Raw genomic sequence first — 72089 nt, forward strand, 5'->3', positions numbered from 1 at the left:
TCTCTTTAGCACGTTTTCAATGTTTTTCTAGGTAATAGTGTTACAGAAACAGGGGAGTCCAAAAACAAACCCCAGAGTTTGCGGCTGGGAGATAGGGAGCAGGAAGCAGCTTTCAGGATGCCCTTGCATGCCTGGAGCTAGTGGCTGGATACATTGTTGCAAAGATCCGCTTACTTCCAAGACTCAGGAAGATGGGAGGGATCTTGGACTGTGGGCTGGTACGGAAGAAGGAGACAGAGCCTACGTAGGGTTCTGTGAATGGTCAGAACTGTTTGCAATACCCTCTGCATGAGAGGACGCAGGGGGAGAGAGGAGGCAGGGAAGAAGAGAAGCATCTGTGGACATATTTTGGGCTGGCTCTCGCTGTAGGAGGCTCTCTCTCTCAGGCTCTCTCTGGCCCTCACACCCTCACTCTCTGGCTCTTGTGGGCTCCCTCCATCTGGCTTGGAGAAGGGATCTCCAGGCTGCTTTAAGAAGAGGCTCTTGCCAGGCTGCTTTGAGAAGGAGAGGAGATCCATGCGGTTTGCAGGAAGAAGGCAGTTTACAAGGAGGCTGAGAATCAAGGCGGTCCTGCATTGAGAGCTGGAGGGCACCACAGCACAGAAAGGACCTCCCCAATCAGAACTGAGTGATTGGCAGCTACTGGTAAAGCTGAACTGTGCCTAGGAAGTGGGGAAACGGTTTCTGGCTTTCCTAAGACTGGCCAGGTCTGGGAGGGGGAGGCAAGACTATGTGTAAATAAACAATTCTTTTTCTTTTCACCAAACTCTGGTATTCAGAGTTATAATTCTGGCAGCGGGCAATCGGGCCCCTAACTAAACAGCCCGTGGGTTCTGTTTCAACCGGAGTAGCCCAAGGGTTCTGTTACAATAGCATGTTTTAGTGCTTCATTCCTTTTCAGATTGAATAATACTGCATTGTATGGATGGACCACACTTTGTCTATCCATGCATCAGCTGATGTACTGGCTGCCTCACACATTTAGTTCCCCACCTTAGTGACCTCATATAATCTTCCTCTTCTGGTTCCTTAGTCCTCTACTCTGTTCCTGGATTAACTCTGTGTGGAAACTAACAGGAAGGGAGTGAGCAGGTAGAGTCAAGGAAGCAGGGTGTGTGGCAGAAGTCACAGAACAGCCACTGAGACACAGAGTCCTCACATTCTTTTCTTCCTTGGCCTTGCCAGCCCTAAGCCTAGAAAACCCCCATCTCCTACTTCTCACAGCTGGCACAGTTTCTGGAGGGAATGGTCTAACCATGCAGACAATTTCCACCCAAATTATTGTTTCCAGCTTCTCTCTCACAGCAGCCTTTTCAAGCCTTTGCTGAAGTTCCTCAGTGTCCATCTGTGTTCTCCCTCTTTATTAGTTAGTTTCTACTCCTTTCCAGCACATAGACTGTCTCTATCACTCCCCTGATGATTCCCACACCCCAGCCCCATGGTTGTAAAGTATGAGCTTCTTGAGTACAGAACCAGATGTTAGCTATCTTGGCACCCCAAAGCACCTAACACCTGTCCTTTCCTATGGGAAGTATGGAGCTAAAATTTGCTCATCTCAGTTTCCCCTTTAGATATGAGAGACAGATGTATTATCCCTCCAGTGCTGGGATTGCTGTTGTCATCACCCACCTGTCTCTTATAGGCATTGCCCTCAGCTAAAGGGAACCACCCTAATGTCAACATGACAGGAAGGATCCACCTTCTCTCCCAAATAGGACAACTGTGAAAGGCTGTTCTGGTTCCAGAGATCCTCCCATGGGGTTGACTGAGGCCTTTGTTAACACCGAACTAAAACCTAACTTCTCCCTCTGCCCATTGGGCTACATGCCCGCTCCTGTAGGTGTCAGCCTAATATGATTTCTTAGTAAATGTCCTGTCTGGGAATCTTCATGGTGAAGTCAGCTTCCTGGGAAACCTGACCTGCAACAGCCATTTAAAACTATGTATTTTTGTGATCCCTCCAGCTTTGTTCTTCTTTCTCAAAATTGCTGAGGCTACAAGGCCACTATAATCAAAACAGTCTGGTACTGGCATACAAACAGACACATAGATCAATGGAACAGAACAGAGAGCCCAGAAATAAACCCATGTCTCTATGGTCAATTAATATTTGACAAAGGAGACATGAGCATACAATGGAGTAAAGACAGTCTCTTCAATAAATGGTGTTGGGCAAACTGAACTGACACATGCATAAAAATGAAACTAGACCACCAACTTACACCATACACCAGAATAAACTCAAATGATGGAAGACTTAAGTATAAGTTGTGATACCATAAAAATTCTAGGGAAAAACATAGATAGTAAAATTTCAAATATCTCATATAGCAATATTTTTGCTGATACTTCTTGTAGGGCAACAGAAATAAAGGAAAAAATAAACACATGGGACAAATCTTATTTGTCAAATTAACCATTATCAAAATGAAAAGGATACCAACTGTATGGGAGAACATATTTGCCAATGATATATTGGACAAGGGTTTAATCTCCAGAATATATAAAAAAATTTATATGACTCAACACCAGAAAGACAAAGAATCCAATTTTAAAAATGGACAAAGGAGGAGGAAGATGGAAGCAGAGTAGCTAGCAGCCCTCTACTTGCTCTCATCACAGACCAAACTTGGAGTAAAAACATGGAGCAGAGAGCAAGTGAGAGCAGTGTGAGTGGACGTGAACATGGACAAAAAGCACAGGCACTCTACAGGAGTGGGCAAACACCAATGGCCCATGCTTTCTAAGTGGAACCACCAGGGCTGACCAGGCTGGCCCTTCTGAGTGCACCGTGTAGGGGCAGCTGTGGATAAGTTCAGGAGCTATGAGCTACCAGGTAGAGCAAGAAGGCCTGGGAGGTGCAGGCCCTAAAAAATGTGCAACAGGTGCTGACCCGCCATAGGCTGAAGATCTCTGGAGAGAGCAGCGTCAGCACTCTGCCACCTTCCAGTATTACTGTATCAGTGCAGGGCCCTTCCCAGCACCACCTGGGAAGGGTCTAGTGAGAAACTTTGTATGAAACTCTCAGAAGCACAAGAAGGCAGAGGCCAGCCCTGACCGTGAAAGACTGTGATTATGGGGAAGGGGAAATGCACAGATAATGGGGCCCCCAGAGACCAGTGCTGTAGTGTGGGGACCACATAGAGACTCTTTTGAAAGGAGAACTGAGGCAAGACTGAAGATTCAGCTGACACCCTAGGCTCGGATGCCTGCACTCGGGCACAGTGGCTCTCCTAAACAAAAAACTAAGAGTAAAAGGCTGTTATAAAAGGAGAGTTCAGCAGAGCTGCCAGTGAAAAAGCAGCAGCCTCAGGACTGGCAGGCAGGAGCCAAATACTGGAGAAGTCTCCTCACAGACAAGTGAGCTCAACCTCCACCTGTGGAATCCCAGGCTCAGGAGTATCCTGCTGGGAAGATTTCTGCAAGGGAAAGAAGAAAAAGCTCTGAAAAGGCCCTTTGCCAGACACCAGGGGCTACATAGTTCCTTTGTCCCTGATCTACTAAACCCAGCAGAGAATAGAGAATAGAGACAGGCACAACAAGGCACAAACATCCCCTGCATAGCTTTTTAACATTCATATATTGCCCTTCCCATTTGGGCCTAATACATCACCAGGTTTTATATTATAGTTTATTTCAAACTTCATATATTGTTCTTCTCCTCTCTTACTACATTTTACCTTTTTCCTCTGTTATCTTGGATTTTAATTTCATTTTCTCTCTAGCTACAATGTGTATCCATTTTGTACTTTTACTATTTCTTCCCACTCCAGCCTATCAAAACTGTTTGTGATTGTCATTAGCCATCTAATATTCTTTATCTCATTCTTAAAATAATTTTATTTTCTCTCCACCTTTATCAATCTTAGCTCAGTAAATGTGGATAAGGTGGTTGTTGATACAGTTTTTCAAGTTCAAATATAGATAGCCACTGTTTTTGTATTTCAAACCATTCCCCCATCTTACTCCACCTTTCCTGACTCCTGCCCATTCTACCTTTTGTTTTAAATATAAATTTTTCCCTGTCTTAACCTTGTTTTCATTCCTCACTTTCAGTATGCCTTCTCCCTCTATCCACTCTGCCCTTGTATTCCCAACTCATCTATATAAATCTTAGCTCATTTGTTGTTGAGAGTGATGTGGTGGATCTTTTTCTCCAATTAGGTCCCTATAAATTGTTATATTTATAATTTCATGATTGTTATATTTTTCTTTTTTTCTCCCACTGAATATATATATATATATATATATATATATATATATATATATATATATATATATATATATGTGTATATAATAGATTTTTTAGAAGTTTGGTTTAAACCTAATACTATATGCTTTTCTTCTCTTACTCAATTCTATCATCCTTCCTCCCTTTTTTTAAACTTACAATGTAAATTTTACTTTCTTTTTTTCTTTGCCTTGTCTCTATTCCCTACTCTTATTATTCCTCCTCCCTCTCCAATTGCAAAATCACTTTTCCCTGTTAGTCATCTCATATTTATTTTTCCATTCTTATAATAGTCTTAATCTCTTTACACCTTTATTAATATTGGCTTACTTGCAACTGATAGGGTGGTAGTGGGTAGGGGTTATTTTTGTGGGTGTGAGTCTGTTTCCTGGGCTGTTTGATTTTGTTCTGGCAGCATGTGTACAACAGTATACTAGACATGGTGGGCAGAGTGAATCTCAGTCAGCCAGCTGAAGTGAAGGACCCACCAAAGGAAAATCCAACAACCAAAACAAATTACAACCAGAGAGCCCACATAAATGGCATAAAGGTCCACCCATGAGCACCAAACTCAAGAACTCAAAGGAACTATACCAGTGAGTCCCACAGGACTCTAACAAAAGGTCACACAACAAAGACAGTGAGACAAAGCATACCAATCTAATACACAGAAACAAACAAGAGTCACCAAATATGGGGAGACAAAGAAACAACCACCACTTGAAAGGAAAGGATAAATCCCAGACAGACTGCTAAATGAAGTTGAGGTAAGCAAACTATCAGAAACTGAGTTCAAAATAATGGTTATAAGAAAGCTCAATAGCTCAGTGAGAAGTACAAAGAACTCCAGGGAAACTACAAGGAACTTATTGCAAACTGCACCAGCATGAAAAAGAACACAGAAAATATCAATAAGAGACAGAAGGAAATGAATAATACAATTGCCAAACTAAAGAACACAGTAGAAGGAACTAAAAGCAGGCTAAATGAAGCAGAGGATTAAATCAGTGAGCTGGAGTACAAAGTAGAAAAAGATGTCCAGACAGAGCCCCGAAATGAAAAAATGCTCAAAAGAACAGAGAGTTGTTAAGGGATATGTGGGTCAACATGAAACATAATAATATCCATAATAGGAATATCAGAAGGAGAAGAGGAGCAAGGGATAGAAAACCTGTTTGAAAAAGTAATCACAGAAAACTTTCTTAACTTGATAAGAGAAAAAGGCACACAAGTCCAGGAAACACAGAGGGTCCCAATGAAGGTGAATCCAAAGAGGCCCACTCCAAGGCACATTATAATTAAAGTGACAAAATTCAAAGACAAAGAGAAAATCATAAAGGCAGCAGGAGAGAAATTGCTAATAAGACTATCAGTGGATTTCTCAGCAGAAATACTACAAGCCAGAAGGGAATGGCAAAATATAGTTCAAGCAATGAAAAACAAAGGCCTGCAACCAAGACTACTCTACCCAGCAAGGCTCTCATTCTAAGTGGAAGGTGAAATAAGGAGTTTCCCAGACAAAAGAAAACTAAAAGAATACATCTCCATCAAACCAGCACTGCAAGACATGGTGAAGGAACTGCTTTAAGAAAATGAAGAAAGGGGGTGGGATACAGATACAAAGAGAAAAAATGGCATTGAATAGGTACCTACAAATAATAACCTTATGTAAATGAATTAAATGCTCCAAAAAAAAAAAAAAAAAAAGACATAGGGTAGCTGCATGAATACAAAAACATGACCTGCATATATGTTGACTACAAGAAACCCACCTCAGAATGAAAGATCTACACGGACTGAAAGTGGAGGGATTTAAGAAAATGTTCCAAGCAAAAGGACATGAAAAAAAAGCAGGATAGCAATAATACTTATATCAGACAAAATAGACTTCAAAACAAATGCTATAAAAAGTGACAGCGAAGGATACATCATAATACTTAAGGTAAAAATTTATCAAGGAGATATAAATATTATATGCACCAAACATAGCAGCACTCAAATATATAAGGAAAAATTTTGAGGACTTCAAGAAAGATATAGACAGCGACACACTTATTGTAGTGGATTTCAACACCCTATGTCAACAATGGATAGATATTCCAAACAAAGAATCAAGAGGGATGTCATGGAACTGAATTACCCTCTAGGTCAAATGGATTTAATTGATATATACAGAAGCTTTCACCCCAGAGAAGCAAAATACACATTATTTCAAATACACATGGAAGATGCTCAAAAATGGGCCACATGGTAAGACACAAAACAAGCCTCAACAAATTTAAGAAAATTGAAATTATATCAAGCATTCTCTCAGATAATAATGGCTTGAAACAAGAAACTAACCTCAAGGAAATAAACCAAAAACATCCAGACTCAAGGAGATGAATAACATGCTCTTAAACAATGAAAGGTTAATAATAAGATCAAAGAAGAATTCAAAGAGTTTCTGGAAACAAATTAAAATGAACACACAATAGCCCAAAATCTATGAGACACAGCAAAGGCAGTCCTGAGAGGAAAGTTCATAGCAATACAGACCTATCTAAAAAAAATCAGAAACCTCAAAGAAAGAACCTAACACTACATCAACAAGAATTCAAGGAACAACAACAAACAAAGCACAGAGTGAGTACAAGGAAGAAAATAATCAAGATCAGAGCAGAATTAAATGACATAGGAATTAAAAGAAGAATTCAAAGAATCAACAAATCCAGGAGCTGGTTCTTTGAGAGATAAACACAATTAGCAAAGCTTTAATCAGGTTCATCAAGCAAAAAAGAGAGGGACTTTAGGCCAAGATGGAGGCCTAGACAGAAACATTGCATCTCCCTCCACAACTAAGAAGGAATACAACTACCTCAAAACTAGAGACAACCAGAAGTTCCAGAAAATCAAGCTGCATGGAAGTCAACAAACAAACATATAAAGAACAAATACTCATCCAGACAGGTAAGAGGGGCAGAGAGGATGTAGTGTGGTGGCGGCAGCAGTGGCAATAGCAGCGGCAGCAGCAGGTCAGCATAAAGTGCAGTCAAATATTTTAAAAAGTTGAGAGGGACTCCTGGGGAGCACTCCCAGCACCATACCAGACCTCACAGCTCATGGTTTCAGCACAGGAGACAATAAAGCCTCATTAGTTCTGATTGTGCAAACCAGTGGGGGTTGAAGTGGAGGCAGAAACTCTGGTCTTTCAGCAAAGTCCACTTGTTTAAATGGCCCCCACAGTCTTAGAACATTCACAGACCCACCCACTCTGGGAACAACAGCCAGAGCAACAGCTACAGAGGTGCCAGGCCCATACAGAAGTGGGAGAAATGCCTGGAAAGGGGTGAGTGCTGAGCAAGTACCATGTTCCCTCTGAGACTCCTTCCCCACACACAGCACCACAACATGGTGAAACAGGTCACCCTGTACTGACAAGTACTGCCCCTTACAACTTAACATGTGCAACAGCCCTACCTAAGACACAGAGGCAAACAAACATAGAAGCCTGTCAAGATGAGGAGACAAAGAAGTGTGACCCAAAAGGGGGAACAGATCAAAGTTCCAGTGGGAAAACTAAGCAATGAGGAGATAGCCAACCTAACAGAAGCAGAGTTCAAAACATTGGTGATAAAGTTGCTCACAGACTTGGCAGATATGCTTAAGTATGGCAAACGCATAAGAGAAGAAGTGAAGGCTATGCTAAATGAAACAAAGAAAACTCCACACAAAACCAATGGTGAAGAGAAGAAAACCAGGGCTCAAATCAATGATTTGGGATATAAGGAAGAAAAAAACAGTCAACCAGTACAAAATAAAGAAACAATAATTGAAAGAAATGAGCAAAGGCTTTGGAACCTCTGGGACAACTTTAAACGTACCAACATCTGAATAATAGGGGTGCCAGCAGGAGATGAGGAAGAGCAATAAGTTGAAAGTTTGTGTGAAAACATAATGGAGTAAAACTTCCCAAATTTGTCAAAGGAAATAGACATACAACTTCAGGAAGCACAGAGAGTCCCAAACAAGCTAGACCCAAAGATGACCACACCAAGACACATCATCATTAAATTGCCAAACGTGAAAGATAAAGAGAGAATCTCAAAAGCAGCAAGAGAAAAGCAGAGAGTTACCTACAAAGGAATTCCCATAAGACTGTCAGCTGATTTCTCAAAAGAAACTTTGCAGGCTAGAAGGGACTGGTAAGAAGTATTCAATGTGATGAAAAGCAAAGGCTTACAGCCAAGACTACTCTATCCAGCGAAACTATCATCTAGAATGGAAGGGCAGATAAAGTGCTTCCCAGACAAGGTAAAGCTAAAGCACTTTATCATTACCAAGCCATTATTACATGGACTGTTAAAGGAACTTATTTAAGAAAATGAAGATCAACACTATGAACATTAAAATAATAAACTCACAGCTGTCAACTGAATCTAAAAAATAAAAAAAAAAATTAAGCAAACAACCAAAACAGGGACAGAATCATAGGTGTGGGGATCGTTTGCAGTGTTATCAGCTGGTAGGGTGAAGGGGGAGAAATGAGGAAATGGTGCATGGATTAAAAAGCATAATTGGTTTGTACAAAATAGACAGGAGGAAATTAAGAATAATATAGGAAAGGGTGAAACTGAAGAACTTGAATGCACAACCCACGGACATGAACTAAGAGAGGGGGATTTCTGGAGGGAAGGTGGTGCTGGGAAGAGGGGAGCAAAAGGAAAAGAAATTGGGACATACTGTAACAACATAATCAATAAAATATACTTAAAAAAATGCTAGGAAAGAAAACAAAGAACAATAGAAAGTACCACATAGAATTAAGAAGAGAAGAGTCCCCAATGTTGTTAAATGTTAAATTACCTTTAAATACTAAAGCTGAAATATTTGTGAAATTTCCTGAGTTTCCAGTTTCTCTTCATTTTGAATATCCTTATTATGTATTTAGTCAACATGTAGGAAAAATATACCAGTCTCTCATAACATTTATTAAAATGACCTTCTTGATGTAACAATAGTATTGTGGGTTTTTTTAAGTATGTATCTTTCAGATAAATACTAAAATTTATAGATAAATTACACATCTAGTATTTGCTTTACAATAATCTGGGAGTTGTGAAGGGGAAAGTAGATAGAAATAAAGATGAAATGATATTGGCCATGAGATTACTGAAGCTGGGTATAAGGTATATGGTGTTCATTGTATTATTCTGTCTTCTTTTGAGCATGTTTAGAATTTCCCATAATAAAAAAAGTTAAAGTTGAAAAAAAAAGAAGGGACCCAAATAAATATATTAGAAATAAAAGGGGAGAAATTACAACTGATACTACAGAAATACAAAGGATTGTAAGAAATTACTACAAACAATTATATGACAAGAAACTTGACTACCTGGAGGAAATGGACAAATTTATATAAAAATATAATCTTCCAAAAGTGAATCAAGAAGATGCAGAAAGACTGAATAGTCCAGTAAAAACTAGCAAAATTGAAGCAGTGTCAAAAAAAAATAAAAAACTCTCAGCACACAAAAGCCCAGGACCGAACAGCTTCACAGGTGAATTTTTCCAAACATTCAGGGAAGATCTAACTCCTATCCTCCTCAAGCTATTCAAAAAAATCCAAGAAAGAAGATTCCCAAACTCTTTCTATGAGGCCAGTATTATCCTAATTCCAAAACCAGGTAAAGATACAACAAAGAAAGAAAAATACAAGTCAACAATATCATTAATAAACTCAGTTGCTAAAATCCTCAACAAAATATTGGCAAACCAGATCCAACAATACATTAAAAATATCTTACACCATGATCAAATGGGATTCATCCCAGGGATGCACAGAATATACAACATTTGTAAATCAATAAATGTAATACATCGCATAAGAAAAATGAAAGACAAAAATCACATGATTATCTGAATAAATGTGGAAAACGCATTTTATAAAGTACAGCACTTATTTATGATTAAACACACTCAGCAAAATAGGAATCTAGGGAGCATGCCGCAACATAATAATGGCCATATATGAGAAACCTACAGTCAACATCATACTCAATGAGAAAAAACTAAAAGCTTCCCCCCTAAGATCAGGCATGAGACAAGGGTGTACACTTTCGCCACTTAAATTTAACATCCTTTTGGAAGTTCTAGCCATAGTGATCAGATAAGAAAAAGAAATAAACAGCATCCAAATTGGAAAGGAGGAAGTAAAATTATCATTGCTGGCAAATGATATGATAGTATACATAGAAAACTCTATAGGCTATACCAAAAAACTACTTGACCTAATATATAAATTTGGCAAAATAGCAGGATACAAAGTCAATATTAAGAAATAATTTTTGTAATACCAACAATGAAATATCAGAAATAGAAACTAGGAAAAAAAAAATCCCAGTTACTATAGCAACAAGAAAAATAAAATATCTAGGAATAAACTTAACCAAGGAGGTAAAAGATCTGTACTTGGAAAAGTATAGAACACTGAAGAAAAAAATTAAGGAAGATAAAAATAAATGGAAGTATATACCATGCTCATAGACTGAAAGAATCAACATCATTAAAATATCCATACTACCCAGAGTAATCTATAGATTCAATGTAATCCCTATTAAAATACCAATGACATATTTCACAGATATAGAACAATTACTTCAAAAATTTATATGGAACAACAAATGACCCTGAATAACCTCAGCAACTCTGAGAAAGAAGAAAAATGTAGGGTAGATCACAATACTTGATATCAAATTATATTACAAGGCCACTGTTATCAAACAGACTGGTACTGGAATAAGAACAGACACATAGACCAATGAAACAGAACAGAAATCCCAAAATAAGGGGCAAGAACACAAAATGGAGTAAAAATAGCCTCTCCAGTAAATGGTGTTGGGAGATCTGGACAGGTGCATGAAAAAAAAAAAAAAAAGAAGAAGAAGAAGAAGAAAAAGAAACTAGACCACCAACTTACACCATACACCAGAATAAACTCAATATGGATTAAAGACACAATTATAAGCTGTGACACTATGAAAGTGTCACATGAAAATACAGGCAGTAAAATTTCATATATCCCATGCAGCAATATTTTTGCTGATATATCTCCTAGAGCAGAGAATATAAAAAAAAGAATAAACAAATGGGACTACATCAAATTAAAAAGCTTCTGCAAAGCTAAAAACATTGGCAAAATAAAAAGGGAACCAACCATATGGGAAAACATATTTGCCAATGATACCTCAGACAAGAGTTTGGTCTCCAAAATATATAAAGAACTACACAACTCAACATCAGGAAGACAAACAAACCAATTAAAAGTGGACAAAGGTCCTGAACAGACTTCTCCAAAGAGTACATACAGAGGGTCCATAGACATATGAAAAGATGCTCAACATCACTAACCATCAGAGACATGCAAATTTAAACCACAGTGAGATACCACCTCACACTGGTCAGAATGGCCATCATCAACAAATCAACAAACAACAAGTTCTGGCAATGATATAGAGAAAAGCGAACTCTAGTGCACTCTTGGTGGGAATAGAGACTGGTGTAAAATAGAAACACAAGCATGTAAAATATCGAAGATACTTTGGGAAACATTCTGGCATTTCTTCAAGAAGTAATATAGAGTTACATCATAAGTCCACTCTTAGGTATACAAGGTCTGTCTGTTAAAAGTCCAGCCATCATTAATATAAAGAGAATGGTTTGAGCAACATAGACGTAACCTGTCAGCCAAGGAGTGCGGACTGGAATGTGCATAAGTAAACAATGACAGCTTCACTGTACTAACAGTGGGGGCAGTAGAGGCCTTGAGTGAGCATGTGTACTGTGTGGCTGTGGCATTCAAAATGACTGACTAGAGCAATGAATCTACATCAAATTTTGCTTTAAGCTAGAACATTCCTACATGGAAAATTTTTGGATGACTCGGAATGCCACAGCTAGAACAACTGGTGATTGGCAACTTCATCAAGACAATGAACCCACTCATGCATCATGTTTTGTGTAGAGTATTTTGGCAAAACATCAAATCACCCAGATGACTCTGCTCCCTTATAGCCCAGATTTGGTACACTGTGACTTCTGGCTTTTCCCAAAACTAAAGTCACCTTTGAAAGGGAAGAGATTTCAGAACCTCAGTGAAGTTCAGGAAAATATGATGGGAAGCTTATTGTGATTGGGAGAATTGTGTGAGGTCCCAAGGTGCCTACTTTAAAGGGGACTGAGGCATCATTGTCTTATGTACAATGTTTCTTGTATCCTGTATCTTCTTCAATAAATGTCTCTATTTTTCATATTACATGGCTAAATACCCTCTGGATAGACCTCAAATACCCAAGAGAAGCAAAAACATATGTCTATACAAAAACTTGTATGTGAATTTTTATGTAATAGCATTTTTTATAATAGACAAAAGGTGAAAACCACCTAAAATATTCATTAACTGATGTATGGATAAACAAATGTGGTATATCTGTAATAATAAACCATTATCTAGACATAAGAAGGAATGAAGTGCTGATACATTCTATAACAAATAAACCTCAGAATCACTATGCTAAATGAAAGAAGCCAGTCATAAAAGACCACTTATTATATAGTTCATTCATATGAATATCCAGAAAGAAAGTTTATAGACTCAAAAATCTACAGAGGCAAAAACATTGTTTAAGGCTTCAGAGGAAAATGGGGTGGGGATATAAAGGAATATAGATAGCTAACACATATGGTTTTATTTATTTTTTGATGTATTGAAAATATTCAAAATTGTGTTGATGTTTGCACATATCTGTGCATATCTAAAACCCATTGAATTGTGCACTCAAAATGAGTGAACTATATGGTATGTGAATTATCTAAATAAAGCTGTTTATCAACCAAAAAAAAGAATAATTAAGATTTTAGATAGTATATGAGTATATTACTCCTAGAAGCTGGACAGTAGAAGGAAAAAGGGCAATAGGATAGTGTCTTAAAATTAGAGATGGTAAAAAAATTTCTTCTGATAGAAGAAGCTTTAGAATGACTCCAGCCAAAGAAGAAGCAGGAGAAAGAAGTTGAAGATATTAAAGATATCCAAAAGACTGGTGATAAATGATGCCTCAGAGCAGATGGAAAGTTACAAGCTACTCAAAGAGAGTTACAGCTTGAAGGAGAGGGGCCCACGCGGGAGAGCTGCTGCGGAATGGCACACTGGGAGAGAACTCCTAGGCAGGCGGGTGGCGCACGCCCCGGCATTTTGAGCGATCGCACCAGAGCCCTACCGAACAAAGGAATAATTTTGAGGCAAGGAGAGGGACCCACACAGGAAAGCTTCAGCAGATCTGCAGCCTTGGTGGGGACCTCAGGTCAGCAGGTAGCGCGCGCAGGCATATAGACAGGGACACAAGTGGATGCTGTAGCTTGGGAATAGAGACACGACTGGAGGCAGAGCAGAGATTACTGGCAAGTGCATGCTGGCCCAACAGCAGGAAAATATTGCTAGACAAGCCTGAGGAGGGCTGAGGGTGCCACAGGAGGGGACAACTAAATGCAGCTCACAGCAGAGCGGTGGCAGGCCCATAAATAAAAGACTAGCAACCCCAGAATCAAGCTTGATCTTCCCACAGCCAGTCAATCAACCAGAAAAGATTTGAAACCTAGGGAATTTTGACTAAGGGCAGACCCAGGAAGGGGAAAAAAAAAAAAGAGACTGTGCCTAAAAGTTGAATTGAGTAAAAACCCTTTCATCCTTTTATTTCTCACTCTCTCTCTTATCGCCCCTCCCTTTCTTTTTTCTTCTTTCTTTTTCTTTTTCATTTCTCCCCTCCCCTTCCTTCTTTTCTCTCTCTCTTTCATTTCTCTCCTTTATCTTATTTTTTATTAATTTTTTAATTTTAATTTTTTCCCTCTTTACTCCTTCCTCTTCCTTTCTTTTTATTTCATTCACTCCCCCTTATTTTCTTCCTCCCTCTCTGTCTTTCCTCTTTCTTTCCTTCTTTCTTTCTAATTATTTTTAATATATTTTTTAAATTAAAAAAATATTTTCATTATTTCTTCCCCTCCCTTTCCATTTATTTCTTTTTTCTTCCCTTTCATTTCTTTTCTTCCTCTCTCTACTTCCAGTCTCTCTTTCTTTCTTTCTCTTTATTTTATTTTATTTTTTAATTTTATAATGTTTTAATTTTAATTCATTCCCCTCCCTCTTCTCCTTCCCCTTCATCTCTTTTTCTCTATCCCATCTTCCCCTTCTTCACTTCCTCTCCCTTTCCTTTCTCTCTTTCTTTCTTTCTATTTTCTATTCTATATCTCTATTTTTGAAAAACTCTTTCTCTAATCTGTTTCCTACCTTCTATTCCTCATATCCCTCTGCCTTAATTTTTGGTTGTTTGCTCAGATATCTGTTTTGTCTATCCTCCCTTTCACACTAAACATATAGCATATAACTACTATATAAACCTAATACTAGACACTTCCACTTTCTCACTTCATACTGCAGTCCGCTCCTCCTTTTCAAACATACAGTGTAAATGTTACATGCTATCTTGCATAGTGTTGAACTTATTTGTTAATATTATTACTATAACACTTCCCTCTCAAAAAATCACCCTTCTTTCATTTAAAACAACTCCTATCTATTTCTCCTATGAAATAAGAGTCTTAATCTCTCTACAATTATATTAATACTGGCTCATTTGCTGCCGATAGCGGGATTGTGGTTGGGGGATATTTTGGAGGGCGGGGGTTTCTTGCTTGGGTTCTGTAATTATGTTTTAACAGAACCTCCACAAAAGAACTCAAGACAAGGTGGGCAAAATGACTCTCAATCAACTAGCCAGAGGAAAAGACCCACCAAAGAGTAGCTGAAATAGAACCAGACAGCTTAAACAAACAACATAAAGAGCAACAAAAGAGCATCAGGCTCTGAAGATCAAAGAGACTGTACCACTGAATCCCCTAGGTCCCCTATAAAGAATCTCATATCACGAAAGTGAGAAATCAAAGCAGACAAATCTAATAAACATAAACAAACAAGAAGAATTCAACATGGAGAGATGCAGAAACAACCTTTCAATGAAAAAAAAAAGAGAAATCCCCAGAAAAAGAGATAGATGGAATAGACATAAGAAAACTAACAGACAGGGAATTCAAAAAATGGTTATTATGAAACTTAATGACCTTGACAATCTCAAAGAAAACTACGACAAACTACAGGGAAATTACCAAGAACCCCAAGGAAACTACAAAGAATTGCAAGAAAGCTACAAGGAACTTATGGAGAACTGTTCGGCAGCCGTCCGTCTCGAGAGACGATGGTGTAGCTTCTTAAGAGTCTATCTGCACCGCCGAGAATGGCTGTGCAGTCCGACTCGGGAGTGACACGGTATCTGTCTCCTCCCGTGTTGAATCGACATCTTGCGATGACGCTGGAGTGTCCTCTCCATTGAAGCTGAAGCTACAGAGCCTGGGCAGGGTGATATGGAGGGTCTGCTGTTGCCCATGCAGCAGACCCGCCCCTCTCTTCGCAGCTGAAGGGTCCAAGGGAAAGACGGAGTCAATACAGCTTGGCTTCAGGTGCGCCGCAGGAGTTGCCGGTGTTGACTACAACGTCGAACCGCCTTAGGAACTCCGGCTCTGGATTTTCTGTCGGGGTTTACTCCCTTAGCCTTTCCCCTGAAGAGGTATGCCGCAAGGCAGCGGAGGTTTTTTGGAGTCAGAGTTTTCCTTCTCTGAAGAACTATAGCATAATAAAGGACATAGAAACTATTAATAAGAACCAGGAAGAAATGAAGAATACAATCTCTGAATTGAATAACACAATAGAATCAATCAAAAGCAGGCTAAATGAAGCGGAAGATCAGATCAGTGAATTAGAGGACAATGTAGAAAAAAATTCCCAGACAATACAACAAAACCAAAAAAGATTAAAAAAATGAAGAGAATTTAAGAGAACTGCAGGGGAACATGAGACAAAACAACATTAGAATCATAGAGATACAAGAAGGATAAGAGGAGGAAAAAGGGATAGAAAACCTGATTGTAAAAGTAATGACAGAAAATTTTCCTACCTTGATGAGAGGAAAAGTCATGCAAATCCAGGAAGCACAGAGGGTCCCAAGGAAGAAGAACCCAAATAAGCCCACCCCAAGACACATCATAATTAAAATGGCGACATTCAAAGACAAAGTGAAAATCCTAAAAGCAGCAAGAGAAAAACAGGAAATAACATACAAGGGAGTTCTGATAAGGCTATTGACCAATTTCTCAAAAGAAGCACTAAACTCAGAAGGGAGTGGCAAAAAATATTTCAAATAATAAAAAACAAAGCCCTACAACCAAGAATACTCTACCCAGCAAGGCTCTCACTCAAAGTGGAAGATGAAATAAGAAGTTTCTCAGACAAAAGAAGACTAAAAGAATACATCTCCAGCAAACCAGCATTACCAGAGATGCTAAACGGAATGATTTAAGAAGAAAAAGAAAAAGGAAAAAAAGGAAAGGAGAGGAACACAAGTACAAAGAGAAATGAATAAATAACTATCTATAATAACCTTAAATGTAAATGGATTAGGTGCTCCAATTAAAAGACATAGGGTAGCAAAATGGATACGGAAACAGGACCCACATATTTGCTGTCTACAAGAGAAACACTTCAAAACAAGAAATTTACACAGACTGAAAGTGAAGAGATGGAAAAAAGTATATCAAGCAAATGGGCATTAAAAAAAAAAACAGCTGGGGTAGCAATACTTATAGCAGACAAAACAGATTTCACAGCAAAGGCCATAAAAAGAGACAAAGAAGGACATTTCATAATACTTAAAGGAAAAACCCATTAACAAGTTATAACCCTTATAAATATATATGCACCCAATATAGGAGCACCCAAATATGTAAGGACAGTTTTGAAAAACTTAAGGAAGAATATAGACAAAAACACATTCATAGTAGGGGATTTTAACACACCATTGTCAACAATGGACAGATCTTCAAAACAAAGAAATAACAAATATATTGAGGTATTGAACAACACTCTAGACCAAATGGACTTAGTTGATATATATAGAACGTTTCACCCTAAGGAAGCAAAATATACATTTTATTCAAGTGCACATGGAACATTTTCAAAGATAGATCACATGGTAGGGCACAAAACAAGCCTCAATAAATTCAAGAAAATTGAAACAATATCAAGCATCTTCTCAGGTCACAATGGCTTAAAATTGGAAATCAACCTCAAGGAAAAAACTCAAAAACATTCAAACTCATAGAGAATGAATAACGTGCTATTAAATAATGAATGGGTTAACAATGACATCAAGGAAGAAATCAAAAAGTTTCTGGAAACAAATGACAACGAACACACAACAACCCAAAACCTCTGGGATACAGCAAAAGCAGTCCTGAGAGGAAAGTTCATAGCAATACAGGCCAACCTAAAAAGGATAGAAGAATCTCTAATAAAAAATATTGCCCTACCGTTACAAGAACTAGAGGAAGAACAACAAGCAAAGCCCAGAGCAAATAGAAGGAAGGAAATCATCAAGATTGAGAAAGACTCTAGGTCCCTCGGAGTGGATGAAGAAACTACTCAGACACTCTCCATCTGAGGAAGGAAGGGAGGGGGATTTCTGTAGAAGAAAATCACCCCCGTTTCTTTATTAGGTAGGCTTTTTATTCACTTTCCACATGTGGAAGTAATTAAGGAAAATATGCAGCACTTCCCCAAATGGTAGGGAATGAAAGGGTAATGCGGATCAATACAGGGTTGAAACATCCAGCTATTTTACACAAGGTCAAAAGCACTTCTTCTTACTTAATCATTCTGTTCTTCACATTATACTGACAAGGATTTGAGGCTTTACAGAGAAAAATAGGGCAGGTTCCCTTTTCCTTAAAAGCCACTTTGGATTTCTATTCTATCTTTAAAATCTCCTGGAGGGTGGGATTCAGGTAGGCCTGGAAGACAACCTGCCAGCTAAGGGCCCAGCTGAGGGCAGCTCCGCACAGTGGTCAGAGCCTCTTAACCAAGCCTGTCTGCTTTCCACATCTCCCCATGTCTGTCCGTCCCCCACACAAGATTAGAGCAGAATTAAATGACATAGAAATTAAACAAACAATTCAAAAGATCAACAAAAGTAGGAGCTGGTTCTTCGAAAAGATAAACAAAATTGACAAGCCTTTAGCCAGGTTCATCAAGAAAAAAGGAGAGAGGACCCAAATAAATAAAATCAGAAATGAAAGAGGAGAAATCACAACCAATACCACAGAAATATAAACGATTGTAAGAAACTATTATGAACAACTGTACCACAAGAAATATGACAACCTAGATGAAATGGACAAATTTCTGGAAACATATAATCTACCAAAACTGCATCAAGAAGAAGCAGAAAGCCTGAATAGATCAATAACAACCAGCAAAATTGAAACAGTAACCAAAAAATTCCCAGCACACTAAAGCCCAGGACTGAATGGCTTCACAGATGAATTTTATAAAACATTTAGGAAAGAAATAACTCATATCCAACTCAGACCATTCCAAAAAAATTCAAGAATAGGGAAGACTCCCAAACTCATTCTATGAAGCCAGATTACCCTCATTCAAAAACCAGGTCAAGACATAACAAAGAAAGACTACTACCGTCCAATATCGCTGATGAACATAGATAATAAAATCCTCAAAAACACATTAAAAGGATTATATATCACAATCAAGTGGGATTCATCCCAGCGATGCAAACATGGTTTAATATTCTCAAATCAATAAAAGTAATACAACACATAAACAAAATGAAAGACAAAAACCACATGATAATATCAATAGATGCAGAAAAAGCTTTTGATAAAGTACAATTCCCATTTATGATAAAAACACTCAGCAAAATGGGAATAGAGGAAGCATACCTCAGCATAATAAAGGCCTTATATGAGAATCCTGAAGCCAACATCATACTCAATGGGCAAAAACTGAAAGCATTCTTCCTGAGGTCAGGAACAAGAAAAGGATGTCCACTATCTCCACTCCTATTCAACATAGTCTTAGAAGTTCTATCCACAGCAATCAGACAAGAAAGAGAAATAAAAGGCATCCAAATTGGAAAAGAGGAAGTAAAACTGTCATTATTTGAAGATGACATGATAGTGTACATAGAAAACCCTATAGATTCCACAAAAAAAACTACTCAAACTAAGTGAATTGGGCAAAATAGCAGGGTACAAAGTCAATATTCAGAAATGGAATGCATTTCTGTACACCAACAATAAAACATCAGAGGTAGAAACTAAAAGAAAAATCCCATTTACCATAGCAACAAGAAAAATAAACTACCTAGGAATAAACTTAACCAAGGAGGTAAAAGACCTGTACTCAGAAAACAACATAACACTAAAGAAAGAAATTAAGGAAGACATAAATAAATGGAAACATATACCATGTTCATGTGTGGGAAAAATCAACATTAAAATGTTCATACTACCCAAAGCAATTTATAGATTCGATGCAATCTTTATTAAAATACCAATGACATATTTCTCAGACCTAGAACAAACACTTCAAAAATTTATATGGAACCAAAAAAGAGCCTGAATAGCCACAGCAATCTTGAGGAAGAAGAACTCAGTAGAAGGAATCACAATACCTGATATCAAACTATACTACAAGGCCACGGTAATCAAAACAGTATGGTACTGGCATAAGAACAGACATATAGACGAATGGAACAGGATAGAGAACCCAGAAATAAACTCGGGTCTGTATAGTCAACTAATACTTGACAAAGGGGAAGGAACATCAAATGGAGTGAGAAGAGCCTCTTCAACAAATGGTGTTGGGAGAACTGGATAGGGACATGCAAAAAAATGAAACTATACTGCCAGCTTACACCACACACCTGAATAAATTCAAGGTGGATCAAAGACTTAAATATAAGACATGGCACCATAAAAGTCCTAGAAGAAAATATAGGCAGGATAATTTCAGATATCCCGTGTAGCAATATTTTCACTAATATATCTCCTATGGCAAGGGAAATAAAGGAAGGAATAAACAAATGGGACTACATCAGACTAAAGAGTTTCTGTTCAACAAAAGAAAATATCAGCAAGATCAAAAGGCAGCCAATGATATGGGAAAATATATTTCTCAATGATACCTCAGACAAAGGATTGATCTCCAAAATATATAAAGAACTTATACAACTCAACACCAAGAAGGCAGAAAACCTAATTAAAAAATGGGCAAAGGACCTGAACAAACACTTCTCCAAAGAGGATATACAGAGGGTCCATAAACATATGAAAGAATGCTCAACATCACTAGCCATCAGAGAGATGCAAATAAAAACCACAATGAGATACCACTTCACACCAGTCAGAATGGCCATCATCAACAAATCAACAAACAAGGTGCGCTGGCAAGGATGTGGAGAAACCCTAGTACACTGCAGACTGGTTCAGCCACTATGGAAAACAGTTTGGAATTTCCTCAAAAAACTAAAAATGGAACTGCCTTTCAAACCAACAATTCCATTGCTAGGACTATATCTTAAAAATCCTGAAACACCAATTGAAAGGAATCTATGCACCCCTATGTTCATAGCAGCACAATTTACAATAGCCAAGTTCTGGAAACAACCTAAGTGCCTGTCTGTAAATGAGTGGATCAAAAAACTGTGGTACATTTACAGAATGGAATACTATGTGGCAGAAAGAAAGAAGGAACTCCTACCATTTGCAACAACATGGATGGAACTGGAGAGAATTATGCTTAGTGAAATAAGCCAGGCAATGAAAGAAAAATACCTTATGCTATCAGCTATTACAGGACACTAATGAACAACACAAACAAATGAGCAATATAGAAACAGATGTATGTAAACAAGGAATAAACTAACAATGACAAGCGAGGAGGGGGATAGAGAGAAGGGGGAAAAGGGGGAAGGGTCCAGTCAAAGGACATTTATAAATGACCCATGGACATGGACAACTGGGTGGGGACTGACTGTGGGGGAAAGGGTGGGCGGGGTGCGGGGAAGCAATAGGAAAAAAAAAAGTGGAACAAATGTAAAAGAAAAACAATTTTTCTTTCTTTAGTGGGGAGGAAAAATATATTCAAAATACAAATGCAATTCTAGTGAATATTAGAAGGACAAGGATTTTCCTTCACATTGTATATTTTTCTCCCTACCTGATCCCTCCAGAAATTGGCACCATGAAGAAGTAAGTAATGACATAAGGTTCTTTGCATGAAAATAATAAGACCAGTTGTTAATAGAGGTCTTGTTGACCAAGACTTTGACTGGAATGTCATGCCTAAAGAAGACATGCTTGGGCTCTGGTTGTTACCAAAAGCCCTGAGGAACCCAGAGTGACCTTAGAAGGTAATAAAAGCCCACAAGGAAAAAGGCCTGGTACCTGGGTTGGATGTGCGGTTCATGGCAATCTTTCCAGGGAAGGAGAGAAGGTTGCTTTACTGAAAGATGGCTAGAAGGGACCTTAAAGCACAATGGAAAACCTGAAGGACTTGGAAAAGTCAGGTGTGTACAGGCAAGGTTGAATGGCAGAAATGTGGCTCAGCTTCTGCACCCTGAAGGGCAGACTGAAGGTCACCTCAAATGTTCCTTGTGTAAGTTCCAGCAAAGCAGACTTAAAGATCAGAAGTGATCATTTGCTGCTCTTGTTGAGTTCATGCAAATAAGTAGGATAAATTAAACATGGACCTAATACAGTCTCTTTAATGACAAGGAGGGTAATCTTAGGGAGAAAAATTGTGACCCAAGGAAAATCACAATGCTCAGTGCTAGACTATAAAGTAATACAGCTAACTGTCATTAAAGTTTCTTTTCATTTAAAGTTACCTTTCATTTGTAAGTTAAACTATATCTGTGGCATCATTAAAGATGCTTAATTTACAGGCAAGAAGAATGTCAAATGCCTTGCAACTGGATGTCTTCCCGTTAAGACAGGCTTACAGATTTAGAGAATAGTTTGTGGGTTATGTTACATAAATTAACATGTGTTTTCTGTTTTCAAAGGGAACAAGCCTAGGATCTCACTACCTGAATGATTGTATGTGTAGCCCCCATTTAATCCTGCATCACTGCCTCCTGAGACTCAATGGTTTGGCTGAACCAAGTGGCTGGGTTGGTGAAGAATGGGGTGGTCTGTGGGCTTCACCTTAAAACAGGTTTCTCTTTTCTATCCTAATGGCTTGGACAGAAAGGACCCAGAGGTCTGAGAGGGGGGAAACCTTAAATATTTCCCTCGCCCCAAGCTAAGCATAGTGGACAAAAGTGTTTTGGACAGGTGAGACGTGCCTGGCACACCTTCCTCCAATGAAGCCCTTCTTTTTTCCCTAATGTAGGACATTGAAAAATTAATATGTCCTGGCTGCTGTGGCTCAGTGGATGGAGCGTCGGCCTGCGAGCCAAGTGTCGCTGGTTCGATTCCCAGTCAGGGCACATGACTAGGTTGCACGTCAGATCCCCAGTTGGGGGCACGACTTAGAGGCAACCGCACAGTGATGTTTCTCTCCCTCTCTCTCTCCTTTCCCCTATCTCTAAAAGTAAATAAGTAAACAAGTAAATAAATAATTTTTTAAAAAAAGAAAAATTAATATCTACCTTTTGTCATCTAGTGGTTATGGATTGAATGATGCCTTCTAACCCTGTTTCCAAACCTGTTGCCCCCAGAATACAACAAGGATGCCAGCCTGTTAAACCAAGCACGTTGTTGTCTGGGCATAGCCAAATGACCTGGAGTCTGCAAGAACCTTTCCCATGTTGGAAGGCCACCCTCCCACCCACACCCCCACTCTTATTAGGGATTTCTGGACCCAAGGGCAGGTAGGACAATGACCACGTTCAGCTTGAAGCAGCTAGAAGAGCATGAGACCATCACCCATTGTCCTCCATAAAATTATAAAGGATCAAAAGTCTGAGGGGGGGAAATGTTACTTTTTTCATTTGTATAAAAATTAATCAATTAATGAATTAATTCTAAAATAATAATAATATAAGAAAGGGAGAAACAGGAGAGATTGCATGCATGACCTGTGGGCATGGACTGGGGAAGGGTGTGATTGCTGGCGGAGGGGGGGGGCTACTGTGCAGAGGGAGCAAAGGGGAAAAAATGGAACTGTTGTGACAATATAATCAATAAAATATACCTTAAAGAAAAAGAGAGTTACAGCTCTTCCTTGGACCTTGGTGCAAGGGAAATAAGATATTGTGGTAGAAGCAAAGATGCACTGCCCAGACTTCCCTTCAAGAAAGATTTGCTGCTCAATATAAGAAACAAAGACACAGATGCTTCTCTCTATCAGCTCCTTCAGAGTCTGCCTCAGCTGCAGAGAACCATCTCACTTGATGCCCTGTTCTTCCTGAGACACCCTGTTTGTTGAGAACCCAAACTACCACTGATACCCATACAGGTAATTTTAGAAGAGAATGTGGAGAATTTAAAGTATAACTGAGCCAACTCTGACAAAGTGAATGTAGCAATGTATTAGCAGAAAACTGAGAGGGTGACAGTTGAATTCCATTCATACAACAGTCATTAAACATCACTCTCTTCCAGACAATAAGGTGTGGCCTTTTTGTATTTCACCAAGAAATTTATAATTTCTGTCTGTATATTATTTCCACAGCTTCATGGTACCATTCTGAGGCAAGTAGAAATCTGATACTAAGATACATTATGGCAGTGTTTAACTTTGTACTATAATGATGGTTTGAGTTTATTCCACTCTCTGAAAATTGATACAGTTAATACCCCAGGCAATACTAAAACTGCTGCCTTGGAATATAAACATTCCTAATGTTCAGAAACTCTGCTGCCAAAATATATCTGAAGGACTGAATTGTATTTTTGACCCAGGTGGAAAGAGAATAGAAGCATGAAATCTCGGCTCTAGATTATCTCCATAGGGTAATATACAGCCAATGTAAAATGTAAACAATGCATAAGTATATTAATATCATTTTAAACACTTCCTACATAAGTTGAATATTTTGCTCAAATGATCATCTGGCCTAAGACCCTCTCTTTAAAACAAAATAAAACTATCCATTAAAACATACCCAATTAAATTTAATCTAACAGCTTCACACCACTCCCAAGTTGTATCTTAGTAAGCTTGTGCTACCTGAGAAAGTTAGCCTAAGGCTTTATGGGCACTCACTTAATCATTATTCTTTGCATTAGAACATGTTTTGTGTGCTTAAAAACATCAAAATATTGAATTATGTTAAGTTACTAGGGTAACGGTAGCTTGGGTGGAGCCAGATAAACTCTCACACACAGAGGGAGACCAAGATGTGGAAAGGGCAACAAAAACTGCTCAGATTGCAAGTTAAAAATGCATTGCAGGTACCTGTGCACACAGGCAAAAACCCACAGGCAAGAGGTGATAAAACACTAAGCTGGAGGCTTTTCTACTGGTAAGTCATGTGTTTCTGTCTCCCAACCTATTGGTGGGAGTAAAGAATTTGTGTGTGGTCTAGGACTAGATATGACAGATTTTTGTTTTCAACAGTCTCATGAATTATTTCTTCTATTTACAAATTATTTTTAAAAAACCTTTCCCTTCTGCTTTTCTTTATATTCTCTTTTTAAACAAATAGGCTTTATTTTAAAGCTGTTTTCCGTTCACAGAAAATTGAGCAGAAAATACAGATTTTCCATATATCTCCTGCCTCCACATGCAAATCCACACCGACTATGAACATCCTGCATTAGAGTGATGTATTTGTTGATGAACCTACATTGACACATCATCATTATTCAGAGTCCATAGTTTAGAACTATATTCTCTTTAAAGTTTTTTTGCTAAAATTTAATTCTCTCTCCACACTATCTTAGAAATAACTTTAAAAACAACAACAAGGAAAAAATTGAGCCACTTAAAAGTCCTGCAAACTACAAAATGGGGGGAAAAGAGAGCTCACATTTATTGAACACTACCACACAGCAGGCACTCACCTTTAATGATTTCATTGTATCCTAAAAAACAATAATTTTCTACCATTTGGGTATTTATTTCTACTTTCCAGATGAGAAAACTGAGACAAAAAAAACCATGCCTGAAATAATTTTCAGTAAGATTAAAAATGAACTAGTTGCAGCAAGCACCATTCCCCCATATAAGACAGCTTCTATGCAAGCTAGACTTAACATTAGTTCTTCATAATCACAAAGGACAGAGCATCCACAACTTACCTACAGGAAGATGTTTCTCATAGCTATCTAAATTCTCAAGCAAGTCATTCTCTTTCTTAAAATTGTTTTAATTAATTATAGTTGGTATACAACATTATATTAGTTATATTAGTTTCAGGTATACAATATAGTGATTTGACACTTCTCTACCTTACAATGTGATCACCCCACTAATTTTAGTAATCATCTTTCACCTTGTAAACTTATCACAATATTACTTACTATGTTTCCCATCCTCTTTTTACCTATCCCTCACCCCCTCCCTTCTGGTAACCATCCCTTTAGTCTCTGTTTTAATGAGTCTGTTTTTCTTTTTTGTTTGTTTCACTTATTATACATTCCATATATAAGTGAAACCATATGGTATTTGTCTTTCTCTGTCTGACTTATTTTACTTAACGTAATACCCTGTAGGTCCATCCACAATGCTGCAAATGGCAAGATTTTATTCTTTTTATTGCTGTGCAATATTCCATTATTTATATATACAGACACTTTTCAAATTTGAGATAGGGATTCTGAAGCATTTTGTAGAGTTAGATCCACACATGACTTAAATATATGAAAAACTATGTATCTTTTGTGTAAAAAAAAAATCAGAATAATTTGATCCTTCGCATGAACTAGAGAGGACCATTTTGCTTCTCATGCCAATGGTTGGGTATTCAAAGGTGGTTCTTGACACGAAGAAGGCTTATAGCAGAGGACTATAATGTGCATTTAGGAAGACTTAGACAATGCATAAAGAGGCAGATCACTAAAAGTGGCACATAATAGCAAAGTAATCTTCCTGTTTTGCCCTGGCTGGTTTAGCTCAGTGGATTGAGCGTCGGCCTGCGAGCTAAGTGTCACTGGTTCGATCTTCCAGTCAGGGTACATCAGAGAAGGAAAACTCTGACTCCAAAAAACCTCCGCTGCCTTGCGGCATACCTCTTCAGGGGAAAGGCTAAGGGAGTAAACCCCGACAGAAAATCCGGAGCCGGAGTCCCTAAGGCGGTTTGACGTTGTAGTCAACACCGGCAACTCCTGCGGCGCACCTGAACCCAAGCTGTATCGACTCCGTCTTTCCCTTGGACCCTTCAGCTGCGAAGAGAGGGGGGGTCTGCTGCATGGGCAACAGCAGACCCTCCATATTACCCTGCCCAGGCTCTGTAGCTTCAGCGTCATCGCAAGATGTCGATCCAACACGGGAGGAGACAGATACCATGTCACTCCCGAGTCGGACTGCACAGCCATTCTTGGCGGTGCAGATAGACTCTGAAGAAGCTACACCATCGTCTCTCGAGACGGACGGCTGCCGACGACGACGGGAATCTTCCTGTTATTTTGAAAAATGTACCCTTATTAAAAAACTTTTAAGAAGCAAAGAGAAAATGATTCATTTCTCAATTTGTTATAGTACACATCCAGTAAAAAAACAAGCAAGTTATAAACAAATAAATAAAAGCTAGAAAGAGCTTTAAAAATTTGAAAGGCACTTCTGGAATTAACTTACCAAGTAATTCTATTAATACTTCACCAAGGTAAAAGAAGTCATAGTCTCCTGTAACTGGTCAGACACAGTAGATCTCTTTTAGTCTCTTTCTGCCTGCTTGTAGCCTTCAACTCTCCTGTTTCTTTAGTTTGAATTTATTATAGTGTGTTAAATTTTAAGCAGTTACCATATGAGCCTATGGGCTCAAATCTTCTGAGTACGAACAATTGGGATCTCTGAATCAGATGGACATTTTATTTATGTAACAATGTGTGCTCAGTGTACTGAAGTGGGAATGTAGCATCCTCACACTCTCACTAAAGCTTGGAGGGTCCTTTCATTGCAACTTTCCTGTCACTTGTTTTTCTTCTTCTTCTTTTTCCCTCAATACTAATTTTTTTGTTGTTAAACTCTTAAATGACTAAAGAATTAACAGAAATAAATAATTCCACCATCATGTTCATCATAAATATGATTTTAAAGAAGAACTTAATAAGTGTTATGTGCATTTAAGTACTATTGTGTTTTTCATAAATGTTGAAAACAAACAAGCCAGCTCCTCTTGGCTACTTTCTTTCTTTAATCATAATCAGTGCTGTCTCCCAACTGTGCATTTCTTCAGGGTACCCTATGCTGGCTCTTTACCTAATGGAACAAAATAACTCAAGGAATTTAGATGACCATTCCAAAATGTTACACAACATGGAAGTACTTTGGTTTTCCTGAACTTCCAATACATGGGAAATTTATGCAGATTAAAACTAACTGCATTTGAGCCATACTTCCCTGTCTCAACTTGATAGCTTCCCAGTGCTTGCCTCTCTGTATTAGGTAGAGCTGCCACACCTGATACGTTGTAAGGGGCAGAGCCTTAGGTATTCATCAGTGCTGGGTGACTGGTTTCACCACCTTGTGGTACTGTATGTATGGGAGAGGTCACAGAAGGAACAATGCCTCTTGCTCAGCACTCACCCCTTTTCCAGTCACTTCACACACCATATGTGACTGGTGCCCTTTGTAGCTGTTGTCCTGGTGATGGTTCCCAGAGTGGGTGGGTTTGCATGTGTTCTAGGACTGTGGGGGCCCACTAAAAGGACTCTCCTGTGAGACTTGACAGTTTTTTCTCCCGCCCCACTCCCTGCTGGCTTTCACAGCCAGAAGTAATGAGGTTTTATTTTCCCAGTTCTGAACCATGAACTGTGAAGTCTTGCCTGGGGCTGGGATTGCTCCCCAGGTGTCCCTCCAGCCTTTTATAATGTGTGATTGCTCTATCTGCTGGCCAGCCACAGACACCGCCTTGCCACTGCTACCACCACACTGTGTCCTCTCCTCCCTCAATCCCTGGTTCTGCCCCTCCTATCCATCTAGATGATTATTATTTCTTTATACCTTTGTTCGTTGGACTTCCAACCAGTTTTGTTGGTTTTTTTTTTTTTTTTTTTGGTGGTTCTGCTTGTTTGTTTGTTTGTTTTGTTTTGAAGTAGATGTAATCCTTATGGTTGTGGAAGGGGGAAAAATGTGTCTACCTATGCCTCCATCTTGGCCAGAAGTCCTCTAGATTCAATTGTTGATAGATATGCATTTATTGTCATTTCATTGTTCATGGTTTTGATCTAACTTTTCTTAAGTCTTTTTAACATTTCCTACAATAGTGGTTTAGTGATGATGCACTTCTTTAGTTTTTCTTGTCTGGAAGCTCTCTATCTGCCCTTAAATTCTAAAGGATAATTTTTCTGGGTAAACCAATCTTGGCTGTAGGTCCCTGCTTTTCATGACTTTGAATATTTCTTGCCAATCCCTTTTAGCATGCAAAGTTCCTTTTGAGAAATCAGCTCACAGTCTTAAGGGAACTTCCCTGTAGGTAACTAACTGCTTTTCTCTTGCTACTTTTAACATTCTCTTTTTATCGGTACCCTTTAGCATTTTAATTTTGATGTGTCTTGGAGTGGGCCTCTTTGCATTATTTTGGGGGGACTCTCTGTGCTTCCTGAACTTGCATGTCTATTTCCTTCACTAAATTAGAGGGTTTTTTCATAATTTTTCAAATAGATATTCAATTTCTAGCTCTTTCTTCTGTTCTTTCTGGCACCCTTATGATGCAAATGCTGGATTCCTTGAAGTTGTCCCAGAGACTGCTTATTCGATTCTCTTTTTTTGGATTCTTTTTTCTTCTTGTTGTTCTGATTGGTTGTTTTTTGCTTTCTTATGTTCCAAATCATTTATTTGATTATCAGCTTCATCCACTCTACAGTTATTCCTCTGTAAATTGTTCTTTATTTCAATTAGTGTATCCTTCATTTCTGACTGGATCTTTTTTTATGCTGCTGAGGTCCTCACTATGTGCCTTGAGCTTCCTTATAACCAGTGTTTTGAACCCTACATCTGAATGGTTGCTTATCTCCATTATGTTTCGTTCTTTTTCTGGATTTTTTGTCTGTTCTTTCATTTGGGCCCCTTCTCTTTGTTCTCTGTGTTTGTTTCTATGTATTAGGTAGAGCTGCTATAAATCCCTGTCTTGATAGCATGGCCTAATGTTGTAAGTTTACTATAGGGGACAGTGGCACAACCTCCCCTATTACCCAAACTGGGTAATCAAGGTGTGCCCTTCATGTGAGCTGAGTACACCCACCTCTTGTCATTGAGCCTTATTGTTGTTCACAGGTCAATGGGAGGTATCTACCCATGCCTCTCAGTTGCAGGAACTGGCTGTGACCACTGACCACCAACCTTCACCCTCTGTGGAGGATCAATTCTTTAAGGACCAGAAGGTGGTGCTCTGATGTGGTCTGTAGCTGTCCACTGAATGCACAAGCTTTGGGATTTCCTGGGTGGTGCAGGCCAAGGTCAGCCCCCACCTGTGTTTTGCTCAGGGCCACCCTGCCTGAGCTATAAAGCAATCTGAGATGGCTGCTACTTGCCCTGGACTTGGAGATCCCCAAGCAAAGCAAAGCTGTGAATCTAGCCTGGATGATGCTAGTGCCAGCTCTGAGGCTACTTAGCAAGAGGTACAGGAGCTGCAGGCTTACTGACGCTGGCTGTTGATTGTTTGAGAGGATTTAAGAAGTTGTGAAGTATGAGCCAAGACCAGTCATTCATATGGAAAAGCAGCTTGGGTGGGCCTGTAAGTTGAGTTGAATTGAGGTCTCTGGACATCTTCAGGGCAGGGCAAATAGTGTTAGCCAGTTTGATGGAGTCTCAGTTATGGCAGCCACCTGCTGGCTCTGTGCTCTGTGCAGGAAGGGTTTAGAAAAGCTACAATGGTCTCTGCTGCCTTTCTGGCTGGGAGAAAGCTGTCCCCAGCTCTCACCTTTATGCCAAACATTTCAGTTCCTCCCTGTATGCTTCTGATGCCTTTCAAGCTGTTATGCTTGTACTGGAGCTCAGAGGGAGCAAATCTGAATAAGTCTGTGTGTGGGTTCTTTAAGAGGAACTGCTTGAGACTCCAGAAGTTTCTTCCACTGACTCAATCTCCACTGGTTCTTGTAGCCAGAAGTTACGGGGACTTATCTTGCCAGCGATATAATTACACTTTTATACTTTACCTTTAAAATTGTGGTGACAGAAAATATTTAAAACAACAAGTGTATATTCTTTTTGAACAATTAGAGGAACTTAAAATGCTACTGCCTTTGATTTTACCAACTCAAAAATTTTAAATAAAGTATCTCCTCAGAAAACTGTTATTTAAGCATCTACCCCTTAAAACTTAAAGAGTGAAGTGAGCACAGTTTGACCACATTTTATGTAATTATAAACTCAAGACAGGAATTCTAGGTAGACCTAAAATATTAATTGAATTTTAATGTATAAAGCAACTTAATTAACATTGTGAAGACATATGATAATGTGGTATATACATATTTTTTTATTCAAGCCAAATCTGATATTCCATTCAATAAAATCATTTCAATTTAACTTGCACTATTAAGCTATGAGTCAGTCATTATGTCAGTCTGTGTGAGAAATTCAGAGATTAATAAAATGTAATTCATGCCCTTAGGAAACCTATAATTAATTAGTGAATGACCTATATGAATTCAGCCAATTTTTAAATTAAAATATGAACACTATCTGCTATTGTTTTGCCTCCTCCAAACATTAAATAAAAATTAAAGTACATATGGTGTGAATCTGTGAATCTCTGGAATAGTTTATGATACTAATCAATAGTTTATTAGTTACTTATAATATAATAGATTATGGCATTCTTTAGCAATAATTGAAGAATAGAGAGTTTGCATTATAATCTTTTTAATTTATATAAATAGGAAAACAAAAACAATAAAATTTAAGACATTGAATTTGTTTTCATAACTACTTCTTGGAGTTTAGTGTTTTATCTATTCCCAAGTATGACAGGTTTGGGGACTGAAACATTCAGGAACAATTGTTTTATTTATTCTACAAAAATGTCCTATGGCTGTCTTCAGCTCCTTTCCTGCTTTAGTTGTCTTGTCTTTCCTCAATACTCTGACTCCAGGCTACCCTCAGATCTGGGGAAGACCTCCTTAGATAGAATCACTCACCCTTCCCTTGTTAAGAAGTAACACAAATTCTACCTTTACACTGAAGTCTGGTGAGAGTGGGAGCAGTTTTCTGTCTAAAATGTTCTGCAGTCTTTGTTCAACATCCCACAATATATATTTACCCTTTTTCCTTATATATGACTTTTATATGTTTCACTTTATTTAATATTGTTTTTGTAAAAGTAAATAATCACTTTGTGTTATAAAGTAAATAAAGAGAGGGAAATACCACAAACTCTACAGTTACAGCAGGCTTATTGAAGAAACCAGTCTGTTTCCGAGTGTATCATGGCATGAGCATGGGTGATCTGAAACTATTCATTCACAGAAAAACAATTATACTTCACTAGGAAAATTGTGGGTAGCAATTTTTAAGGGAGAAAATACTTTTAAAAATAAGCATATTGCATGAAGGATACATGGGTGACTATTCTAACAAAAGATTTTAAGTTTGCATTGATTTTTACCATAGTTCTGAAGCAGAATGAAGATGTTCTAGATAATATAAATTAGAATTGAGTTCCACAGACTGGGGTAATTAGGGTTTTCCCCAAATATTCAAGAGTGTGAATATCCCTAATTTTATGTGATTTACCTCTCTCTTAAGCATACCAAAATACTAATCAGCCAACTTTAAATGCCCAAATTTCTTTTTAAGCATGATGAAGCAGCATGTAAATTTAGGGTTTAGAGTCAGGCACACTGCCTGGAACTCAGACCCACCAATACCATCTCTAAACAATGAAGCTGGGGACAAATGTCTTCATCTTAATCAGCTTCATATTTTACATGTGGCAGATGCTATGTTAGTCCAGACACCCTAAAGTAAAGAGCACAGGCTCAATTTCTGTCATGAAAGAGTTTACAGTATAGTAGGCAAGATGGTAATGAAACCAGTCATTTCAAAGGTAGTGGTTGTTACAAAGTAAGTGCAGTATAATAGATATCAGAGGTTTTTATGTAGATTGGCCAAAGACAGTAGTTCTCAAATGTATTAGAATCATCTAAGAAGTGATTCTTCAATTTAAAATGAGATTATTGGGATGGACCTAATCCAATATGACTGTCATCCTCATATGATTAAGAACATTAATATGCCCAAAGAAAAATCCTAGCCACAGCAATCAGACAAGACAAAGAAATAAAAGGCATCCAAATTGGGAAAGAAGAAGTAAAACTATCACTATTTGCAGATGACATGATAGTATACCTAGAAAACCCTATAAACTCCACTAAGAGACTACTTGATATAATAAGTGAATTTGGCAAAATAGCAGTGTACAAAATAAATATACAGAAATCTAAAGCATTTCTGTACACCAACAATAAAATATCAGAGATAGAAGCAAAAAAGAAAATACCATTTACTATAGCAACAAGAAAAATAAAGTACCTAGGAATAAACTTAACCAAAGAGATGAAAGACCTGTATACTGAAAATTATGCAACATTGAAGAAAGAAATTAAGGAAGATACAAATAAATGGAGGCAAATACCATGTTCTTGGATGGGAAGAATCAACATCATCTAAATGGTCATTCTACCCTAAGCAATTTACAGATTCAATGCAATCCCTATTAAAATACCAATGACATATTTCAGTGACCTAGAACAAATCCTCCAAAAATTCATATGGAACCAAAAAAGACCCCGAATAGCAAAAGCAATCTTGAAACAGAAGAACACAGCAGGAGGAATCACGATACCAGACATCAAACAATACTACAAAGTCACTGTGATCAAAACAGTCTGGTACTGGCATAAAAACAGACATATAGATCAGTGGAACAGAATTGAAAGCCCAGAAATAAACCCAGGCCTCTGTGGTCAACTAATCTTTGATAAAGGAGGAAGGACATAAAATAGAGTGAGAAGAGCCTCTTTAACAAATGGTGCTGGGAGAACTGGACAGGGACGTGCAAAAAAATGAAACTAGACCACCAACTTACACCACACACGAGAATAAACTCAAGATGGATTAAAGACTTAAATGTAAGCCGTGATACCATAAAAGTCCTAGAGGAAAACATAGGCACGAAAATTTCAGATATCACACGTAACAATATCTTCATGGATACATCTTCTAAGACAAGAGAAATAAAGGAAACAATAAACAAATGGGACTACATCAAACTAAAAAGTTTCTGCTCATCAAAAGAAAACATCAGCAAGATGAAAAGGAAACCAGCCATATGGGAAAACATATTTGCCAATGATATCACAGACAGGGGACTGATCTCCAAAATATATAAAGAGCTTATACGACTCAACATCAAGAAAACAAACAACCCAATTAAAAAATGGGCAAAGGATCTGAAAAACTACTTCTCCGAAGAGGACATACAGAAGGTCCATAGGCACATGAAAAAATGCTCAACATCATTGGCCATCAGAGAGCTGCAAGGAAAAACCACAATGAGATACCACCTTACACCTGTCAGAATGGCCATCATCAACAAATCAACAAACAACTTGTGCAGGCGAGGATGTGGAGAAACGGTAACCCTACTGAACTGTTGGTGGGAATGCAGACTCGTGCAGCCACTACGGAAAACAGTATGGAATTACCTCAAAAAAACTAAAAATGGAACTGCCATTTGAATCAGTGATTCCACTGATAGGATTATACTTGAAAAATCCTAAAACCCTAATTCACAAAAAACTTATGCACCCCTATGTTCATAGCAGCCCTGTTTACAATAGCTAAGTGCTAGAAACAGCCTAAGTGCCCATCTGTAGATGAGTGGATCATAAAACAGTGGTACATCTACACAATGGAATACTATGTAGCAGAAAGAAAGAAGGAACTCCTGCCATTTGCGACAACATGGATGGAACTAGAGAGAATTATGCTTAGTGAAATAAGCCAGGCAAAGAAAGCAAAATACCATATGATATCACCCAATACAGGAAACTAAAGAGCAACACAAACAAACGAACTAAATAGGCAAAGACTAGAATAGTAGTCAGTAGGGGGAAGGGGGGAGGGAGAGAAGGAGGATAAGTAACGGAAGTGTCTAGTCAAGGAACGTATATGAATGACTTATGGACATGGACAACAGGGAGGGATATAATTGTGGGAGAAGGGATGGGCTGGGAGGGTGGAGCAATGGGGGGAAAATGGGACAACTGTAATTGAGTAACCAAAAAATAAAATTAAAAAAAAACAAGAATAAATAAATAAATAAATAAAAACAAAAAACAATGTTGATTTTAGTTTTGGGAAAAGCCAGAAGTCAGAGGGTGCCATATCTGGGGTATAATGGGTCTGAGTCACCTGGATGTTTGATGTTTGTCAAACAAACTCTTTATGAGACATGATGCATGCGTTGGCATGTTGTCCATGATGAAACTGCCAATCACCAGCTGCCCATGGCTGTGGCTTTCTAAATCATCCAAGTAGTTTCTGCAGAAGAATGTTCAAGCTTAAAACAAAATTTGATGCATGAAAAACCAAAATTAAAAAAAAAAAAAAAATTTGATGCAGATTCACAGCTCTAGTTGCTCAGCTATTTTGAACATGAGAGGCACACGGTACATATGCTCACTCAATGGTGTCTACTGCCCCCACTGATTAATATAGTGAAGTCATCATTGTTCATGTATGCGCATTCTAGTCCACTCTTCTTGGCAGCTAGGTTATATCAATGTTGTGCAAACTATTCTCTTTATATTAACAATGGCTGGACTTTTTCTGGATAGACCTTGTATTTATTTAATATTGAGAGAAGATAATTTCATCACACAAAAAATAAAATAATGTGTTTAATTTTTTATATCCTACTTTATTTTTTTACTATATATATATGCATGTGTTCTATGGTTGTAATAATTATGCATGGAACTTTATTTTCTGGATTTTTTTTTTGTTATAGTCTTCTAAGCAGTTCCCTATAACAGGTTTAATACCTGGATGATATTCTTTCCAGTTGGTGCATCACAAGTAATAAACCATTTACTTGGGCTATTTCTAATTTATCTCCACTATATATAACACCACGTTAAATATTTTCACAACATATCATTTTTTATGTTGAATTTTCTCACTTAGAATAAGTTGCCTGGATAACAAATCAATTTATTATAAACCTCTAATTCTTGATCATCATATTGCTTTTATTTTATTTTTCTGTTCAAGAAATAGTTACATGCACTTTACACAAATATCCCAAGGGAGTAAAAGAGACTCTATTATTTTAACTCCCAAAAGTCCTCACTGTTGAAAATGTATATTTATCTTACAAATTACATTTTTTTCTCTGTGGATATATTAATATTTATTATTATTAATTTATATAAAATTTTGATCATAGATCACTCACATATTAATTCTGTATTCTCTTTAATGGAAGCGTAAGTTGTCTTTATATAGTTAGGCCATAATTTATTTATTCATTCCCCTGATGATGGATAATTGATTGCAATTCTCTGCCACTAGAAAAAATATTATAATAAATGTGTGAACACACATGCATGTGTATAATCACACTTTTGTGAATGTTTAAGTGGAATTCACTGATGCCACATTAAAGGGTATGAAAATTTTGAATTTAGTAGATTTTCTCAAATTGTGTTCAAAAATATTGCTTAAGAGAAAGTAGTCACAAAAGATCAAATATTATACCATTCCATTTTTCTGAAGTATCTGAAATAGGCAAATCCACAGCAATAGAAAGTAAATTAATGGTTGCTTAGGGGAAGACACTACTAAAGAGTACAGTTTTTTGGTCTTTTATTTGGGGGGGGGATAGTTGCACCACTCTGTAAATATATTAAAACCATTTAACTGCAAAACAAAACTAAACAAAAACTACACCGTTTTTCAAAAGTAATTTCCAAAGCTATGCTGAATACTCACTTCCTCTACCTTGCTTTCACAGAAGCCTGTACCTTCCACAATGTCCCTTCCTGGTCCTCTCAGGGTGGCTTTTTTCTCACACAATCTCATATAATTGGGACTGTAGATAAATGTCTCCATTGTTTCTCACTTTCTTTTTTATTGTTTTTTCTCTCTTTTCTAAAATCTACCAGCCAACCAACAAGCAAAAATAACTTTGAATCTCACATCATAGGCTACACATCCAGTTCACATCCCTCTTGTTCCCTGAAGATTGTAGCCCCTGGGTCATTGGCATTTTCATCAATACTATTTGTGTCCTGATTCTTTATGATGTCAACACTGCACACATACAACATTCTATTATTCTCAGCCTACAGCTAGCACATAGCTGTTAAATCTTAAAACTGCAGTATTATTTTCATTTCTTGGACTAAAGGAAACCTTAAATTTGTTTTCAAAAGTAAAATGCAGGAAATCAACACTACTTAAAAATTCAAGTATTCAATCATGAAAAATCTTCTTTGCTTGTCCATGTCAGTTGCCACACACCACATGTGGCTATTAAGCACATAAATGTGGCTGGCACTATTGAGATCTGGAGCAAATTTAAGATATACAACACATTTTAAAGACAGCATGAAAAAAAAAGATTAATATTAATTTCAACTGTTTCTTTTTACTTTTCCATGTGGCTACCAGAATATTTAAAATTGCTTATGTGGACAGTGCTAGTTTAAAGTCTAAAGAGTCATAACCAGTTGAAATATGTGACCCTTGACTGAATTCTTATTTAAAAAAAATATAAAGCATTCTTCAAACAATTACAGAAAGGTGAATATGGATTGTATAACAAATATAGAATTGTTCATTTTTAAAATTCTGATACTAGTATATAGTTACACAGGAGGATGTTTTTACCTTTAGAAAAAACATCTTAAAGTATTTAGATATAAAATATCATGATTGCTAAACTTATTTTTTAATATTTAGTGATAACATGTTTATAATTTAACTTTTTATAATCACAATATTTATATTTTCTTAATATCATATTAAATAATACATTTATTTAAGTCAAGTATTTTATATTATCATCTTTATATATATTTGTATATTTACATGTAGTTAAATATAATATTTGTGTGAATAAATACAGATATATAGCAAAATAGTAACAGTTTTTAAATATAGACAGAAGTTAAATTGGTTTTCATTAAAACATTTTTATGTATATTTTATTGATTATATTCTTAAAATACTTCCAATTTTTCTCCTTTGCTCCCCTCTACCAGTACCCCCATTCCCCCAGCAATCCCACCCCCCTTAGTTCATATCCATGGGTCATGCATATAAGTTCCTTGGCTTCACCCTTTCCAATATTATTCTTTATTAAAAATTAATTTTTTATAACAATAAAAAATAACAACTTTACCCTCTCAGACTTAAAACACTTTATAATCTCATAAAACAATGGGCGAAGGTCTTGTGCTCCTCTAGCTGCCTCAAGATGAACATAGTCATCGTCCTACCTACCCTTGGGTCCAGAAATTCTTAATAAGAGGGGGGTATGGAGGGAAGGTTGGCCTTTTCACATGATAAATATCTTGCAGACTTCAGGTCAGTTGACTGTCCCCACACAATAGCGTGCTTGGTTTAACAGGATGACATCCTTGTTGTATTCTGGGGCAACAGATTTGGCAACAGGGTTAAAAGACACCATTCAATCCATAACCACTAGATGACAAAAGGCAGGGATTAATTTTTTAATGTCTCATATTAGGGGGAAAAAAAGGTTTCTTTGGAGAAAGGTGTACAAGGCACATCACACCTGTCCAAAACCCTTTTGCCCACTATACTTAGTTTGGGCTGAGGGGGATATTTTAGGTTTCCTCTCTCTCAGACCTCTGGGTCCTTTCTGACCAAGCCATTAGGATAGAAGAGAAACCAGTTTTAAAGTAAAGCTCACAGACCACCCCATGCTTCACTAAACCCTGCCACTTAGTTCAGCCAAACCATTGAGTCTCAGGAGGCAGTGATGCAGACAGGATTAAGTAAGGCCTATACATACAGACAATCACTCAGATAATGAGATCATAGACTTGTGCCCTATGAAAAGAGAACACACATGTTAATTTACACAACATAACCCATGAACCAGTCTCTAAGTCTGCAAGGCTGTCTTCTTGAAAAGACATCCAGTTGCAAGGCATTTGACATTCTTCTTGCCTGTAAATCAAGCATCTTTGATGATGTCACAGACATAGTTTAACTTTCAAATGAAAACAAACTTTAAATGAAAATAAACTTTAATGACAGTTAGATGCACTACTTTATAGTCAACCACTGAGCATTGTGGTTTTCCTTGAATTGTGATTTTTCTCCTTAAGATTACCCTCCTTGCCATTAAAGAGACTGCATTAAGTTTAGTTTTAATTTATTCTGTTCATTTGCATAAACACAACAAGAGCAGCAAATGATCACATATGCTCTTTAAGTTTACTTTGCTGGAACTTACACAGAAGTTGAGCCACATATCTGCCATTCATCCTTGTTTGTAAACGCCTGTCTTTTCTAAGTCTTTTGGGTTTTTCATCGTTCCGTAAGGTCCCTTCTAGCCATCTTTCAGGAAAGCAACCTTTGTTCCTTCCCTGAGAAGATTGCCATGGACCGCGCAACCAATCAGGGTACCAGGCCTTTTTTGTTATGGGCTTTTATGACCTTCGAAAATCTTTCCCAGTTCCTCAGGGCTTTTTGGTAACAAACAGAGCCCAATCATGCTTCCTTTAGGCATGAAATTCCAGTCAAAGTCATGGTCAACAAAACCTCTGTTAACAACTGGTCTTATTAGTTTTATGCAAAGAAACTTATGTAATTACTTACATCTTCAGAATGCCAAATTCTGGAGGGATCGGGTATAGAGAAAAATATACAGTGTGAAAGAAAATACTTGTCCTTCTAATATTCATTAAAATTGCATTTTGATACGTTATATTTTATTTTGTTCACTTTCCTACATATGAGGTTTTGGGGGGAGGTGGGAGGTATTTGCTGGCTCACTTATTAATTTCCTTTGTTTTCAATTTTTTCCCCCACTAAAAATTTACGTATTTTTGTTTTTCTATTACAGTTGTCCCACTTTTTTCCATATTGCTTCCCTGCACCCTGCGGAGTTCCTCTCCTACAGTCAGTCCCCACCCAGTTGTCCATGTCCATGGGTCATTTATATGTGTTCTTTGACTAGACCCTTCCTGTTCATAACCCCTTCTCTCCCACCCTCCTCCCACCTTGTCACTGTTAGTCTACTCATTGTTTATATAGGTCTGGATCAATTTTGCTCATTTGTTTGTGTTGTTCATTAGTCTCCTGTATTAGGTGATATCATATGGTATTTTTCTTTCATTGCCTGGCTTATTTCACTAAGTATAATTTTCTCTAGATCCAACCATGTTGTTGCAAATGGTAGAAGTTTCTTCTTTCTTTCTGCTACATAGACCTCCATTGTGTAAATGTACCAGTTTTTTGATCCAGTCATCTACAGATGGGAACTTAGGTTGTTTCTAGCACTTGGCTATTATAAATAGTGCTGCTATGAACATAGTGGTGCATAGAATCTTTTGAATTGGTGTTTCAGAATTCTTTGGATTTAATCCTAGCAATGAAATTGCTGGTTCAAAAGGCAGTTCCATTTTAGTTTTCTGGGGAAAATCCAAACTGTTTTTCATGGTGGCTACACTAGACTGCATTTCCACCAGCAGTACACTAGGGTTCCCTTTTCTCTCCATCCTCGCTAGCGCCTGTTGTTTATTGATTTGTTGATGTTGGTCATGCTGATTGGTGTGAGGTGGTATCTCATTGTGGTTTTTATTTGCATCTCTCTGAGGGCTAGTGATGTTGAGCATTTTTTCATATGCCTATTGACCCTCTGTATGTTGTCTTTGGAGAACTGTTTGTTAAGGTCCTTTGCCCATTTTTCAATTGGGTTGTCTGTCTTCTTGGTGTTGAGTCATACAAATTCTTTGTATATCTTGAAGATCAATCCCTTGTCTGAGATATCATTGGCAAATATGTTTTCCCATATGATTGGTCTCCTTTTTATCTTGCTGATGTTTTCTTTTGCTTAGCAGAAACTCTAGTTTAATGTAGTTCCATTTGTTTATTCTTTCCTTTATTTCCCTTGCCTTAGGAGATGTATTGGTGAAAATATTGCTATGTGGGATATCTGAAATTTTCCTGCCTATGTTTTCCTCTAGGACTTTTATGGTGTCGCGGATTACATTTAAGACTTTGACCCATGTTGAGTATATTCTGGTGTATGGTGTAAGTTGGTGGTCTAGTTTCAATTTTTTTCAATGTTCCTGTCCATTTCTCCCAAAACCATTTATTGAAGCACCTCTTTTCACTCCATTTTATATTCCTTGCCCCTTTGTCAAATGTTAGTTGACCATATAGACCTGGGTTAATTTCTGGGTCCTCTATTCTGTTCCATTCAGATATATCGTCGTCGTCGGCAGCCGTCCGTCTCGAGAGACGATGGTGTAGCTTCTTAAGAGTCTATCTGCACCATCGAGAATGGCTGTGCAGTCCGACTCGGGAGTGACACGGTATCTGTCTCCTCCCGTGTTGAATCGACATCTTGTGATGATGCTGGAGTGTCCTCTCCAGTGAAGCTGAAGCTACAGAGCCTGGGCAGGGTGATATGGAGGGTCTGCTGTTGCCCATGCAGCAGACCCCCCCTCTCTTCGCAGCTGAAGGATCCAAGGGAAAGACGGAGTCAATACAGCTTGGCTTCAGGTGCGCCGCAGGAGTTGCCGGTGTTGACTACAACGTCGAACCGCCTTAGGGACTCCGGCTCCGGATTTTCTGTCGGGGTTTACTCCCTTAGCCTTTCCCCTGAAGAGGTATGCCGCAAGGCAGCGGAGGTTTTTTGGAGTCAGAGTTTTCCTTCTCTGATGTGCCCTGACTGGAAGATCGAACCAGCGACACTTAGCTCGCAGGCCGACGCTATCTATCTATCTATCTATCTATCTATCTATCTATCTATCTATCTATCTATATATATATATATATATATATATATATATTTATATATTCTTATGGCAGTACCAGATTCTTTTTTATTACCTTGGTCTTGTAGTACAGTTTGATAACAGGAATTGTGACTCCCCCTACTCTGTTCTTCTTCCTCAATATTGCTGTACCTAGTCAGGATCTTTTTTGGTTCCATATAAATTTTTGAAGTATTTGTTCTTGGTCTGTGAAATATGTCATTGGTATTTTAATAGAGCTTGCATTGAATCTATAAATTGCTTTGGGTAGTATGTACATTTTAATGATGTTGATTTGTCCCATACATGAACATGGTATATGCTTCCATTTACTTGTATCTTTCTCAATTTTTTTATTCAGTGTTATGTAGTTATCTGAGTTCAGGTCTTTTACCTCCTTGGTTAAGTTTGTTCTTAGGTACTTTTTTTTTCTTGTTGCTATAGTAAATGGGTTTTTCTTTTTTTCTAGTTTCTATCTCTGATATTTTGTTGTTGGTGTACAAAAATGTCTTCAATTTCTGTATATTGACTTCGTACACTTGCTATTTTGCCAAATTCACTTATTAGGTCGAGTAGTTTTTTCGTGGAGTCTGTAGGGTTTTCTATGTACACTCTCATGTCATCTGCAAGTAATGACAGTTTTACCTCCTCTTTTCCAATTTAGATGTTTTTTGTTTCTATTTCTTGTCTGATTGCTGGAGCTAAAACTTTTATGACTATGTTGAATAGGAGTGGAGAGAGTGGACATCCTTTTCTTGTTCCTGACCTCAGGAGGAATGCTTTCAGCTTTTTCCCATTGAGTATGATGTTGGCTTCAGGATTCTCATATAAGGCCTTTATTATGCTGAGGTATGCTTCCTCTATTCCCATTTTGCTGAGTTTTTTTCATCATTAATTGTTGTTGTAATTTATCAAATCCCTTTTCAGCATCTATTAATATGATCATGTGGTTTTTGTCTTTCATTTTGTTTATGTGGCGTATTATGTTTCGTAGTTTGTGAATATTATACCAACTTTGCATCCTGGTATGAATCCCACTTGTTTGTGGTGTATTATCATTCTAATGTGTTGCTGGATCCTGTTTCCAAATATTTTGTTGAGGATTTTAGCATCTATGTTCATCATTGGTATTGGCCTTTAATTTTCTTTCTTTGTTGTGACTTGACCTGATTTTGGAATATGGTATTACTGGCTTCATACAAAGAGTTTGGGAGTCTTTCCTCTTTTTGGATTTTTTAGAATTGTTTGAGAAGGGTAGGAGTATGTTCTTTTCTAAATGTGTTGTAGAATTCACCTGTGAAGCCATCCGGTCCAGGGCTTTTGTGTGCCTGGAGTTTTTTGATTCCTGCTTCAATTTCACTAATTGTTATTGGTTTGTTCAGGCTTTCTGCTTCTTCTTAATTCAGTTTTGGAAGATTATATATATCCAGACATTTGTCCATTTCATCTAGGTTGTCAAATTTCTTGTCATACAGTTGTTCATAATAATTTCTTAGAATCCTTTGTATTTCGTTGGTATAGATTGTGATTTCTTCTTTTTAATTTCTGTTTTTATTCATTTGGGTCCTCTCTCTTTTTTTCTTGATGAGCCTGGTTAAAGGCTTGTCAATTTTGTTTATTTTTCAAAGAACCAGCTCCCGGTTTTATTGATCTTTGGATTGTTTGTTTAGTCTCTATTTCATTTAATTCTACTCTGATCTTGATAATTTCCTTCCTTCTACTCGCTCTGAGCTTTGTTTGTTGTTCTTCCTCTAGTTCTTGTAACTGTAGGGTTAGATTTTTTATTAGAGATTCTTTTATCTTTTTAGGTAGGCCTGTATTATTATGAACTTTCCTCTCAGGACTGCTTTCATTGTATCCTATAGGTTTGGGGTTGTTGTGTGTTCATTATTATTTATTTCCATAAATTTCTTGATTTCTTCCTTGAAGTCATTGTTAATCCATTTATTATTTAATATCATGTTATTAATTCTCCGTGAGTGTGAATATTTTTGAGTTTTTTCCTTGAGGTTAATTATAGTTTCAAGGCTTTGTGATCTGAGAAGATGCTTGATATAATTTCAATTTTTTTGAATTTGTTGAGGCTTGTTTTGTGTCCTACCATGTGATCTATCTTTGAAAATGTTCGATGTGCACATCAGAAGAATGTATATTTTGCTTCTTTGGGGTGAAACGTTTTATATATATCAATTAAGTTCATTTGATCTAGAATGTTGTTCAGTGCCTCAATATCCTTGGTGTTTCCTTGCTCTCCATTGTTGACAATGGGGTGTTAAAGCCCTGTACTATGATTGTTTTGCTGTCCGTATCCTTCCTGAAGTCTTTTAAAATGTTCCTTACCTATTTGGGTGCTCCTATGTTGGGTGCATATATGTCTATAAGGGTTATAGCTTCTTGATGGATTGTTCCCTTAAGTATTATAAAATGTCCTTCTTTGTCTTTTTATGGCCTTTGCTGTGAAATCTGTTTTGTCTTATATTAGTATTGCTACCCCAGCTTTTTTTCCATGTCCATTTGTTTGAAATATATTTTTCCATCCTTTCACTTTCAGTCTGTGTAGATCTTTTGTTTTGAGGTGAGTCTCTTGTAGACAGCATATATGTGGGTCATGATTTCTAATCCATTCAGCTGCCTTATGTCTTTTGATGGATGCATTTAATCCATTTACATTTAAGGTTATTATTGATAGGTACTTATTCATTGTCATTTTCCCCCTTTGCCCTTGTGTTCCTATCTGTCTCTCTCTCTGTTTATTCATCTTCTTAAAGAAGACCCTTTAGCATCTCTTGCACTGCTGGTTTGGTGGAGATGTATTTTTTTTGCCTTCTTTTTTCTTGGAAACTGTTTATTTTATCTTCCATTTTGAAAGAAAGCCTTGCTGGGTCGAGTATTCTTGGTTGTAGGTCTTTGTTTTTCATTGCTTGGAATATTTCTTTCCATTCCCTTCTGGATGTAGTGTTTGTGTTGAGAAATCTGATGATAGCCTTATTGGAGCTCTCTCGTATGTTATTAGCTGTTTTTATTTTGCTGCTTTTATGATTCTCTCTTTGTCTTTTAATGTTGCCTTTTTAATTAATATGTGTCTGGAAGTGGGCCTGTTGAGGTTATCTTCATTGGGACTCTCTGTGTTTCCTGGACTTCCGTGACCTTTTTTCTCATCAAGTTAGTGACGTTTTCCTTTTTCTTTTTAAATATGTTTTATTGATTATACTGTTACAGTTGTCCCAATTTCCCTTCCCTCTACTCCCCTCCACCCAGTGGCTCCCCTCCCTCCAGTCGTCCCCCCCCTTTTAGTCCATGTCCATTGGTTGCGCATATATTTCTTCTCAACCTCTTTCTGTCTACTCCATTCCTTCCTACTATGCTTTCTAATTCTTGTACCATCTTCCTCCCTTACCCCCTCACCCCTCCTTGCTGACCTGCCCCCAATATGTTCCCCATACCTATAGTTCTTTTTCCACTCTTGTTGCCTATTTAGTTTGCCTTTGTTTCAATTCCCTAGCTTCTGTTGTTGGTTCTTGTGTTGCAGTTTTCATTTTAATGTTCATAGTTTTGACCCTCCCTTTTCTAAACCAGTCCCTTTAACATCTCATATAACAGTGGTTTGGATCTAATGAACTCCTTCAGTTTTATTTTGTCCTGGAAGCACTTTCTCTGCCCTTCTATTCTGAATGACAATTTTGCTCGATAGAGTATTCGTGGTTGTAGGTTTCGAATTTTCTTCACTTTGAATGTTTCTTGCCAGTTCCTTCTTGCCTGCAGGGTCTCCCTTGAGAAGTCAGCTGATAGTCTAATTGGGACCCCTTTGTACATGATTCTTTTCTTCTCTTTTGCTGCTTTTAAAACTCTCTCTTTATCTTTAATTTTTGACAATTTGATTATAATGTGTCTTGGAGTGGTTCTCCCTGGGTATAGTTTTTTTGGAACTCTCTGTGCTTCCTGGTCCTGTAAGTCTATTTCCTTCCCCAAGTTCGGGAAGTTCTGTTTTATTATATTTTCACTTAATTTTTCAATTTCTAGTTCTTCTTCTTTGCCCTCTGGCAATCCTATAATCTGTATGTTCAATCTCTTATAACTGTCCCAGAGGTTTCTGATCCTCTTCTCACTTTCCTTGCTTTCTGTTTCCTCTTTCCACACTGGTTGACTATTTGTTCCTTCCCTATGTTCTGGTTTGTTGATTTGATCTCTGGATTTTATTTCCTCACCACTTGTCTCATATGTGTTTTTGTTCTTTTCAGTATGAATAGCTTTCAATCCTTTCTCGTCTTGTTCCAAATCTTTGTTAATTCTCTAAGCCACCTAATGACTCTAGCTCTGAATTGAGCCCTTGAGAGGTTTCTCATTTCTTCATTTGTCAGATTCTTCATCTGTTGCCTGGTGAGCTGCATCGCCAGCATTTCTATAGTTGTGTGCCTCATTTTGACAGATTTGTGTTTTGCTTTGCTTCTGGGGCAGGCTATAGGGGGCAGAGCCTGTATACTCGTTACAACCTGGTGACCGGTGGCGAACTGCAACCTTTTTTGCCATGCTGTGGCGCTTTGTCTCCACTACCTAGCGACTGGTGGTGATCTGCAACCTACTTCGCAGAGCTGTGGCGCTTTGTGTGTGGGCTGGGGTCCAAATGGATTCCTGCCGTTATTCTCTGCTGGGAGACTTGGATCCGTCCTCCTGCCCTCTGAGCCTCACCATCTGAGGCAATGCGGTGGGTGCTTTTTTCAGCGTTGGGGTCGGGAGCTGCTGGGGCTCAACTGCAGCCAGGATTGCTCTCCCTGCCACTGTCCCTAGTGCTACCGCAAACAGCACCACCTACTTTTGCTCTTCCTAGCTGTCCGATGAGCGCCGCTGGTTTATAACTTCATATGTTTGGTTTCTGTGTAGTTTGATTTTCTGGAATTTCTAGTTATCTTTTGTTTTGAAGTAGTTGTATTCCTTTCTAGTTGTAGAGGCAGACCGAGCGTGTCTGTCTAAGCCTCCATCTTGGCTGGAAGTCGTCCTGTTGTCATTAGTTTTTCAAACAGGTTTTCTATCATTTTCTCCTCTTATTCTCTTTCTGGTATTCCTATGATATGGATATTATTATGTTTCATATTGTCCGGCAGCTCTCTTAAAACCTCTTCATTTTTTTTTTTCAGTTTTTTTTGTTTGTTTGTTTTGTTTCACTGTCTAGGAATTTTCTTTTATGTTGTTTTCCAGCTCGCTGCTCCAATCTTCTGCTCCCTGTAGCTTGCTTTTAATCCTTTCTACTGTGTTCTTCAATTGAGAAATTGTATTCTTCGTTTCCTCCTGGCTCTTATTCATAGCTTCTATGTTCTTTTTCATGCCGGTGTAATTCTCAGTAAGTTTCTTGTAGTTTCTCTGGAGTTTCTTGTAGTTTTTCTAGAGTTCTTTGTAGTTTTCTTTGAGCTCACTGAGCTCATTGAACTTCCCTATAATCCATGTTTTGAATCTCACATCTGATAGTTTGCTTTCCTCTATTTCATTTAGCACTCTTTGTGGGTATTCTTCCTTTTTTTTTTTTTTTTGTTGGGGTGTTGTTTCTTTGTCTCCCCATTTTTGTGACTCGTCTTGTTTGTTGCTGCTTCTTAGATTGAGTTGTACTTCCTGGATCTTCCCCTCGTGGCATCAAATCATGTACCAGTCTTGGCCGAGGCAGCTTGTTGGAGATTACCAGAGATATATTGCCTTTGTCTGTCTCCTTTAGTTGTTAGTCTATTAAATCTGTGATCATCCATAAGGCTTAAGCACCGATGGTGGGGCAGATTAAGTCCTGCAGGTGGGGCTTTTGCTTCCCCTCAGGCTCCTGCCACTTGGAGGGTCTGCCTGCAGTATGGGGAATGAGTCAGCAATGGGACCTGGTTGGCTGCTCCTTCAGTTCTCTCCTCAAAGTCACTGCCCCAAATTCTCCCCAAGCACCTCTAGACCTCTCTGCCCTCCATCTGCTTGAGCCCAAGGTAAGTGGGTGCCAAATATCTTCATATGTGATCTGTTTAAGTGTTCTTTGTCTCCAGCTGTTTCTTTCAGGCCAGCAAAAAACCCTGTGGCTTTTGGCTTTTCACAGCTGGGCACTATTTTACTTTCCACTCTGTTGCTGTAAGCTGGGGAGCCCAGCTGGTGGTTTATACTCTGTCTTTCTCAAGGGGAAGCCCCAGCTGCTGAGCTGTTTCTCAGTCCCTTCTCTGACACCCATGGGAGCCAAGCCAGCCCTTTCACATCTCAGCACTTCCTACTGGTCAAGTTGTGATGAAGTGACCTTTTCTGTCTCCGTGGTTCTCATTAAACCATTTTTAAACAATCATTCTATACGTTAGAATTTTTTCATAAGAAAATGTTAAAAAAAAATTTATGGCCCCCCAACAAACTTTTGGCTAAAACTAAATGATGAAATTGTATTACAGTGACAACCATTCAGAAGAAAACCTTATAAAAGCCAGAATTCAAAGTCAGACTATAAATGACTATTTTAAAATAATGTAAAATTTTATGCAAGTCTACAGACTAATTTATCTCTAAATATACCAAAACTTTCTTAAATTCCTTGAGCTACTTTCTTTGCTTTAAAGAAGCAATCCATTAAGTTATACACAAAACTATATACAATAGAATATTATGCAGCATTAAAAAGATAAAATATTGCCATTTGTGAAGGTATTATGCTAAGTGAAATAAGCCAGAGAAGAAAAATACCATATGGTTTCACTTTTATGTGGAATCAAAACAAACAAATGAAATAAAACAAAATCAGATTCATAGAAAGAGAAACGATACAGATGGTAGCCAGAGGGGGGAGAGTTAGGGGGAATGGGTGAAAAAGGTAAAAAGGTGAAGGAAAATATAGTCAGTAATATTGTGATAAGTTTGCAGTGACAAATGATTACTAGAATTAGTGGAGTTATTATGTTGTTATGTATTAAAATGTCAAATCACTATATTGTATACCTGAAACTAATATAACTAATATAATATTGTATACTTACCAATTATACTTAAATTAAAAAAGAATAAGATAATAGGTTTGGCTGGATAATAGGTTGGAGCATAGTCCTGTGCACTAAAAGGTTGTGGGTTTCATTCCTGTTTAGAGTACATACCTAGGTTAAGGGTTCAGTACCTGGTCGGGGTGCATACAGGAGGCAACCAATCAAAGTTTTTCTCTCACATTGATGTTTCTCTCTCTATTTCTTTCCTTTCCACTCCCTAAAAATCAATAAAAGTATCCTCAGGTAAGGATTAAAACAAAATTTAAGAATAAGAAAATAAAAAATTTAAAAATACACCCAAAACAACATTTTATCAGTTAGAAATTGCCATCTGTCTCTTGGAAAATAGGTGGGTGAGTTCTACTTTGTGGATGGTAGCCCTTAGTCCATGACTTAGGCATCATATACACATCTTTTGAAATACACCCATAAGCCCTACTTCTGCTAATCTTTCTTAATTTCATTAACACCTTCAGTTTTCACATTTATATTCACACCTACTTCCAGAAAGCTTAACTGATGAGCTAGTGTGAAATATCCTGCAGGCTTCTTTGGGAGGATTATTAGGATGACATGCAAAACAAGATTTACAGAGGTAAAAAAGGCTACTGGCATTGTGTTTAACAGAATCAAGGATTGAGTAACATTAGTTGTAAATAGAAGTCTTTTTCTGTTCTTACATATCACAGGGGAACAATTTTTAAAGTAATTCCTGTTGAGTTTGATTTTTCAGCTGTTTTAGACTTAAATAGGCATGCTGATTTCAAAGCTGCCATTAGTTTTGTTCTATAACATCAAGTTTTTCCCTACAGCTTATCTTAATGCCACCACTCTAGGCTGGATCCAGCCTGGATTGAGGGAAGCACTAGTGCTCTCTTATTGGCTGAGAGCAAACCTCCCTCAAGTGGGGAGGGGTGAGGGACAACCTTGGAGACCAGCGACAGGTTCATACTTGTCTAGGTTATTCTATTATACATGAGACAGTGTGGTGAGAGGTTTCACTATTCCCAACGGACAAACCAGTGCATTTGTCAGGCAATCCTATTTTGCCTATTTTAAAGTAAAACTTGGTGATTAAGATAAGTCTTGGGCCCCTCACAAGGTGTGCAAGCAGTGAGTTGAGAGTTTATGGATGTGGACAAAGGCAACATGTAATAAATTGTCATTTGGTATACCTATGGTTTGGCAAGAGCCCAGAGATCATTCAAGTAACTGTTACTTTTGTATAGTGAAAACGTCAGGATATAACAAGAAAAATAAATGTAAAATAGAGTATCCTATATGCCCAGTGCCTCATTCAACTAAATCCCAGTGCCAGTTTTCACTGAACTACCCTCTTTCAAAAAACAGGAGTATGGTGAAGAACTAAGTTACAGCAACAATGAAGATTTTGAAATTGAAGATGACTTAGTTTGTAAGGGATTTGATCAGCAGGAGTTAAACGATTTGGCACAAGATTTGGGACTATCCAAAAAGGCTTCAGAACTCCTAGCATCAAGACTGCACAAGAAAAACTTGCTTGAAAAAGGAGTGAAGGCAAGAGAAAGTGCATTTCTGCAGTACTTTATAAGTGATGGTGGCTTTGTGTATTGACATCGTCATCGTCGGCAGCCGTCCGTCTCGAGAGACGATGGTATAGCTTCTTAAGAGTCTATCTGCACCGCCGAGAATGGCTGTGCAGTCCGACTCGGGAGTGACACGGTATCTGTCTCCTCCCGTGTTGAATCGACATCTTGCGATGACGCTGGAGTGTCCTCTCCAGTGAAGCTGAAGCTACAGAGCCTGGGCAGGGTGATATGGAGGGTCTACTGTTGCCCATGCAGCAGACCCCCCCTCTCTTCGCAGCTGAAGGATCCAAGGGAAAGACGGAGTCAATACAGCTTGGCTTCAGGAGCGCCGCAGGAGTTGCCGGTGTTGACTACAACGTCAAACCGCCTTAGGGACTCCGGCTCCAGATTTTCTGTCGGGGTTTACTCCCTTAGCCTTTCCCCTGAAGAGGTATGCCGCAAGGCAGCGGAGGTTTTTTGGAGTCAGAGTTTTCCTTCTCTGATGTGCCCTGACTGGAAGATCGAACCAGCGACACTTAGCTCGCAGGCCGACGCTCAATCCACTGAGCCAAACCAGCCAGGGCTGGTTATGTATTGACATAACATACATGATTTAATGAAGGAATTGGGAATTCCAATCCAGAATGCAACTGAATGGCGACTGTTCATCGATAACTCAAAGCAGAGCTTGAAGCGTGTCCTCCTCCACAATGGCGATTTATTTGGTGCTGTCCCAACTGGCCATTCAGTTTGTTTTTGTGGAGAATATGAAGACATAAAGAAAGTCATTGATCTCTTGCAATATCACAAGCACAATTATGATATTGCAATTTTGTTGACGTGAAAATGGTCTGCTTCCTTCTTAGTCAGCAACGCAGATACACCAAGTATCCCTGTTTTCTGTGTATGTGGGATGTTAGAGCTCATAAAAAGCATTCAGTGGAGTTGAATTGGCCTCCAAGTTCTGACCTCAAACCTGGTGATCCAAACATTCTACATGAGCCACCTGTTGACAGAAAGAACATTATATTCTTACCTCTGCACATAAAACTGGGTCTCATGAAGCAATTTGTTAAAGCTTTGCCAACTGAAGGAAACTGTTTCAAGTATTTCATTTTGGCATTTCCTAGCTTCTCATTTTAAAAGATAAAAATACCTTAATATGTATGTTTGGTAGCAGAACTTTTCTACTTGTACACAATTTGACTTAGAGTAACAATATATAGCTTTTATATGAATAAAATAACTCTAAATAAACAGTATATTTACATAATTTTTTCTTTATTTTCCCTTGTATGTACATTTTGTATGATTTGGGGGACAACTTGAGGGTATCCTATACCTTAAAAAGTTTACATGGTAGAGAAAAACTGAGGTCATTTTTTGGATTCAGTTGCCAAAAGTTAGTAAAAAACAAGTGTCAGATATAACTCAACAAAAATTGTGTTCCCCAGTGTATTTATTTGGAAGCAAAGGTATTATGACATTTCCTCATTACTTCAGTCAGGGAAAGATTTTTAACACCATGACAAAATGTAAAACAGCAAAAGAGAACACCATTTTTTCATTTATTTGTTTTTTGCAAGATACTTGTTTAAATCTCTTCAAGTTTAAGTAGGCATTTTTTATTTTTTTATAACAAAAATGTATTGTAACCCAAAGACTATGACTTTGTTATGTCATAGGCATTAATTTAATTCCCAGAGAGTTCCAACTCTTGGACCTCCATAAGATCATTCTGGAAGTCAACTCAAGGAAACAACATAAGATCTTGTGCCCTAAAGAAAGTTCAAATGTAACTAGATTGTTTGGAAAGTAACAAAAACATAAACTATATACTCAATATACAGTGTTAACATTTTGCTAGGGCTGCCTCAGCATTCCTGACCATCTAAAAGTGCCCATCATTGTACTCTTCATGCCTCTGTGATGTTTTTCCTCTTTCCCCCCAAAGAACCCTGGATGTTTGTTAGTTCCTTCTGCCCACCAAGCTTTCCCCAGAGTAGAGCTGTGCTTTTAAAACCCTAGCTTTTGGAACAGAAGCTGGCTTATCATAGGTGCTTGGAAAACACTTGGAGGACTTGCTCTCACCCTTTTTTAACTGAAATCCACAGCCACAAATATGTCTTATTATGTGTAATGCATGAATATTTCCTAATGAACACATTTCATTTCTTATAAATATTGGTCAAGATCACAAAAGTGATTTCAAGCTTTTTAAGGAAGTCTACTTTTAAATTATAGAAGTTACCCACTTGCTAATGACCTTATTCATGGAAGTTACCCAACTGCTAATTTGTTTATTTAGGGTTGGTTCAGTAGAAAACTAGTCTTTCACAAAAGGCAAACACAATTTTCCTTGGGATCTGTTGTGTTTATTGCTAGTAAGAATTATTACTGTGCATGTTTTATTAAGTTCCTACCATCTATAGTCCTTCTAAGAATGCTTGGTGGCATCAGCCTATGTTGTTTCTTCTACTCTGTTCTCTATAGTCACCTATATTCAGCCCCTTACACTTGCTTGGTGCAGATCCCTTAGGCTGTCAGTCTTTGGGCCAATCCTGAAGAAGAAAGAAGATAGAAAACTTTGCCCCCCCAATTCAGTGGAGTTGGAAATTGAGTCAACTATCATAGATGGTTATAAGACTTGCCCAATATAAGCCTGTTACTTAGGGTGGAGTTGGAAATCAAACCCATCAAAGTTATCTTTGCTGACTCCAAACCCTTTGTCTTCTACTGATGCATGGCTTGGTCCTTTACATGGTAAGGTTGTGTTTTCCCACTTTATACGCATCGCCATTCCACCCAAGATCACCTCAGAGGCATTGGTGTGCTGTCTCTCACTCATTCAACTGATGTAACTTTATGAAATGGAGCAACAGGTGCCTTTTTACATTTTTTCTACTTTTTACTCAGTGGCTCCTGAGTAGCTTATAGACTATCAGCTCTGGAAACTCTTATGGATTTGGTAAAATCTAGCTGAGAGCAATGGGTTAGGTCTTCAAGAGTGAGAAATACTTGTGCTATAAAATGATTTCTTTCATTGTAGAATTTTTTTAGAAGAAAGCCTTAAAAAGATGGTTTACCTGATGCATTTAAAATGCAATTTATTTTTCAAAAATCTGATTTTCTCACACAACTATCTCTTAACTTTTTAAAGATTGATGAGGAAGCCACCTTAATTAGCAGCAAATGTGGTCCTCTCAGTTCTTAGTTCTCAAGGTGAGAAACAGGCCCTTAAAGTGCAGTGGTGAACCAGTGTGGAGCCAGAATAATGCATGTTGTCTTGTTCCTCAGACATTGCTAATTTAACCATTTTCTTTTGAAGCTATAGGTTAAGATTCAGAGCCGTTGTGTACCAGCTGCACATTCTACCATGAATTCAGTCTAGTCACAGATTCAAGACCCAAAAGGACCATAGGATGGGTCTCACCTATGCAGCTGAGGGTTGTGAGCCAAAGGTCAAATCCAAGCTCTTCTTCTTATGCTTTGAAACCCCCAACATCACCTCACTACAGTCCAACCCCGTATAGATAGAATCTTATTTTTATTTACTTATCACTACATTCCCAAAGCTATGCACCAGTTTGGAAGAGTGAGTTCACACTCTAATTAACAAGACTTCTGTTATCCATATCATTACTGCAGCACCCACCTGGCGTGACCTCCCCACACCTGACATATAGCCCCATCCTCCCAGCCAGCACTAGCCTGACCTGAGTCATGATGATACTGCTGAGTATCTGCTGGGGCTGAGTGACTAGAGGCCTTGAGTACCCACAACACTCACTATGGACAGGGGTGGGACTCTGTCACACGCCACTCTCTTCCACCCCCATGAGGGTCACTACCTCAGCCCTTTTCCCTGTTCATTTGAATCACTTCTCTAATGAATCATGACAGTGGGGGCTGTGGTGAACTCAAGGTTGAAGGAAGACAGAGAGGTGTGTGAGAATCACTCTGGGACAATTTCTGCCATGGGACCATAAGTGTGGAACACCAGGGTAGCACAGGCTCAGAGTAGGTGACAGCCATGGGTGACACTTGTAGATTTATGAAACCCTCCTGCAGAAGCAGGGTTGAGGTAGGGACCTGCACCACTCCCAGTCAGGTGTGGTTGCTTCTCCCTTAGTGAGTCTGGGCTCCTTCTACTCCTGGTGCTGGAGAGGAAGGCTGGAAAGAAACAATGAGGAGGAAAAATTGGAGCATTGAGTGTGACTGCACCAGAGAGAATCACTTTATTTTCACAAAGCACTACTAGCAGCTACTGCTCATAAGAATAACTCACTTCCAACCAGTGTCAACCACAGCATTAGGGGTTGTCCATCGGTGGCATTATGCTTTGTAAATGCTGCCATGGGTATGAGATGAGTCCTGACACGAAGAGGTATGCATCCTAACCTCTTTGTCCCAGTTTCTTAATCCATATAATAGAATACACCAGAAGTATATCTGGAGGATTAATTAATAAGATAAAGCACTAAAAACAATTGTACATTGAAATTGCTCAGAAAGGTAGGTCCAAGATGGCAGAGCAGGAGCACAGCAAGTTTGCCTCCTTCCAAGAACACATGGAACATATACTTATATTTAGAGCAATTTCTCCTGAAAGACAATTGAGAGCCATTTGTACAGCTTCTGTACAACAAACAAAACAGATAAACTGCATAGAGAAGGGTGGGGAATGGTGAGCTTTCCAGAAGTTGAGGAAGTTCCCTAGGACTGGAGGAACTGGTGAGTTCCATTGTTTACATCTCTCCTACACTTAAGTAGCTAGGTGGGAGCTCTATCCATGTTCTCTGGCTGACTTTCAGGGCTGCTGTATATTTCCTCAGCTACCTGCTCCCAGAGTTAGATCCAGCTGGAACTGGAGGACACCACAGTATGTAAACAAGGGGTCTTTCTACCTAGAGATTGATCCAGCAGCTATGCAGGATATTGATGCATGTACGCACTGGGTTGTGCATACACATGAGGCTCCCCCACCTAAATAAGGTGTGGGTCTAGCAAAATGCTGCAGTACCCACATGCAGGGCTGCTCCCTACAGAGACAATGAGAAGACAGTGGGGCACTGCTGCATATGCACTTGGGGCTGCTTCACCCCGAGAAAGTGCAGATCTAGCAAAGCATTAAAGTATTTGCCTGCAGGGCTGCCTGGTGCAAGTGAATGAGGCACTGCTGCATGCACATGTGGGGCTGCCCTCCCAAGAGAAGATGCAAAACTAGCAGTGTGCACTGGTGTGTCCCATACAGAGAAAGTGTAGTACCCACATGCAGGGCTGACCTGTGCATAGATAGTGGGGCACTGCTGTGCACACACATGGGGCTACCACAAATGGAAAAGATGCAGAATTAACAAAATTTATGAAATGCAGCAAAAAGCGGCTATAAAAAGAAGTTCATAGCTTTACAGGCTTACTTCAAGAAGCATAAAAAAATTCCAAGTAAAGTATCTTACTTTACACCTAAAGGAACTATTAAGAAAAGAACGAACAAAATCTAAAGTAAGTAGAAGGAAGGAAATAATAATGATCAGATTATAAATAAACTAAATAGAATCTAGAAAAACAATTGAAAGATCAATGAAACTAAGAGCTGTTTCTCTGCAAGGATAAATAAAATTGACAAACCTCTAGCCAAACTAATCAAGAACAAAAGAGAGAACACAAATAAAACCAGAGGAAAAAAAGAAAAATTACAAATGACAGCTCACACCACAGAAATACAAAGGATCATTAAAGAATACTATGAACAATTATATGTCAATTATTTTGGACACTCTAGAAGAAATGGATAATTTTCTAGAAGCAAACAATCTTCCATGACTAACCCAGGGAACAAATAGAGAATATGAACAGACTGATTACTAGCAATGATTTAAAATGTAATTTTTAAAAAGTCCCAATAAACAAAAACCCAGGACCAGACATACACAGGTAAATTCTACCAAACATTTAAAGAAGATAAATTAATACCTATCCTTCTCAAACTACTCCAAGAAAATGGAAAAGAAAGGAATCCTCCCAAACTCATTTTTAGAGGCTAGAATTACCCTGATACCTAAACCAAAGACACTGAAAAAAAAATAGAGAGAGATTTACAGGCCAACAATCTTGATGCAAAAATTCTCAATAAAATATAGCAAAATGAAATTAAAACTTCATTTAAAAGTTTATACCCAATGATCGAGTGGGATTTATACCAGAGATGCAAGTGTAGTTCAGTCTCAACCAAACAATTGATGTGATTCATCACATCCAAGGATAAAAATCATATGATTATCTCAATATATAAAGACAAATTACTTGAAAAACTTGAACATCCATTTATGATAAAGACTCTCAAAAAAGTGATTATAGAAGGAACTTACCTCATAATAAAAGCTATATATGCCTAGAACACAGCTAACATGATACTCAATAGTGAAAAGATGAAAGCTTTTCCTCTAAGATCAGGAATCACTTTCATTCAACATTATGTTGGAAGTCTTAGCCTTGGCAATCAGACAAGAAAAAAAAAGGCATGTAAATTAAAAAGAAAGAAATAAAACTGTCACTCTTTGCAGGTGACATTGTACTATATAGACAGAACCCTGAAGAACCTACAAAAAATTACCAAACTTTATGAATGAATTTAATAAAGTACCAGAATACAAAGTCAATATACAGAAATCTGTTGCATTTCTATATACTAATAACAATCTATCAGAAGGAGAAAATAAGAAAAAATTCCATTTAAAATTTTGTCAGAAAAAATAAAATAACTCGGTATTAATTTAACCAAGGAGCTGAAAGACCTATACTCAGGGAACTATAAGACATTGAAGAAATAAATTGAAGAAGACACAAATAAATGGAAGTATATACAGAGCTCATGAATTAGAAAGGTTAATATTGCTAAAATAACCATACTACCCAAAGCAATGTACAGATTTAATGCAGTCCCTATCAAAATACCAATAGCAGAAAAAAATACCAATGGCACTCCTTTCAGAACTAGCACAAATAATCATAAAATTCATATGTAATTACACAAGACAAGAAATAGTCAAACCAATCTTGAGAGAGAGAAAAAGCAAAGTTGAATGTATTGCACTCCCTGATTTTAAGCTATCCTACAAAGTTATAATAATCCAAACAGTATGGTACAAAACACACACATAGATCAATAGAACAGAAGAGAAAGCCCAGAAATAAATATGGTCACTTATATGATCAATTAATCTATGACAAAAGAGGTAAGAATGTACAATGGAAATATAACTGTTTCTTCAATAAGTGTCACTGGGAAAATTGGCCAGATACATGCAAAAAATGAAACTAGACCACTTTCTTAAACCATATACAAAAATAAACTCAAAATCAATTAAAACATAAATTCAAGACACAAAACAATAGAACTTCTAGAAGAAAAGATAAACAGTAAAGTACTTGATGTCAGAGTAGTATCTTTTTGGATATGTCTCATCAAGCAAGAGAAACAAAAGGAAAAATAAGCAAATGGGAATTTATCAAACCAAAAAACTTCTGTACCGCAAAGGAAACTATCAACAATGAGGAAATCTGCTGAATGGGAGAATAATTTCACAAATGATATATCTGTTAAAGGGTTGATATCCAAAACATATAAGGAACTCATACAACTCCATAACAGAAAGATGAACAACCCAATCAAAAAATGCGCAGAAGACATGAAAGACATTTCTCCAAAAAAGACACACAGATGGCCTACAGACATATTAAAAGATGCTCAACATCACTAAGCATCAGGGAAATGCAAATCAAAACCACTATGAGATACCAATTAGAATGACTATTATCAATATCAACAAATAACAAGTGTTGTCAAGGAAAAAGGGAACCCTTGTGCATTGTTGGTAGAACCGCTAATTTGTAGACCCACTGTGGAAAATTATCCTTAGAAATTCCTAAAACAAAAAAAAAGAACTGAAAATAGATCTACCACAAGACCCAGAAATTCCATGACTATTAATCTGAAGAAAATGAAAACATTAATTTGAAAATATGTGTATCCCTATGTTTATTGTAACATTGTTTACAATAGTCAAGATATAGAAGAAATCTAGGTTTCCATCAGTAGATTAATAAAGAATTTATGTGTGTGTGTGTGTGTGTGTATATATATATATATATATATATATATATATGTATATTTCAGTACATGTAATGGAATATTATGCAGCAATAAAAATCAATGAACTCTTGCCATTTGTGACAACATATTTGGACATAGAGGGCATTATGCTAAATGAAATAAGTCAGGCAGAAAAAAACAAATATTGTATGGTTTCACTTATATGTGAAATAAAAACAAAACAAAACAAAACAAACAAAAACAGACTCATAGAAACAGAAATAAAACGGATGATTGACAGAGGAAAGACAGTTGGGGGATGTGTGAAAAAGGCAAAGGGAACTGCATATAATATTATGAGGTTTTCAGTGTCAGATGATTACTAGAATTAATGTTTTGATCAATTGTAAGGTAGTTAAATGTTGAATCACTATATTATACACCTGAAATATATATTTTTTATATTTTATTATCTTCTTACAGTAGTCCCAATTTTTTCCCCTTTGCTCTCCTCTGCCCAGTGCCCATCTTCCCTCCAGCAATCCCACCCCCTTTAGTTCATGTCCATGGTTTGTGCATATAAGTTCTTTGGCTTCACCCTTTCCTATATTATTCTTAACTTACCCCTCTCTATTTTGTACCAAATAATTGTGCTTCTTAATCCATGCACCATTTTTCCATTTCTTCCCCTCCCCCCAGCTGATAACCCTCCAAATGATCCCCATAACTATGTTTAGGTTCCTATTCTGATTTGCTTAGTTGGATTTTATTTTTATTTTTTAGATTCAGTTGTTGATAGTTGTGAATTTGTTGTCATTTTAGTGTTCATAGTTTGATTTTCTTTTTCTTAAGTAAGTCCCTTTGACATTTTATATAATAATGGCTTGGTGAGGATGAACTCTTTTAGCTTTATCTTGTCTGGGTAACAATTCTTCTGCCCTTCCATTCTAAATGATAGTTTTGCTGGATAGAGTAATCTTGGTTGTAGGTCCTTGCTTTTCATCACATTGAATACTGGTTGCCAGTCCCTTATTCCTGCAAAGTGTCTTTTGAGAAATCAGCTGATAGTCTTATAGGTACCCCTTTGCTGGCAACTCTCTGCTTCTCTCTTGCTGCTTTTAGGATTCTCTCTTTATCTTTCACTTTTGGCTTTTTAATCATGATGTGTCTTGGTGTGGTCCCCTCTGGGTCCAGCTCGCCCAGGACTCTCTGTGCTTCCTGGACTTGTATGTCTATTTCCTTTGCAAAATTTGGGAAATTTTCCTCCATTATTTTTTCACATAAGTTTTCAATTTCTTTCTCTTCCTCCTCTCCTTATGGCACCACTACGATTCAGATGTTGGCATGTTTAAAATTGTCCCAAGCCTCTCCTCATTTTTTTCATCTTGCTTCCTCATTCTGCACTGGTTGACTGTTTTTTTCTTCCTTATGTTCCAAATCATTGATTTGAACCCCGGTTTCCTTCACTTCACCTTTGTTATTTTGTGACTTTTCTTCATTTCACTTAGCATAGCCTTCACTTCTTCTCTTATGCGTTTGCCATACTCAAGCATATCTGTCAAGCCTGTGAGCATCTTTATTACCAGTGTTTGGAATTCTGCATCTGTTAGGTTGGCTATCTCCTCATCACTGGAACCTTGATCTGTTCCCTCTCTTGGGCCATACTTCTCTGTCTCCTCATCTTGACAAGCTCTTGTGTTTGTTTGCCTCTGTGTCTTAGGTAGAGCTGTCACTTCTGTTACGTTGTAAGGAGTGGAGCCTCAGGGATTCGTCAGTACAGGGTGACCTGTTTCACCATGTTGTGGTGCTGTATGGGGGGGTGGGGTCTGAGAGGAAACACTTACCTAGCCACTTACCCAGCACTCACCCTTTTTCCAGGCACTTCTCTCACTTCCATATGGGACTGGTGTCTTTGTAGCTGTTGCCCTGGCTGTTGTTCCCAGAGTGGCTGGGTCTGCAGATGTTCTAGGACCATGGGGGCCCTTTAGACAAGCGGACTCTACTGAGAGACTGGCAGTTCCTGCCTCCACCCCAACCCGCACTGGTTTTCACAGTCAGAAGCAATGAGGCTTGATTTTCCCCAGTGCTGGGACAGTGAGCTGCGCAGCCTGGTGTGGAGCTGGGAGCACTCCCCATGTGTCCCTTTCAACATTTTAAAATGTGTACCTGTGCTTTCTGCAAGCCTGCCCCTGCCGCTGCTGCTGCCACCACCACACCACATCCTCTCCACCCTGGCTCCACCCCTCCTACCTGTCTGGATGAGTATTTCTTATTTATATCTTCGTTTGTTGGACTTCCTTGCAGTTTGGTTTTCTGGAGATTCTGGTTGTTTCTAGTTTTGAAGTAGTTGTATTCCTTCTTAGTTGCGGAGGGAGATGCAGTGTGTCTGTCTATGCCTCCATCTTGGTCAGAAGTACACCTGAAATTAATATAATATTGTAAACCAACTATACTTAAATTAAACATTAAGAATTGTTTAGTAAATGTTACTTCCTATTTTTTCCTTCTCATTTTACCTACAAAGAAGCTGAGCTTCAGAAAGTTTATGCAATGTTCCTGAGATCACACAGCTAATAAGAGTGAAGATTTGAAGCCAAGCTTGTTTGGTCCATTGTTCATGGTCTTCATTAACTTTATGTGCTCACTCCGTGCAACCCATATTTTTTATTTGTCCCTTTGTGAAGAAGAACAAACAGCAGCTTCACTGCCATTTGAACCTGGGTCAGTCTTTCCTATAGCCTGTCTGTGTTCAGAGCTGAGCATCCACCTTTTGGGTAATGAAGTGGGAAGATATTATTTATATTGAGTGCCTGAGTCCAGGTTGAAGATACGATGACTCCTGTTCAGGGTTTTTATCTCCACACAGCTCCTATGAATATAAAGGAATTTCAATTAAAAGCTCAGTATATTAAGGGTACAGAAGACTGACTAGAGTAGATTTTGAAGTAACTTTTTTTATTTTCACCAGAGTTTGCTGATGTGTAAATGCCCTTATTCAAAGACAGCATGTCTGGATGGATGATCAGAAGTGTGGCTGATCAGGTGCCAAGCAAATGTGCCACAGGAGAAAACTTCTTGGAGCCATGAGATACCCCTAGTGCACAGAGCCTGCAGTGACACATGAACAGCATTAAAATATAGTGTGTTAATACAAATGTGGGAAATAATAAGGCCAACAAACCAAGAGATAATTGCGTTTGAAAAGATAGTTTCTTATCCACACAGAAATCCCTCATGTAGGGCCACATGGGAATGCACCAAGGTTACTCGGAATGTAATGGAGAGGGGGAAATGTGATCCTTCATTGTGGTTTCCTTGGGAAGGGATTAGTGAGGCAATGTAAGCAAGTTTAGGATTGGCCAGTTTGAGTAATTTCAGTGGGCTCTGAGACAGAGGAGAATCCCTACTTGTTTAGTACCTGGCCCTGGGATGATTATAACAGGCAGAGAGTAGCTCACACTGTGAGAGATGAGAAGTAGTTTAGGTGTAGGCTTTGGATTTGTTTCTTTGCACTAGGAAAAATGTACTCCTGAGTGAGTCATTTACAATCTCAAGGAATTGACTAGCCCTGAGAAGTCCCCAAATGTCAAAGCATCAAATATAGAAAATGAAATGCATTGTTAATATACTCTGGCATTAGAATACAGTGTCCATGGCTTTGGCAAATGCAGCCACCTCAGAAAAAGTAAAGCTTGAGTGAAGCAGTTCCCTCTGGACACTGAGCTTCTTATATGTGGAGAAGGACATCACAGATCCCTGAATGTCCATGCTGCTTGTCCCATGTGACAGATGCACAGCTCTGAGTATGGAGAATGACAGAACATGTGTAATATTTTGCTTATAACTCCTCAGTAAGGGAGGTGCTGCAGTGCTCTACATTAGTTATTGCTACTCTACCTACTTTGCATTTCCTTTGTTAAAGATAAAGAAAACCAACAAGCTAGATGCCCTGTGCTAAACCTGTCACAGTGGTCTCATGTCTGCATTACTTTCTCCTTTACAACAGAGAAACTGTATGGTAGAAATAGGGCTGGCACTGAGGAGACCTACTTCAAGCCTCAGAATGGCAATAACATTAGCCCTACAACCTCAGGAAGATATTATCTTTTCCCCATCTGTTTTCTTATAGATAAAAATGAGGCTTTGGACAAAGCACTTTTAGCCTTCTATTTGTGGAAATACCGAGTAATACTTGTGCAAAAGGTGTTTAGAGATTCACAAAAATGCTTTCAAATATCCTTCTCCTATTTGGGAAACAAAGTGGTTTTAAGCATCTTTATTCTACAACACACTAGAATTTAATTCCCGTAGAGCTGACTGTAACTGCAAGTATATTACCTATGTAAGAAACAAGGAAATAGTGACTCCCAAACCAGTAGAAAGATAGTCATCACCAGACAAAGGGAAAATGGTAGAAGGTAGTTGACAGTAGTAGCATATTTACAAATCACAATAGTGGCATTTAGATAATCGTGTTGGATTGTAACTCCAGAGTAACCAGAAATGAAGAAACGGGGGAGAAGGAGAGGGAAGGGGGAGCTAATTGCATTACTATAAAACCAGTTTTCTTTGTCTACTTGGTGCGTACATTCTCCTGGCTGAGGGTGCACCCGACTCTGCACACTCGTGAATAAACGCCTCTCTTTGCCGCTCAAGTCCTGTGTCCTGGTTTTATTGTGAGCATCTCTCACACCTACCACTTTTATAAAATTTTATTTCTTCAAGTGAAAGTTCAGAGTTTCCCAAGTTCAAGGACTATTCCTTTAATGTGATCCTTTCTAGTGTAATCACATTATATTTTATATATAAATCCATATAGACAAAAAATTTATGGTTATTTGAGGGGTTCCTAGATTTGCAGAGACCCTGCAGCTTTCCAAAGCTTCTGCTTATTCTCCTCCTTTCTTCTAATATACACTTTCTGAGCTTTCCTGAGGAGTTTCTCAATTGTTCTATGTGGCCCACTCATTTACCTTCTGCAATTTCTTACAAATATCTGGACAGATTTTTTTATACAAAGGTGACCTTTTAAGAGTCCCTGCCCTAGAATGGCCTCCCCCACTCCTGCTCTGCTCTCTCAGGGCAGGGGCTAGAGAGAAATAGCTGTGATGACAGGATCAGGCAGCATATGAAAAACTGCTGGAGTTTAAATGTGACACCTTTTTCCATCTGTGCTGAAGAGGTAGGCACCCTGCTGTTTTCTGTATGGCTTTGAATAGCAGGTTAATTGCTCTATTGTTACCAGGACCTAGTAGTTCCTAAATTTAGAATTTAGTCACTGTTTTAAAGACTTATAAGCTTACTTTTTCTTCTTATTTCTTTCCATTTTTAATGTCCTTCCTTGCCATGCCACATACGGATGTGGCATGTCTCTTTCTTTATTCCTTAATTCCTTGCTTTCTCCTCCCTTCCCTTTACTTTTTTCAACTTACACAGACCACCTCTGACTTACCTGCTCAGTTGCCCTCCAATATATGCAATCCTGCAATATAACATTCTAAAATAACCAATAGCATTATAAATGATTAGAACTTTGTAGACTTTTGGAGATTCTTGTAGGATTCTCTTATTTGATAAAGCTTTCCAAGAATTATAAATGTATTAAGCATTATTAGCCTAGAATCTTCTTTTTGGTAAGAAGAAAATAATAAATCCTTGAGATATTTCAAGGGCCCTTTGAAATACCTCAAAGCCATGAGGAAGTCTTTTAAATTTTAAATCTTGGAAATCCTGTCAAACATATGACCTAAGGGATATATATTATGAAGTGATATTTGACTATTTATTTAAAGTGATAATAAAAGGTATATAACTTTAATACAAGCTGACAAAAATTCAGTTCTTAGCATTGAGAGACACGAATTTTTAAACATTAGTTAAGAATTTTAGTAATACACCATGGCATATAATTATTTTACTAAACAGAACCTTAGCTTTTAGGCAAATATAGGAAAACCTTTCTTACAGCCTTTCAGTAAAGGCTTGGGTCAGGCAGTCAAGGAATAGTGTCACCTCCTGCTGGGTGATTAGGTGGCTGCTTGGCTGGAAAAGGGTTGGTAGATATGTAAATGAAGTGGTCAGAGAAAAGGGAAAAAGACTTATGAGTGAGGTAGATTGAAAGAGAAGCTTTATTTATATCGGGTCCTGGAAAAGCCAGGACTTTTTATTGCAGGCTAAAATCTTTTTCTCTCCTCTCGAGAACTATACCTAAGTAGGGAATTGCCACAGGGATGGGACTGTGATTGCTTTACAGTGTGCCTAACATTGCATGGACTTTTTTTTCTTGATGGTGGGAAAATCTAGAGTTCTGTCTGGGTCCACATCCTAGCTTATCCTTTCATGGGAGTCTTCTTCTAGTGAGTTCCCTAGTGGCTTTTAAACACTCCCAGTGCCCACGGGATGTGACAGCTTCCCTAGGAGAGAGAGCAAGACCTTTACCTGGAAAAAATTAACATAGCCCCTCCTTACTTCTCTGGCAAGGAGTCGTCGTCGGCAGCCGTCCGTCTCGAGAGACGATGGTGTAGCTTCTTCAGAGTCTATCTGCACCGCCAAGAATGGCTGTGCAGTCCGACTCGGGAGTGACATGGTATCTGTCTCCTCCCGTGTTGAATCGACATCTTGCGATGACGCTGAAGCTACAGAGCCTGGGCAGGGTAATATGGAGGGTCTGCTGTTGCCCATGCAGCAGACCCCCCCTCTCTTCGCAGCTGAAGGGTCCAAGGGAAAGACGGAGTCGATACAGCTTGGGTTCAGGTGCGCCGCAGGAGTTGCCGGTGTTGACTACAACGTCAAACCGCCTTAGGGACTCCGGCTCCGGATTTTCTGTCGGGGTTTACTCCCTTAGCCTTTCCCCTGAAGAGGTATGCCGCAAGGCAGCGGAGGTTTTTTGGAGTCAGAGTTTTCCTTCTCTGATGTACCCTGACTGGAAGATCGAACCAGCGACACTTAGCTCGCAGGCCGACGCTCAATCCACTGAGCTAAACCAGCCAGGGCAATGGCAAGGAGTATACAGATGCAAATTGAGTTGTTAAAAGTCACTTGGGGTAGGAAAAACTGCTGCAAGCTTTGAGGGAATGGGGAAATTCTCAAGGTCGCAGCTCACAATAGAGTTTAAAATTCCTAGAGTAAAGGGGGATTGTAACCCATTCTCCTTAACACTTTTCCTAAACTCTTTGTATACATTAAATGGCATGGGCTCCCAATCTGGAGCCTGTCCCTGCCTGCTGATAATGGGAAAGGCAGGCAGGGCTTTCCAATTTCCTGCCTGTGCTGCTTCCTAAACACAGTTTTCCATAGGAGTAGGTGGACCTTTGTCGGCAGGCAGAAGCAGAGAGAGCCATTGAGGCTTTCCAAGATCCCAGGGGAGAAGGCACGGAAGAGCAGATTGCTCTGCAGAGGCTGCAGCTCTCCACATGTCTCCTTCTCCCTCTCCCTCTCAAACTTATCTTGGCTGTAGCACCTTCTAAGCCTAAGTCTTTTTCCTTACTTTCCCTTTGTTTCTTTGAGGCCACTGCATTTTGAGCTGAGGCAGTATGCAGGGAGTAGAGCTGTGTGAACTAAGCTCCAAGTAAGTAAATTCTGATGACCTAAGGTGGCTTTACTCTCTTGTTGTCACTTTAACTTCTAACCAATCTTCTCCCAGACTTCCATATCTAAAGATCCCTTGTTGGGAAACCAGGGGCAGTGATACTGTTACAGAAACAGGGGAGTCCAAAAATCCCCAGAGTTTGCGATTGGGGTATGGGGAGAAGGAAGCAGCTTTTAGAATGCCTCCACATGCCTGAGGCTGATGGCTAGTGTCTTTTTTATGAAAAATGGCTTTAAGGCATCCAAAGCCTCAGGTAGATGGGAGGGGTCTTGGACCAGGGGATGGTACCGAGAAAGCACACAGAGCCTGCATGAGGTTCTGTGAATGGTCAGAACTGGTTACCACACCCACTGCACCAGAGGATGTAGTCAGGGATTTAAAAATAAGCGGTAGACATTTTAGCCACGCTGACTGTGTGGATTTAACTGGGACTGAGGATGCAGTTTTAAGGAAGGGACATACCTTGCTGCTTTGACTGGGAACAGACTGACCATGTGATTACAAAAGGACTAACTAGACAGTTTACAAGGAGGCTGAGAATCCACAAGGTTCTGGATTAAAGGCTGGTGGACCCCACAACACAGACGAGGTCTCCCCAATCAGAATTGAATGATTGGCAGCTACTGGTAAAGCTCAACTGTGTTTGGAAAGTAGGGAAATGGTTTCTCTAACTTTTCTAAAACTAGCCTGGTTTGGTAGGGGGAGGCAAAAATATGTGTTTATGGGTGTTTTAAAGAACATAAGACTTAACAACAGAAATCCGCAAATAACTAAATCTATATAACTGTTAAATAAACAAATTTTTTTCTTTTCACTAAACTCTGTTATTGAGAGTTATAATTCTGGTGGCGGGCAATCGGGCCCCTAACTAAAGAGCCCGTGGGTTTGTTTTCAATTGGAGCAGCCCAGGGGTTCTGTAACAATACTTCACTGTCTGCAGCAAGTTGATTAAATGCTGCTCTTTCATATGGCATCCCACAGCCTTAAGAAGCTGCTGGAATAAGCAAAAATAGATCTCTTGCTCTTTAGAGAGTCCCATACCCATTGTTGGATATTGGGGTAAAACCCTTCCTTAAATGTATACATGTCAGTAGCTTTCCAAAAGCGCTGGCGCCATTGTCCCTGTTGGAAACAAGGACATAGTGACTCCCAAACCAGTAAAAAGTCATTGGTAACAAAGGGCAAATGTAATTAAAGGGTCTTAAGGGCAAATGTAATTAAAGGATCTCTGAGAAGGGAGAAGACAGCACTAGCATATTCACAAATCATAATAGGGGCATTTAGATGAACGCGTTAGATTGTAAGTCTGGAGTATCCGGTCATGGAGAAACAGGGAAGAAGGAGAGGGGAGGGGAAACTAGTTGCGTTAGGGCAGGAAAGCTAATCGCTCTCACTTTAGGGTGGCAATTTCAGGGTGGGGAAGCCAAGACTATAAAACCATGTTCCTTTGTCAATTTGGGGCGCACATTCTCCTGGCTGTGAGGGTGCGCCCGGCTCTGCAGACTCGTGAATAAAGGCCTCGCTTTACTGCTCAAGTCCTGTGTCCCGGTTTTTATTGTGAGCGTTTCTCACATCCCTTACCTCAGGATGATTTGGCCAAAAATTCCCTCCTTGATATGTAGTCCATATGCATGGCTCATAGCCAGTAGCATCTCTGTGGGTGCCACTTGCTGGGTTCCTTGACCAACAGGAGCTATAGTGCAGATGAAAATGACCCAGAAACTGTCTGCCTGTCCTGGGGAGTGAAGGATGAGCAACTCTTCAAGGAGAGAATGCTCCAGACCCCTCCTCAGAGTTCTGATTTATTTAGTAGCAAGCATGAAAGGAATCCTGCCAAATGGGATACAGCCATTCTGCCAAACAAGATGTGGATAAATTATCTACAAAGCTTTGAACCAACTGTGTGAAAGTCAACCTGGTGACAGTTGTTATCTATTTATCACTTCCCTACTATCTTACCAGAAATATGTGACTTCCCCGGAGACTGTTTTCAGCCTGTTCTTCCTGCCTCTGTTTTCAGGGCATTGGGGGGAGGGAGAGGGTGAGGGTCACAATTTTCTGAACCAATACCACCCATCCCCCACAATTATTTATTAATGTGATAATGTGAGAAATGCTCACAATAAAGCACTGGGACATAGGACTTGAGCAGCAAAACAAGGCATTTATTCATGAGTCTGCAGAGTCGGGCGCACCCTCAGCCAGGAGAATGTGTGTGCCAAGTAGACAAAGAAAACTGGTTTTATAGTAATGTGTTAGCTCCCCCTCCCTAACGCAATTAGCTCTCCCACCCCTCTCCTTCTCCCCCGTTTCTCCATTACTGGTTACTCAGGAGTTACAATCTAACTCGATTACCTAAATGCCCCTATTGTGATTTGTAAATATGCTAATGCTGTCAACTCCCTTCTCAGAGATTCTCTAATTACATTTGCCCTTAAGACCCTTTAATTACATTTACCCTTTGTTACTACTGATTTTCTACTGGTTTGGGAGTCACTATTTCCTTGTTTCCTACAATAGAATGTGGGCACAGAATCAGGTTAAGGAGAAGGCTGTAAAGAAATCAGACGCCAAGTAATATTTCATCGTATATATATTCCACCTCTTCTTTGTCCAATCTTCTACCAATGGACACAGGTTGCTTCTATATCTTGGATATTATAAATAATGCTACAATGAACATAGAGATGTTACAGAAACAGGGGAGTCCAAAAACAAACCCCAGAGTTTGCGGCTGGGAGATAGGGAAAAGGAAGCAGCTTTCAGGATGCCCTTGCATGCCTGGGGCTAGTGGCTGGAAACATTCTTGCACAAAGATCCGCTTTACTTCCAAGGCTCAGGAAGATGGGAGGGGTCTTGGACTGTGGGCTGGTAAGGAAGAAGCCTAGAGAGCCTGGGTAAGGTTCTGTGAATGGTCAGAACTGCTTGCAACACCCACTGGGTCAGGGGACACAGTCAGGGATAGATAAGCAGCTGCGGACATTTTAGCTGAGGCTCTGGGGCTGGCTGTCTCTCTGGGGCTCACTCACTCTCTGGCCCTGGCTCTCATGGGCTCCCTCCATGTGGCTTGGAGGAGAAGGGGTCTCCAGGCTGCTTAAAGAAGAAGCTCTCGCCATGCAGTTTTGAGAAGGAGAGGAGATCCATGCAGTTTACAGGAAGAAGGCAGTTTACAAGGAGGCTGAGAATAAAGGTGGTCCTACATTGAGAGCTGGAGGGCACCACAGCACAGAAAGGACCTCCCCAATCAGAATTGAGTGATTGGCAGCTACTGGTAAAGCTGAACTGTGTCTAGGAAGTAGCGAAACGGTGTTTCTGACTTTCCTAAGACTGGCCAGGTCTGGGAAGGGGAGGCAGAACTATGTGCAAATAAACAATTCTTTTTCTTTTCACCAAACTCTCGTATTGAGAGTTATAATTCTGGCAGCAGGCAATCGGGCCCCTAACTAAACAGCCCGTGAGTTCTGTTTCAGTCGGAGCAGCCCAAGGGTTCTGTTACAGAGGTGCATATGACTTTCTGAATTTGTGTTTTGCATTTCTTCAAATAAAAACCTGAAAGTGGGATTGCTGGTTCATATGGTAGTTCTATTTTTAATTTGTTAAGAAACCTCAACATTGTTTTCCATAGTGGCTGCACCAATTTACAATCCTATCAGCAAACATATGAGTGTTCCCTTTTCTCCATATCCTTGCCAAAATTTGCTGTTTGTTGATTTACTGATAACCATTCTACCAGGCGCGAGGTGATATTTCATTGTGGTTTTAATTTGCATTTCTATGATGTTTAGTGATGTTGAGCATTTTTTCATATGTCTTTTGACCAACAGTACATCCTCAGGAAAAATATTGTCTATTCAGGTTCTCTGCCCATTTTTCTTCTTTTTTCTTTAAGTATACTTTATTGGTTATGTTGTTATAATAGTTCCAAATTGTTTCCCTTTGCTCCCTTTTTTGCAGTATCCCCGTTCCCTCCAGCAATCCACCCCCCTTAGTTCATGTCCATGGGTCACGCATATAGTTCTTTAGCTTCACCCTTTCTTATATTATTCTTAACTTCCTCTGTCTATTTTGTACCCACCAATTATGCTTCTTCATTTCTGCACCATATCCCCATTTCTCCCCCTTCTCCCTTCCAGCTGATAACCCTCCAAATGATCCCTGTACCTATGATTCTGTTCCTATTCATTCTGGTTTGCTTAGTTGAATTTTGTTTTTATTTTTTAGATTCAGTTGCTGATTGGTGTGAGTTTGTTGTCATTTTAATGTTCATAACTTTGATCTTCTTTTTCTTAAGTAAGAAAGTCCCTTTGACATTTCATATAATAATGGCTTGGTGAGGATGAACTCCTTTAGCTTGACCTTGTCTGGGAAGCACTTTATCTGCCCTTCAATTCTAAATGTTAGCTTTGCTGGATAGGGTAATCTTGGTTGTAAGTTCATGCTTTTCATCACCTTGAATACTGCTTGCCAGCCCCTTATTCCTGCAAAGTTTCTTTAGAGAAGTTAGCTGAGTCTTATAGGCAACCCATTGTAGGTAACTCTTTGCTTTTCTCTTGCTGCTTTTAAGATTCTCTCTTTATCTTGAACTTCTGGCATTTTAATTATGATGTGTCTTAGAGTGGTCTTATTGGTGTGTAGCTTGTCTGGGACTCTCTGTGCTTCCTGCACTTGTATGTCTATTTCCTTCGCCAAATTTGAGGAGTTTTCCTTCATTATTTTCTCACATAAGCTTTCAATTTCTTGCTCTTCTTCTTCTTCTTCTAGCACCCCTATGATTTGGGTGTTGGCACATTTCAATTTGTCCCAGAGGTTACAAAGCCTATCCTCATTTTTTTTTAAATTCTTGTTTTCTTATTCTGTACTGGTTGACAGTTTTTTTCTTCCTTATGTTCCAAATTATTGATTTGAACCCTGGTTTCCTTCCCTTCACCATTGGTTTTGTGTGGATTTCCTTTGTTTCATTTAGCATAGCCTTCACTTCTTCCCTTATGCATTTGCCTTACTTAAGCATATCTGTCAAGCCTGTGAGCATCTTTATTACCAGTGTTTTGAACTCTACATCTGTTAGGTTGGCTACCTCCTCATCTGTGAGGTTGGCTATCTCCTTATCACTTAGTTCTCCCAGTGGAACCTTGATCTGTTCTCTTTTGGGCCATACATCTCTGTCTCCTCATCTTGATAGGCTCCTGTTTGTTTGCCTCTGTGTCTTAGGTAGGGCTGTCACACCTATTATGTTGTAAGGGACGGAGCCTTAGAAATTCATCAGTACAGGGCGACCTGTTTCACCACGTTGTGGTGCTGTATGTGGGGGAAAGGTCTGAGAGGGAACAATGCCTCTTGCTCAGCACTCGCCCCTTTTCCAGGCACTTCTCTCACTTTCATAGGGGACTGGCACCTCTCTAGCTGTTGCCTTGGCTGTTGTTCCCAGAGTGAATGGGTCTGCAGATGATCTAGGATTGCGGGGGTCCTTTAAACAAGCAGACTCTGCTGAGAGACTGAGAGTTTCTTCATCTACACCAAACCCCACTGATTTTCACAGTCAGAAGCAATGAGGCTTGATTTTCCCTGGCGCTGGGACCACGAGCTTCATGGTCAGGTCTAGTGCTCCCCAAGTTCCCTCCCAACTTTTAAAAATATGTGACTATGTTTTCTGCTGGTCTGCTGCTTCTGTCGATGCTGTTGTCACCACACAACATCCTCTCTGCCCCGGCTTCATCCTTCCTTCCTGTCTGAATGAGTATTTCTTCTTTATATCTTTGTTTGTTGGACTTCCATCCAGCTTGATTTTCTGGAACTTCTGCTTGTTTCTAGTTTTGAGGTAGTTGTTTTCCTTCTTAGTTGTAAAGGGAGACACAGTGTGTCTGTCTAGGCATCCATCTTGGCCAGAAGTCTCTCTGCCCGTTTTTCAATTGGATTATTTTCAGGGGAGGTTTTGGTCTTAAATGAGTTCTTTATATATTTTGGATATTAAATGCTAACTAGGTTTATCATTGGCAAATATCTTCTCCCATTCAGTAGATTGTCTTTTCATGTTGTTGATAGTTTACTTCCTGATAAATAACTTTATTTTTTTAATTAATTTATTTTTCTTCAGTTTTTTTAAATGAATTTATTGGGGTGACACTGGTTAACAAAATTATACAGGTTTCAGGCTCATGATTCTATGATACACCATCTGTACAATGTGTTTGGTGTCCTCCACCCAAAGTCAAGTCTCCATCCATCACCATTTATGCCCCCTTATACTCCTCCTCCGCCCTCCACTCATGCTCTTGGTAATCACCATGATGTTGTTAGTGGTTAGATGTTCATGAGTTTTTTCTTTTCTTTTTTGCTCAATCTCTCCACCTTCCCAGTTTTCTCTCCCCAACAACTGTCAACCTGCTCTCTATGAGTCTATCACTGTTTTGCTTGTTAGTTCATTTTGTTTGTTAGATTCCACATATGAATGAAATGATATGGTTCTTGTCTTTCTCTGATTGGTTTATTTCACGTAGCATGATGTGCTCTAGGTCAGTCCATGCTGTTGGAAAGGGTAATATTTCCTTTTTTCTTTTTACAACCAAGAAGTATTCCA

Source organism: Furipterus horrens, unplaced genomic scaffold (genome assembly GCF_987537825.1).
Source record: "Furipterus horrens unplaced genomic scaffold, mFurHor1.1.pri manual_scaffold_3, whole genome shotgun sequence".
Classification (NCBI taxonomy): Eukaryota; Metazoa; Chordata; class Mammalia; order Chiroptera; family Furipteridae; genus Furipterus; species Furipterus horrens.